We start from the raw sequence: 72,089 nt of genomic DNA, 5'->3' as shown, positions 1-72,089 counted from the left end.
TCACTGAGAGGCAAAGAGTTGCTTGATATGTTGTGTACCTTCTCCCTTTCTGCAGCTGTGCTCTTCACCTCAAAATATTCCCTCCTTTCTCCCGTTCCCTTCTGCTGCTGCTGCTCAAAACCAAGACTTTGTGATGTTTCTTATCCTGGTTAAACCAGGAATAACTTCATACACAGCTTTCCAAAAGACTTGTATTGGTTTTCTCCACTTCACATTTGAATTCTGATGAGTTCATCAAAATGCCTCTCAGGAGCTAAGAGGGTGAGATAGCTCTAGGCAAGCGGGATGAGATGATAGCTCTAGGCAAGCAGGAGCTGTGAGGGCTGGTAAATATGCCAAAGAAACAGTGTTAGTACTTTTTATAGAAGGGGTTAACTTTTCCTAGATGTGCATAGTTTCCCTCTCCTTCAGGGGACAACATGGAACACTATAACTCAATTTATTATTGAACCATAAGGGAAAACAGAAGCGATGAAGGTCATCACATGAGCAATGACACTATGGAAGGTCTGAAGATCTGCTTTGTGAAATGTCTCTTGAAACCTTATTACACTCTTCCTAAACAGCCATTGATGAGTTCAGCGCGGGCACCTGTGGAAAATGGATGAAAACCAGACGCACCACAACAAACAGGGGCCATCAGTGTGTAAGGCAGATGAGAGGGAATTACTCTCCCTCTGAGGATGCTGGATTGCTGGCTTCTGCAGTGGCTGACCTTGAGCTGGACACTTGTGTAGCGGGGAAGTGGTGCACCGTTGTGGCAGCTGTGGAATCTTGCTCCGGCCATGGTGATGGGCAGCGCTGTGCTCACTCTGAATTACAGGGCAAGTCAACGGGTTTTTTACAGAAATATAATATAGGAACACAACTATCTCCTGCTGAAGCACTCACTGATTTAAAGATCATCTCTTCTTTACTTGAGGTTAGATGTAAAGTTGGCCTGAATGATTTGATTAAATAGACAAATTTAAATAGAAATTGTAGTTTGATAATAAAAGTGTGTTTGATCAGAAAACACTGAAAGTGCTTGACCCTTACATATGTTGGGTTTTTACACATAAGAATGCATTTTGGTTTTAACTTTTTTCCAAGTCTCCATCCTTCTTTTATTCCAAAATAACTTTTCTAAGTGACATCTTTAATGTGTAATAACACATATTGACTTTCTTCTGAATCTAAGCCAGGATGCAGGATGCCTTCATCTGGTTTCTCCCCTTTCCCCACCACCCCCTCTCCCTTAAAGCTCAATAAATCTGTGACTATTTCCATTTTGAAGCCTCAGAGGATATAGAATTACTTCACAACTCCTCAAACCCGGAGCCTTCAGTATGGGTGATGGAGAGCCAAGATGAGAATGGAGTTACTGAAATTGGGAAGTGAAACAAAAATAGTCCCTTGGAAAGGAGCAAAGCACAATGACAAAAGCAAGTCCCATTTGGAATTACAGCATGGTGGTTATCAGACATCACAGTGAAGTGTGTGGTTCCCTCTACAAACTGTTATAACAGTAGCGACTGTCATATGGCTCCAGTCATAGCCCATCATTAACAAAAACTTTGTAACAGCACTTGGTGCAGTCGCGGGCCAGTGCAATTTAGTTTTGTCATTGTACAGTCAGCAGTTCCTTACTTTTCTTGCAAAGGGATAAATTATGTTTCAGCTTTAATTTTATATAGTGTCATTTAAAAAGGAGCTACTTACACTCCTCACGTTGCTGTTTTACTGTACAATCCATGTCATAATAAGCTCCATCTTTGACATAAGTTTTATTGAGCATTACATTATTACTGGCTTTGAAGTACAATTTCATATGCACTTACAGGTTCAGGCTAAGGGAAGCAACAAACAGCTCTGGTTACTGCCCACGTTTACAGGGATCTGTGAATGCAATACACAGTGTAGTGTGAAGAGTTTCCAGCACTGAAAGAATGGGTTTTTTCCTTCTCTCCCCTGCATCTTTCTAACAAGAGAGAAATAAAAACAGTGTGTTTGGCCACTGTTTCTTTTGCCTTCACATGAAGATCAAAGTGCATTTGCATAAATCCAATGTCTGTGCAAAACCACCTGCTCCTGTTCTCCCATGCAGGGAATTTCCAAGGGCAGAGGCTGTTACTTTGGGGTTTTCTGTGCATAGAAAATGTATAGCAGAAGTCCCCATATATGTTCCCCAATGGCCCACATTTTTTTACAGTTTATTGCCCTCTATCTATTTGCAGAGAGAAGATTAACAGGATTTTGAGGACAGAAGATTTTTGTGGTGTGCTGAACAGGCTGATACCTCTGACTCGTGTCAGAAAGAAATTAAGATGATCTTTCTTCATTAAGATTGTAAAATGTGATGGAGGTGGGCAAGGAGATCTTTGGTGTTGCAGGAATTCAGGTAATGGCTCTACCAATATCAGAATCTACCCCAGGACTCCATCATCCCTGAATATCCTGATCTATGGTTAGATCTGTGGGTATGTCACATTAGGGTCTTTTCAGACATTTGAAGGCCTCACTGCATACCCAGATGATGCCACACAGATACGTTGCTTCCTATGGTCGCACTCACCAACTTTAGCTCTGCAGCTCTTCCTTTAAATGGAATGAAGACAAACTGCTCAGTTTGAGAGTCCTTATCAAAATTACTTTCTTTAATGTCTTTGTAGATTCAAAACAGGATTTGTAAGCATATCACTGTAGTTTAATGATCCCTCTCGTTTGTGCTGTGTGCTTCTAGTTTTACAGAAGTTAAACCTTTAAAATATGTGTTCCTCTTGCAGTGCGGACACTTGGCTCTAAGTATTACTTAAAGGACGTGGATAAACACAGGAAAAGATGTCCCAGCAGGAGGGAAGTGATTGTGGGGACAATATGTTCTGACAGCAATTCAAAACTACCAGTAAGTTACAGAGTAGGAAGTCGCAGATAACAAGCTGGTTTATTTAAATAGCCAGTGGGTCTCAGCCCAGAGAACAATGGAGTCTGCTCCTACAGCTGGTGCTTTACACGTGCAGGGAACTTCATTTGGTCAAGCCAATAAAGAAAGAAAAAAGCAGATAACATCTCTGAGGGATGTACCAGGCTGAGAGATTGGCCCTGATTCTCCTTTTGCCCACAGCAGAGAAAGTCAGTTAAGGTGAACGGCAGCACTCCATGGCAAAGTTGAAAAGCAGCAAGGCAAGTCTGGGCTTTTCCAGCCTCAGGATGGTTTTTGTTTTTCATTTAAACACGTGTAAGATTCTCAGGCCAATATCCATAGATGTGCTGGGTCGGGAGTGGGACTTGACACAGTAATTGGAAAGGGCAGTAAAGCACCCTAAACCCTAATGGAGACCCAGTCCTTGGCTGTGCAGGGGTACAAAACAAGGCACAGCAATGGATGGACAAGAAGCATTCCTAAGGAAGAGGGGGACTATTTTGCTTTAAATAGATCTTTTTCTTCCTGTGTTCTCATTTCTCTGTTGATCCCACCTTTCCTTGGCCCCTGTCTCCGTCTCCAACCTCCAGTCTCACATCTCTGCACTCCCTCAGAGAAGCCCACAGCCTCTACCCACAGTCTTCTCTGCTTTCTTGAAGCAAATTTAAGCATTGCTGGCTCTGCCCAAACCATAGGCAACTGTGCCATGCAGGGCTTTGATTCATGGCACCCTTTGGAATCAGCACGGCCCACCAGAAGTTTGTTTCATAGACTCTAAGTCTCTTCTATGAGGAATGAGGATTTCAAAAGAGGATCAGTTTATGCATTGACTACTCTTTAAAGGAAAGTTAGGTTATTATGGGACACAACATGCCCTATGAGACTTTGGAAAAAGCAGATACACCGGTGGACACTGAAGTACTTCTTCAGGTCTTCAGGAGACTAAACAACACACTACAAACTAAACAGCGGCTGGGAGCAGTTTCTGTTGTTCTCCATCTAGTTTAGCTTAATTATACTTATCAGGGAAACAATTTGAGAGAAAAGGGTGGTTAGTAGTCGTGGCCATTAGCCAGTAAGGCAACAAGTTGACAAACCCTTGTGGAATAGACAAAATCACCTGTGAAACCAAAAGAATAAACTAGAGAAGGACTGTACAGAAAAGTGAAGTGTGTCGAAGACTCACAGTCTCCACTGAATCTGTGATTTTCAGTATCAAGTGCAGTAGTTAATGTAGTTTGCATAAATGAGCTCCCATATTGATTACATTTGCTCAAAGCAGTAGCACAACCATACATGTTGTCTAGGAAGACACTGTACATACAGTGACAGTGTGGCAAATCATTTCCCATTATTGAGTCGACCTCAGACTGAAAAAGCACTACTTGAGGAAAGCAATAAACCTTTATCCATGTCTCCCCAGGGACAAGGAGTGAAGGGATGACCCTGCAAGAAGAAGAAAGATTTCAGTTAAGCATTAGGAAAAAGGCCAGTAGCTGAGTTCAGGCAAGTCATGCAGTGCCCATCATAGGAGATTTTAAAAAAAGAGTAGAAAAATCTCTGTAACATGTTGGCCAGGTCTAACTGAACTTGCCTTGGGGCAGGGAAAGAATGAAATGCTTTCTAAAGCTCTCTTCCAGCCTTATTTTCCATTTTTCCACCTACAAAATGTTTTCAGACAACTGTGATGTCTTTGTTTCCCTTGAGAAGCAGCTGAGAATCTGTCTGTCCACTCAACGGAAAGCTTACCATCCAAACCCCTTGAACACATGAGCTGGCTGCTATCCATTTTGACTAAGACTCTCAAAGAGGAGCTGGGCAAGTTGAAGTTCAATGAGATTACCAGGCAGTAATCGTGTTCTTGGATGTGGGGAGTATGCTTCTCTACTTGGGGAATGAGAAAACATTCATGTATTTCACGTGTACCACTAAAAAAGCCACCCGAGGGGAACGACTATGATGTTTATGATTGGGTGATGCTTATGATCAGTGATGACTGGGGTGGTTCTCAGAGCAGCAAACCCGAGATGAAAGATTTCATATCATATTACCAACGACCCAACCCAAGTGAGCCAACAAAATTAACAGAAACCCTTTGGAAACACATAGAAATCAATTATTTTGACTAAATCACCACATCCATGGCAAATTACAGGCTTTCTATTGGAAAATATCTTCTCTCAGTCCTCACATTTTTTTTTTCTTAAGTTCTGTTTATGTTCCCAGCATTTTCGCCTCCTGGCAAAGGCCCAGTGTTTTTTGGGAAGGACTAAAGATAGGCTTTTGCTCCACAGAACACTATTTAGTGGTTGTAGGAGGTTGCAATTAGACAGTGTGGTCTTCGATTCCTCTGCAAACCCGTGATATCAAACTTGTGGTGTGACCTAAAATATAATATCCAGATCTGAGCCTTGCCAGACCAAAGCCATGCAGAAAATCCGACTGGTGTTCAGAGGGGAGTGATAAGGGCTTTGTAGTCACAGTCTACCAAAAGCTGTTTCTTATCTGGAGTATCTTCAAAGGATTTGGACAGGGATGGAGGAATTCATTGACTTTAAACACCTAATGGATGGGAGACCACATTTCTGCCCATTGATGCACAAGAAGCCCTGGGAGAGAAGACTGCAAGTGCCCAAAGATCATACTGTGCTGAGAGCAGAGAGCATTGCCCAGAAGCACCAGACTGGGCCTCAAAAGCTGTACACTTGTGTTGGCCTAATTTTTGTGCTTCAATCCGCAACCATGAGCTGGAGGTCTCAATGGACAGAGGGAAGCTCACTTAAAATCCATGCTTGACACAATACACATCCCACAGCCAATGCTTCACAGACTTGAGATGCGGACTAGGAGCTCACATTCCCATTTAGAAATCATCAGTTTTCCTGGGAAAAATAGGGACATCTCAGAGTAAATGCTGTACCACTAACTGCATGTCTCTGGTGTCTGTGCTGTGAGTTATCTTGTGACTTGAGGGGAAGGGGCAAACACATCTCTCCCAGTACTGCATTGTCTAATCATTACCCAGCTTTTAATGTGTTTATGATCATATCAGCCTTCTGTGATAGGGGATTAGAGGTGAGAAATTGAAGCACAAAATCTCAGGATAGGTTTTGAAAAGATTATGAACAGATAGACATCATATCCACATTTTAAAAATCCAGTCTCACAAAAATTACCCAAGAAGACTGTGATAGAGCAGGGATTTTTCTCTCCTGAACTTCTTTCTAAAGACACAGCATTACTCCTGCATTGTAAAGATTTTTTCATTATTTTAATTTAGCCTCGTTGAGGCTCTAAAGTCCTAGACTTACAAACAAAAATTTTTGTAACAGCTACAAAATCATATCAATATTTCTGAACTCAGTGACACCCATAATCAAATTAAATATAGTTTTCTAATATTGTAGCTAAAGTTTCCTTAGCACACATGTCACTATGGTATGTCTCTCACTGCATATGGAAAGGTCTGGGGAGGGAAGGAAAGAAGACAGTTAAATCCAGACAAATTAAAGAAGAGACACAGAATTATTTTGGCAGTATTTAAACTCAATTATGTTACATAATGAGAGATTGCTCCTTTTATTTCCTTTTTCCACACAAGTAACTCTTTTCTAACATCTTAACATGGGTTCCCTATAAATCATCATAGCTGTCTTTCACAATACTGCCCCATGTAAAACAAGCAAAAAAAATAACTGAACAAAGTTATTAAGGAAGATAAACTTTTAAATTTGTAATCTGTGCAGGCTATATCATTTCTTGATGGCCATGGGTTTATCTGGAGGAATACAGAAGGGATGAATGAACCCTATAGAAAAGTTTCAGTTCAATCGGTTCAGCTTTCAAAGCCAGATGAAATCTGAAAAAGTTTCATTTACCCCAGGGAATTTGTTAAGAGAGAGATTCTCACCAAAGACAGCGATTTTACATTAACCCTTAGGTCAGACCCATGTTGTATTATTAGCATTATTTAATTAACAAAATTCATGCTTTGAAACTTTAAATATTTGCAAATTCATCCCCTGTAATGACTTTCATTCATTATTATTTATCTAGGGCCTGAGTCAGCCTATAGCAGCTCTCATTTCTCGCAGTGGGAACAGCTGGGGGAGACAATCCAGTCACTCTCTTTAGGTGTTTAAATGGGAGCAGAGCTCCTCCAGAAATCTGGCTCCAATTATGAGCACTACGTGCTTTGAAAATCTGACCCTCGTGTTCAGTGTCGGCTAGACATTTTACAAACAAGTCTGATGATAATGGCATAGTCATACAGGCAAAGTGCTCACAGCGTAGACACAGCACAAGCCTGGGGCTCTGCCAAGGCAGTATTCTGGTGTAGGATCACACCTCTTACACCACCAGCCAGTGCACGTTACCAGGGCTCTAGTGCAGGCAGAGCCCGAGGGAGCAGCCAGCCTAAGACCCCAGCTCACCATCAGATCTGTGTAAATTTGCCACCAAAAATGCTTCACTGTGAAAACCTCAAGATTGTACTGGGAGAAAAACGGGCATTCACATTTGCTGTTAATTTTTCCAAAGCTCAAAACATTTTACTTAACTTTTTAAGGAAATGCTTATTTTTTTCAGATGATTCTGCCATCTTTTTGGTTGTTTTTTTTTGTTTGTTTGGTTGGTTTTTTGTTTTGTTTTGTTTTGTTTTGTTTTCCAATTTCATATTGTCGTTTAAAGAAACACACTCCAAAAGTGTCATTTCACTTAAAGGATTTTTGTTTCGCGTTTGCCGAGGACTGCTCCACCTTTGTCATCAGCCCTCTGGATGGCCTGAAGGAAAACACTCTACCTCTTTGCAGCTCTGTTCTGTTGATGGTTAAAGGGGAAAGTGATGCTGACGTGCTTTGTAAGTGCTTGGAGATTAAAATGCTCACACTCCTGATAGATGGAGAGAGTCTATGGATAAGTACACAGGAGCTAATAAAGTTTTCAGTACCGCACCCTGCCACCCTGTGCCTACAACATTTGTGAAAATATCCACTGACATTTTTTAGAGCACTGTTTTTCATATCTATCCATCTACCTGCCAAATCTTCATGATCAGGAGAAAGTGACTGAAATGTCCATGACTGGTGTCTGCAAGTACAGCAGCATCAGGAAATTAATCTGAATAATGACATCTCCTAAATACAGTTCTAGGGATCAAGCTCAAAAATTACCATTTTGCTGTCCCTTCTCTCTGGGTCTTCCTTGCGTACTGGGGCCCCATGTCAAATACGGAGATGAGTCTCATCCTCCTTCATGGGGTGAGTGTGGTGAGGGTTTTAGGGAGAACCAGAGAAGGGGAGCAGAAGGTTTGGCTCATCAATGTGCCACAAGACAGGGGCAAAAGCAATGCCAGGAATGGGGTGGTAAGTTTTGCATGGACTCAGTGTGAGAAATTACCATTAAATGTGCTGGTGAAAGCAGCTGATATCTGTGTATATGTCACTTTCTTTGGGAAAGCCACACTTCTTCTGTAAATCTTAATAAAGGACTTCTAGACTCAGCACCCCCGAGATGGGACTGCACTTGCTCCTGCCAATGTCAGAGCTTGCAGGGGAGCCCGCATGGATATACACCTGCATGCACCAGTCCCACCTCGAGATGCCAATGTGAGCACAGGCTCAGGTGGTCCTTGCTGTGTGGGCTGTCCCTGCATCCATCCTTGCCATCCTGCCTCTGGGGTCCCCAAACTCTGTCTCTAAGAGCCGGTGGTGTCGGGCATTTCAGTGGAAAGTACAAGAAACCCTCTAGTGGACAATTAGAGGGAGCAAGTTTAGGCTCCAAAGTGTGAATATTTTTATTGGTTATTGGGTTTAATGCCTGTCTGATCTTAAAAAGCCTGTTCTTCTCTAGGGGGACACCTAGCTCCTTTATTAGTGTTTCTATCCCGGTTTCAGCCACACCTCAAGCCAATGCCCTGAGTTGGACACGGATGTTTGTCTCACCAGGGTTGGAGGCTGTGCCGTGGGTGATGAAGGCCAAAAGATCACCTGGTGGCCAATATCCAGGCAGCAATGCTGTGCACACGAAGGCCTGGGCTGATCTATAACTGCAGACTAAATGGTGGGTTTTTAGAGCTAGTCAGGCATGTAACTATGTAAGTACCTAAGATTTCCCCTCTGCATCCCTGCAAATCCAAATACCTTAGAGGCTTTCCTGAAAATCATTTGGTAGTTTAAGCCCCTTTATAGCTTGTTAGGTATTTATAGCTTGCCAGGGTTCCAGGGTGAAGTACTGTCTCTCTCAGACCAATGGTAAGAGCTGGATAGGATAAGGATTTCCTCACATGAAGTCTCTAGGATTGCAAAGTCCAGCTTTTTCTGGTCCTTTATATTCCTGCAGATTTTATTTTTGGCTGAGAAGGATGTCCTTTATTGAGAGATAAATTTATCTTAGCTACTTCTGCCTCAGCCTAAAACCCTCCTAGAAAAACCATGGCTGTCAGGGTGCCTTCTCACCGAGAGCAAATGCAAAGCCTGCTTGTCTCAGTGACTCTGTCCTTCTCAAGCATGTCCCTAGAGAGCTGGCAATGAACATCACCACAACTTGGCCCTCTTACCCTGCAGAGGGGATGCTACAAAATGCTACTAATTTGGACACTGAGGCATGCACAAAGATGCCCTGGTCAGTTTTAGCTTGGGCTTCCTTGGTTTCTCAGATAGTTGCACACCCTTGTCATGGTCCACACCCTGTTCCAACACCAAACAAACCAGCTGAAAGTTTCTTGGTCTCTACTTGTGCACAATATACAATACACAGTCCTTGAAGCACAGACACAACTGGAGGCATCCAGATGGATGGGTCACTGCCAGAGCCTTGGCAGGGCCCAGAGGTGTTTGTAATGCTGTGCTGGGGCTGCTGCTGGAGGCAGGAGAGGTTGAATCAGAAGTTACCTCATGTTCAGAGTGCAACTTTAAGATTAAGACACTTTTTGGTAACCTTCAATATCCTCTGCTCCGTACCTATTTCAGAGCCAGTCACGGATGCCAAACTAACTCAGTGAAGAGTCCTTGGCTTGAGGCAAAAGTGCAAGTGCTCACCAGGGAGACAGAGTCCTTCCTCCTTGTGTGCGGAACCTTAACCTTCTCATGCCCATTAAAACCAGATCCCCAAAACACAGCCAAGAACACTTCCTTTGGATGACTGTCCTTCCCCCTTGCTGCCTATCCTTTGTATATCAGCTGAACTCTCTCAGAAGTCAGGACACCAGTGCTCCTTTGGCTTAGCCAGTGCAAACATCCCTTTTTCCATCTCGGGGGGCAGTGCCTGCCTCCCCCAGGCCATGGTGGGGGACAAGGGTTTATTTCAACTCTCCTGAATACAACAGCTCCAGTGTGGGTGAAGTATTTAAATTGCATTACACTAGTGAGTCAGACATGGTATGAGAACACGGTGCTCTGATGGCTGGGGCTCCTCTAGAGGAAGCAAAGGGTGTTTTTTCCTCTTTGAGTTTGTTCCTGAATTTTATCCTATTCCTATTTTAAGCAAATACATACACTAGTTCAAGTAGGAACAGCAGTCTACTGCACCAGAGCAGACTTCAACAGGGGACTCTTAGTTTCTCAATGGTATTAAGGTGGTGAGTGAGCTGCCATGGCTCAGTGAGAACCTTAGAAAGGATGCTTGTCAAGTATAAAATAATGTTAACAAATTAAAGCAATTAAATTTAGGATGTGGTATGTCAGGAGTCAAATAAAAATGCAGCTGCTGGCATTGCATTGGGGTGCATTTGTCACATAATGTCAAGGGTGATCCCAATAGATAAAGGGATCTTTCACTGTGCACAGAAAATGAAACTTTCATGGTCATCATAGGTTATAAATGGGACCGTTGTTGACTTTCTTCATGTGAAGGTTGCCTGCTCCCCAACAGAAAGTCAACGGTCCCAGAAAAATTTCACCTGAAAAGATTTTCTTCCCATTGAGATCCCCCTTTCAGGTGTAGCCATGTTCACTCCTAGCCCGGACTGCAGCTCAGCCATCAAAGTGCCTTTTGTACGTCCCTCCAAAATAGTTTATTCTTCTCTGGCAAACAACATCATTTAGCACTAGCTGGAGGAGCTGAACAGTCTCAAGTTAGGAAAACCAGATGTATATGAATCATCTGTCAAAATCAGAGGCCAGAACTTGATCTATAGCAAGGTAATGAAAAGAGTCACTCATACATTAATAGTGCTGAGCCGTAGGAGCGCTGCAAATCACGGAGTGGGATATTGTATGAATGTGTCAATGTTACTGATATCCAGGGGCCCGTTACTGAAACACGCACTGATGAAAGGCTTCATGTGTGTGCTCAAAAACAAGCCAATAAAGTCCTGGTCCTTGCAGGAAAACAAAAACAAGATCTGAAAAGGTGGCACAGTGTTAAAACAACAGTCTCCTGTTACCCTTTTTGCTATCACTGGAGCAAGACACTGGACTTGAGAAACTTTTAAAATTATTTTTCTAAACGTTTTTTACAGACTTAACAGCCTACCTCCAAGGTCATGCCATCAAGAGGCAGAAGTGATGACTCAGATGCCATCAGTGAGTTTAACGCCTTGTCCTGTGCTGCCGTTATTTATAGCTAGTTTTATGGCCATGTTTTTGAGGCCCCAGCTGAGGCACAGCCTTGATGCATGAAGTCTTGTACAAACACAGTGAGGACAGCCCTGGCCAAGGCCTCACAGTCTGTAAAAGGGGGCTGCAAATTGTGCCTCAAGTATGGCTAGTGGTATGCAGACCATCTCCAGAAGGTACTCAGAAGCATCTCTCTGCAGTCTGGAGCAGACACTTTCTTGTGGGAAAGAAATCCCCACCACAATGACAAAGGAAGGTTCCAGTGAGAGGGAATTCAGTGGGGTAAGTGCTTGGAGGCATCAGTCAGGAGTCTGAATTTGGAGGCTATGTGGGAGGAACAGATAGGACTGAGCACAGTCTTGTGTTTGTATGATGGTTTGTCTTGATCTAGGGCATTTTCTGCTCTATCTAGTGGTCTGAAGTTTGATGCCTCTGGTCTGAATGTTATGACTAAGAGTGACAAAGGTGATGAAGGACATGCTTGGGGTCACATTGAACATTAGAGGCTCAGTCAGGAATAAAACCCAGACCTCCTCAGGCCCATCTAGATGCCAAGAAAAATAAATTCTGGAGAATGCAGATGGCCCCTAATAAACATCACCCTTGTGATATTCTTATAGGATTTGAATGGTCCACTTGGTGAATAGATTAGAAAATGTACAAAATCAGATCTGCAGGTAGCACCCATCAGGAAAGCCAGCTTCTCTTGATTTGATTTAGTTGTCAAAATTTGACACCAGTCTACACTAACTGAGGATTTGGCCCTCTATTCTTGGCAAGTGATTTGCAATGGAAGAATGTGCATACACTCAGGCAGCTTGCTCTTTTTCTACTCTAAGATAGTGAGTTGTTCCAGATTGGTAATTTAGTTCTTTCAGTGATAGGAACTTCTCTGACAGCTGCAAATCATAATAAAATACATTTGTGTCTACATGCTTGTGCATTTTTGCTGTTGTAGGTAAGAGTACAGTCAATGACTTATGTACATTACACTGTATCTTGAAATTGTTCTTGCAAACAGCCAGTGCTTCCATGGTCAGGAGAGCTGTGCTCTGCTAAAGACACCTTCACCTCCCTCTCAGAAAGACCTGTTGCCAGATAGGAATAACTCCACCTAGGATGCTAGTTAGATCTGACCCTGGGTTAGCCCAGGGGCTACAAACTCAGAATTAAGTGGTTATTTCTTCTGACACACTGCCTTTATGCTGCAGTGCATGCCCAACACTGCTCTGAGGGGACTAGTCCCAGTAAACTGGGACTATTCCCAAGGGTGCAGGATGGAGGCTGGGGAAGGGATGAGAGAGTTACTACCATCTGAATAATGTAATCCAAATCTTCCCAGGAGTGGTGGCAGATTGCTAAATGAAAGCAAAAGAAACGCCCTAGGCAATGCATCCTGTTGGGGCAGCTTGTCCCAGCTGGGAGCACCAGCTAACTGGGATAGTGTTCTCAGTGGGGGCAAGAAAAAGGTTCAGAGCAGCTCCTGAGCTAGGGCTTGTGCTAATCCTGATGTGAAGACATGCCTGAAAGTGGCCACCCCCCTTCTCAAACATGTGCTGCAAGGCTTACATTTGTGTTTGGATGGTAATCGCAAGTAGAAATGTCATCAAAATGTTGCTTTAGTTCTGAAAATTCAGCATAATTCAAAGCCGTTTTTATGATGCTGCCAGCCTCATTCCCATTGATGGAAATTAAGGTTTCCTGAAAACCGAAAAGAGGAGGACAGTGTGCCAGTTTTAGTACTCCTAGGTGGTGACACTGGTTGCTGAGTCTAGCATCTGGGCACACAGCAGAGATTCTCCACAGCTTCACATTTGGCTCTTGTGACTGATGGCCACATCCTTGAACCCCACGTAACCCAGTCTGCTAGTCTCTGATAGATCCGCATGATAAAATCCAGCTTCAGTGGGATTTATTTTCATCCCTCTAATGAAAGTGTTTTGATTCAGTTTGCAGCATGGTTTAGAGAACAGGAAATTTAAAACCAACTCAGTATGCCATAGTCTTGAACACAGTGATTTGCTGTCAGCCCACCCAACTGGGGTGCAGGCTGGTGAGTGATGGAAAAGGCAGTTTGGGGGTTTCAGAAACTCTTTCCTCACTGTTCTAGTGATTCACTCCTCAAAGTGCAGAGAGTCATCTACCATACCTCTCTCTGACTGTGAGTGAAAGCCTGTCAAGCAATTCAGTAGTCCCAAAAACTTGACTGAGATACTACTACAGGCTCAGAAAGTAAAGTCAAAATGCAGCATTATGATGAGAGAGAAATTATAAGCTATGATTGCTTGAATAGGAAAATGGCAGCATTTATAATACGTATCAAGCAAACTGGTATTTTTAAAAACTTGCGTCATCTAATATATTAATCAGGCCTCCGTGTTCAGGCCCTGCATGTTACTCTTAACGGATTAGTCTCAACAAGTCAAAGAGCCAGGGGCATAGAGCCAAGTCATCACAGAGCTGAGCAGCAGTAGATGAAGGGGGATGTATAGGAGCTGGGTCTTCAAAGGGACATCTGTGCATGCATTAGACATGGGTGCTGGTGCTGGACTGCTGGATTGCTAAACCCAGACTACTTGGCAAACAAGGGATTTCTAACCTGGGAATTATTTTCTGAATATGTCCTGCTAGACCTGATGGTACACAGTGAACTGCTAGAGAGTCAAGAATGCCCCTGATTTGCTTAGTCACAGACAGACAGGAAAGTACAGCGCAAATCCTGCTCTGCGTCTGCCAGAAGAAGGATTTGGATCTGAATCCAAAACTGTGGGAAAGACCAAGCTGTTAAGTGTAAAGCAAGTGGCAAGATCACCTGGGATGGAGCATGTTCTCCTGCTTCTGATGGTGTGAGGAAGGTTATATTCAGGTCCCCCACAAAAGGATCTGCTGATGTGGATTTCAGCTGCTGTCAGGTATCTCCCTCCAGCCCAGAACTAAGCACTTTTGGCTCCCTGAGGAGGACAGTGGTGGCATCACACCATGGCCACCAGCACATCCTATGCCTGGCCTGGGCAGCTCCCTGCCCAGAAAAAATGCACCGTGACCTTTGTTTTAAGGTGCCCAGGGCTCTCAGTGCCTTAGGTTTTTTTCTGGGGCAAACACATCCCTCACTTCCTTATGGGCAGGGGGGAAAGGTGGTATGAGCAGATCTTACTCTCCCATGCCTTTGCTCCCATCTCCCGGCCAGTTGTCACTACTGGTAAATGTGAAATAGCTTTTGAAATCCTGTTTTTCCTTGTCAGAGCATCAGCTGAATTTGGATGAAGTTTAGAAAACTAGCAGAAGCACTGGTTTTAATTTTAAGGGAGTAAAAAAAAACCCGCCTAAGTTTGAATTTGTTTTCCAACTTCCAAGACAGAGACCACATCCTCCCTGTTTTACTGCTTCTCCTTATCTGACAGACAGGGTCATGCTGCAGGGATAAAACAATATACTTTCAATGCAGAGGTCTCACATGTTTATTGGGAACAGCTATATCCCTAGTCTACTCAACGTGTTTTTGAAAACATCTCTTTTTTCAGAGTTTCTTTGATGGCTGTTATTGGGGCTGGGTCCCTTACTTCTTCAGAGAAAAGTGACCTTTAAGTCTCCAATTTTGAAAGCTGTTCCAAACCATGGAGCACCGAGTGCCAAAACCTTTTCACATTCAAATCTCTTTCAAGCAGAACAGGGAGAGGAAGACCAGAGTTAGTGCACTCAAATGACCTCATTTGCCACATCAGAGCACAGAGCATTTATTCTATAAAGAGCATCAGTATGTGTGCAGTATCCAGGATGTCTTGTTAGCCAGTTTTTTCAATATTACTACTAATAAGCCAGCTTTTATATGGTATGGTTTGGCTGGGAATAAATGCATAAATTCTACAAAATGCAAAATTTTGAGGTCCCAATCAACAAAGCCACTTTAGCACATATGCAGGTTTAAGTACACAAATATGGAGATCATCAAAACTTTCCACAAAAGATGTTTTCCAGTGGAAAATTAGCTGTTAGGTATTTCAGCGTGTGTGTGTCTTTTTTTTTTTTTTTTTTTTTCCCCCCCAGTATTAACTTCTTTGTGAAAATTCTGCTTTTTGAGGAAAATGCCATGTATTTCTTCAGAATTGAAATACTTTGAAAATAAAATGTTTAGATTCAGCTTGCTTTCCACAGCAAATGGTGAGGGTTTCAGATCCCTTTATATCCCCATTTTCTTTTATGGGCTTGGCCAAGTTTTATCTCCCAGAACACAACCGTTTTTTTGCACCATGAGAGAAGTCTGTGGTGTATCACAGAAAAGAGAATCTGAGTGAGTCTGGTCAATTAAGGCAAATATGTGTATAAGGCACTTAAATGGCAGTTCCTGAAGGGTAGCACATTAGCATTTCTAACTTAAAAAAAAAAAAAAAAAAAAAAGATTAAAAAACCCCAGCTTTCAGCTGCATAAAAAATTTGCCTTTTATTGAGGAAAGCTTAAATTTCCACTAAAGTGGAAAAAACTAATGAAAATAGCACTGCTTTCATATTTGTTAAAGCTCCCAAGAGAAAAAAGAAAACATTTCTGAAAAAATCCTGAAAAAGCAACTTCTGAAGAAAGTCAAATTGGGTCAAAGAAAAGGGATTATGTCTAGGTAAGTCAAAATAATCAATTTTCAAAATATGTGTCAAGCAGTGGCTTTGCCTCACAAAGTCACTCTAACAGAAGCAACTCACGAGAAATACACTTTTCTAATCCTTAAACTGTGCAAGTTCATCATCAAGAGTGTCAACCTAAGCGAGGAAGGCTTAACTATATGTAAGGGTAGCAATTCCTCATAAAATAACACATCATGTGCTTTGGGACCATCAATGTTCATGACTCTGAGACTGCAGGACTATAAAATATAAACGTGTCGGCCTACTGGTTGCAAAGAATATGTCACACTGTGAATAAATCCATATCTGCATGGGATGGGGTTGTGCTATGGGAGCTGTTACAGAGAGATGTCTCACATTTAGTTAAATGCTGGCAGGCAGCTCAGTCCTGACCAGGATGCTATACTAGAGATAGTGCCATCTCCCAGGACTTGCACTACACATGTCAAGCCTTGGAAAGGCAGGATGTGGCTGAGAAACCTGGAGAAGGGATTTGTTTGGAATTTTTCTAATTATTTAAGGCTTAACTCAGCCTTTAGACACACTCAGTGCTCTGCAAAACATTTTATTCACCAGCAGGGCTCATTTTGGTGCAGAGCTCTGAAAAGATTTGACTCACCTCACGCTGCCCTGAAACATATAACTGAGGGTAGATAATGTCATCACCTTCCACCTGCAGCTGTCCAGAGGTTTTTGTGGGATCCTTAGCCCTGTATTAGTGAACGGTGCACAGCAGCGACCTCAGTATATAGGAGACCTCATGGTTCACCTGGGAACAAAAGCACAAAACCAGAAATAGAAGCAGTGCCTATATGGGTGCTTAAAATCTAAAGGCTGTATCTGGTCATAAATCAGTGCTTTGCTTGGTCAAGAGAAACCCTAGCACAAAGCACTAAGAAAAACAAGCAAAAGTATCAACAGCTGCTTGTATTTCAGGAGAGAGAAGGGAAAGAGATATGGATGGAGAACTTTTCATGGAGATCTGCCTTAGTGGATCTGCACTGGACCAAGCATAGGCAGGATCAGTCCCATTTCAGCAGCTCACATTCCCCAGTTGTCTCTGGGAAAGGAGAAGGGGGGATGGCAAACATTTCCCTCTAGGAATGATTGAAATCCTGACTACTCCTCACCCTTAATGCAGGATTTGCACTGTATTTTAGACTTTATGATGATTTGCCCCTATTTCTACCAACTCTATGACTCAGGACTTAGCAAATAGGAAAAATAGAAAATTATGGCACCTATGTCTGGGCTTGTACAGCTGGTAAGTTGGGTGCAGATTGTTTTAGGGGAAGAAAGCACTGCTGGAAAAGTCTTCCTTTAATGTAGGAACATCTCACTCCCAGGACACACTTGCAAGGCAATCAGCAGTGCCCACTGAGGTACCCAGGCTGGTGGGTAGCCGGTGTGTCTGGTATGAGGTCAGAAGGACAGGATTCAGCACTGTCCAAGTGGATAATATAACATTATGCTTTTTCTTTTTTCATGCTTCAGGCTGGGGGAAAATAAAGCTTTTCCAGTAACTATTAATATTTGGAGCCTGCTGCTTTGTAAGCAGCTGCACTGTACAGCTTTCCTGCTCTTCTGTCAGCGAGTAGGTTTACAGCAAGTGACTGAATTTTCTAGAATAGCTGATATTATCCCAAGCAGTACTATACTGTCCTCTCCTCTAAAAGTCTAGGACACCTTATCTAACGCAAACTCTCACTCCATGGGGACACAGGAGACAATGCTGTCCTTTACCGGTTGCATTTTACTTTGCTGTAAACTCTCTCTGATTACGTGGTGTCTTAATCTTCACACCTCTTTCTACTGCAACTATTGTGCTAGCACAAAACACTTGATTTAATCACATCACGAAACACAGATGTGCGTAAGAAAAGTTCTTCATCCCTTCAACAACACAGGTGTGATGGGACCCACAGACAGCCCCTCAGAGTAACCCAGAGCACTCACTGCTTCGTCCCCACCCTTTGAGACTGCTGGGGTATTTAAAAAAACCCCACAGAATGCCAAGACCAAAACCACCCCACACCTCATTCCCATGGTGTACAATGTACCTAACAACTAGCTCTTTCAGAGCACAGCCATTAAAATAAAAAACCCTCATCAGCTTTGCTGGCACCAAACACAGTGTTTTCCAAGTATCGCTGATAACTGGCTGACATTTTAGCTCTCTGTGCTTCTGAGGGAGGAAACACTGGACTCCTTTTTCTTTAAATTGGAACTGCTGAAAGTTTATTTTGTTGTTGTTATCACTTTCTGTTAAGTGTCAAGTGAAAGGACACACAGACAAACAGAAGGGCTCCTGGAGAGAAGTGAGGACCCCAAATACCTTCCTCCTCTTCCACTTTGAGCCAAACTGAGCAGGGGACAAGGGGAGTTGCAGGGGGTAGAAACTGAGGAGATCACTAAATCCTCTTGGAGCAGTCACTCATCTCCGAGGGTCACAGTGGCTCCATGCTCCCTTCCACATCCATTTCAAGGGGACCACAGGACCCATGGACTGTGCTCCTCTCCCTCCCCTTCCAAATGATAGGTGGCAGAGACAGCAACCTTAAGGATGGAGGTGGTGACCTCCCTTCCTCTCTGTTACTCCTCTGCTGTCTGTAGGTGCCTTGCTGCATGGGTGGCATATTCCCAGGGGAGCCATGCTGGAGCCATGGGAAGCACAGGGGGAGAGGGGATGCCGGGGCAGGGATGGGAATGGCGGTGGGAAGGTGGTCATCCTCCTGGTTGCCACCATCCTACCTTCAGTAGCAGGACAGTCCTACCCCATGCACCTTTGCTGAAGGCTAAAGTACTTATGGGTATGTATTTTTAGGTATTTATCCTCAGCACCATTCAAGTAGCCAACAATCTGCAAAACAGGAGCAAGTGTGATAAATCAGCATCCTCTGCAATACATCTAATTCGGGTGACAAGCTGGATTATCCCCTAAAGCTTTTGGAGAAGCACTTTCTTCCCTTCTTTGACTATATAGGGAGATCTATTTTCAGTTCCCAAGTGTGTCAGGTTGGATCCAGGCCTTGGATTCTAGTTCAGCTGAGCACTTTGGCATGTGCCATGTTTTAAGTAGCTGCTTGAGATGCTGCAAAGTTCACAACACTTACTTGTGTATCCAGAGGTAAGTGAATACTTACCAGTTTTGCTAGATGAAAGCCCCAGCACTGGGAGCAGACAGCTACAAATGTGAGGTGCTCTCGGGGAAGAAGTGTCCTCTCTTGCTTTCTTCCAGGGAAGGCAGTCTCAGAAGAAAAAGTGGTATTTTACTCCATGCCTCTATCAATCTTCTGTCTCAGCCTCATCTAGGACCATTCTCAGGAGTGTGCAGCTGTCTCTGAGAGACACATAGACATCATGACTGATAAAGTAGCCTGACTGATTAGAAGGGGGTTGGAGAAATAAAAGCAGAGAACCAATTATGGTCATATAAATAGAATATCTAAGAAAAAAAAAAGTTTGTTTCCACAGAGAGAAGATTCACTTTTGCTTCTGGAATTAATTTTAATGCAATACATGTTCATTTATTTAGCACTACAATAGTTAGTATCCTGGTGATAAAGATCTTTAGTATTATTCAGGGTTTTGATTTGCACAATTTTCTTTATCGATATTTTTCTCAGAATCAGCATGATATAGTAAACAGTACTAAATGTTATCTTTTTTTTTTTTTTTTAATTTATAAAGGAGGCATCTCTTAGGCCAAAGTTATTTACAGAGGAAGGAGATAAAAGGGAGCTTTAGGGATTTCTTTATTCTATTAAGGACAAAACAAGGAGAGATTCAGAACAAGACTGAGGCAAACAATTGAGACTGCAAAGAATCACCTCTGTACTCTGGAAGGTCCCAATTCAGCAAGGTATTGCAGTATGTGCAGGATTTTTAGGATTTTCAGGGGTTCAAGTCTGGCATAAACCTGAGTGTCCTGCCAAAGTGGTCTTCCATGGAGACTGGATGGTCTTTGCAAAGATCCTTTAGTTCAGATTTTCATAGATTTTGCTTCTGTGGTCCGAAAGAGTAACACATACACACACAAAACCACAAGGAGTCATCGGGTTAAATTTTCAGACCTGTTTTATATGGCAGATCAGTTCACTGCCTTCTGGAGATGCTTTCCTTTCTCCATCCTCTCCAAGGGAGCTCAGGTTAGGTCATTTTTTTTTTTTTTAAAGTAGCAAACAATAAAAACAAAACAGACCACCATGACCTATTGGAAATCTTGCAATATCTTCTGTTTCCCCAGCTCCTAGGTGGGAGTTCCCATTAGGGCTGGATTAGGCTAAATCAGATTATGCACCACAGTCAATGGTGTCTGCAAGCTGCAGACAAAAGGTGTCAGGGCAAATCTCTCTTCAGACCCACTAATATTGTAGTGCGGCAGGACTGTGAAATGAGTCCCCTAAACCCATTCTCCTCTTGTGGGCAGACTGTAGTGGAACAGATCAGAAACCAGCTGTGCATATTTTGTGTTAATTGAAATAAACATTTTCCAACACACTTACATCTGTCTCAGGTGAAAATGAAAGACAAGTGCCAGCTATACCAACCAGCATCTTGCCCTGATTATTTTCCTTTATTTTCCTTTATTCTACCTTCTGTTGGCAACGATGGAGCAAAGCTGCAGGGCAAATGCACATTTTGGGCAAAGTACTAAATTTGGCCAAGCCTCACCAAGACTGTCCCCAACCTTTTTCAAGTCTCATTGGAATGGTGCTGGCATTATAATGCCTGGATGTGCAGTTGCAAACCAGCAGGAGCAATGCAGAAGGAACATTTCAAGACCCCTCAGTGAAGGGCTCTGTGGGGTTTTGTGATGCTGCAGCAGTTTGAAACACCCTTTACTGGGTATTTTTCCATGTTCGTGCGTGTATGAGTGTGTGCGTGTGTGTGCTGTATGCATAAAGTCTTCTTTCTTGAAGCTCCTTAGATAATTGCAAAAAGTATGAAACTTCACAGGCCTCGTTGAATCAAAGCTTCTGATCTTTTTTCCCCCTTAAAGCATAGCTGTGGGTTTAGTAATTTATAGTTTCTCGTTAAGGTAATCATGAACTATCTGGGCTGGTTTTTATGACTAAAGCCATTTATATACGTTTCTCCACTTTAAATCTTCCTCCCCCTAACAAATGACACTCCTGAGTGGGCATGGGCTACTAGATTAAGCAGTTGAAAACTGTGGTCTTTAGCAGTGCCTTGAATAGAAAATCCCACTTGATTTAAACGCTTACAGTTGCCTAGTCATAACTGTTAGCATAAGAGTAGTTACTTTAGACTAACCCTCTCTTTAAAAGAAGATGCCCTTATTAAGGCATTTGGAAGCCAGTACAGTCTTTTCTGTCCTCTCTCAGGTTTTGCACAGCTGAATGCTGACCTACATTACATCACCTAACCTTGAATTTGATATAGACCAGGGTGAAATCTGGCTTATCGCCTGTCTTAGAAACACAGAAGGCCTGAGAGCATTTTCCCCCTTCAAACCTGGGCTGATGTCACTGTATTGTGTGCATATTACTCATGTCAGAGACTTCTGCAAAGAAACTGGATGCCCAAGAAAACTACAGGGCAGTCTACCAGCCACTGAATCCATCCTTTGCTGGGCAGTGCTAACAAAGTTCACAAGTAAAATGGAGAGACCATTATCACTATCACTACAACTATAGAGTCAGTACTCAGTGGAAAACTTGTCCTCCGTCTTGGATTCTTGTATTATTTAAAAAAATAAAATCCACACAATCTTTTGCAGTAGAGCAGCTTTATATACTCCAGACCAAACAGGATTCACATACAATATATTTTTATTACAGATGCCAGATTTATTTGCCTCTGGAATAATGATGAGAGATATCAAACCCTCCAGTGGCAAAACAACTGTGAACAAAAATGGCTGAAGTAACTTGGCAAAATTTTCTTCATTCCTCTTTCTGAGATAGGAGGTAAATACACCATAGAGGAGACAAGGGCATGGTCTTACCAACCCAGAGGGTGTATTCCTGGAGATGCCCACACTCAAAATGCCAATGGATGGCAAGGCTCCAGAAGTTGCTGAGAAAACATTTGTCACAGTTATTGCTCACAAGCTGGGCTCAAGCTGACATAGCCAGAGCCATGGGTTCTTAGCAAGACATGCAGCACAGGCTGGCTCAGCTTCATCTGCTCCAGGTGTTCAGAGACTGCTCTAGCAACGGATGGAAAACGCTTTGGGCATCACCAAGAGGACACCATGGCAATGTCCATGCAGAGGAATTAGCTTACCCACAGGCTTCTCCTTCTGGAAATAGCTGGAGGCCTGAAGGACCAGAGTGGAAAACTCAGTGTGGACAATCTTCTCCCCCAGGTAGTCAGAACAGCACTAATGAAGAAGTATATGGACTAAAACCAAAATACAACAAAACAAAAACATTTATGTCCCAATCCAGCAAAGTTATTTGTTCAAGGAAGACTGTCCTGGTAATGTTAGCTATACCCCAGTCTGTGCAGACAGTGTGGGGTTGTGCCTTACCACAGTGTAGCACAGGGCAGAGGCAAAGGGACCCCATCCAAGGAGCGAAGTGAGGGTTACTGCCAGCCCAGTGCCTCCTCTCTCCAGGTTGGTGTTGGGCCTTTTGAGTTCCTCTAAACAGCCCCCCCACGTACTGTCCCTGACCCATGAGGTCCTCCTAGTTTGGACATTCCCAACACAGGAGTCCTCTGTGCATTAATGCAAAATACTTCACTTTGGCAAACAAAACAGCACATTTTTTTCAATATTATTTACTCTGAAACATGTGCTTTGGCAAGGACGTCCTCTTTATTTCTGTGAAATCCAACTGAAGAAACAGAAGATAAATGAGTATGTCTAATACTGCAGCACAGTTTAGAAATATGGTCCAGTCTACCCTCTGATGCAAGACTGCACCATTTTTAAACCTTGGCTAGAGTTGCTATATTGTCAAATACATGTACACAAAAGTCATTAGAGTTCAATCTGATTTTTTTTTCTCTTTTCTAGCAGCTATTTAGATTGATGCTTGAAAAAATTTACTGCTTTGTGCTCAAATTATATTTACATTTGAGCATAGAATTTCATCATGGCCAGGGGAAGAGAGCATATTTTCTTCATTGCCAGCCGTTGATGGTTTTTCAAAATGCTTATTTCTCAGAAAATTTCCACAAACTTTCCATTGTGATCAAGGGACACTTATCTTAAACCACTTAGGAGTTGACATGACTGCACAGTAGGTCACTCTGACCACATCAGAATATGTAGCAAGGAAGAATAAGGGGGAGGATTATGACTCCATCTTTGGTACTCCTGACATGCCGGCCCTGAGAGTCGTGACTCTATAATCTGTCCTTCAGTGTATTTACATTCCTGAAAACACAGGCAGTTTAAGATGTGTTTTAAGCAATTTATTGGAATCTAGTAAAAGGAAAATCTTTTAACGGATCTGCTGCAGTAATTCCTATTTATTTTATCTTCCATTTTCTTTTTGTGCAGAATTGTGAATGTTGATGTTGAGACAGAAACAGGACTTTATTGGGACTGCCAGTGGTTCAAAGATGAAAAGGTCTCAAGAGGGTTTTTGTTATCAAATTCCACTTATCCTCCCTGTTGTAACTTTCATCACAGCTGAAGGGACAGTGCCAAAATCTGACTTCACTTCAGAAAGTGCCAGGATACGCCACTGGAGTTGCAACAGAAGAAAGAAAGCGGTAAGGAGGCAGAATTCAATGCAGGCTATGGCGCAGGAGAAGGGAAAAAGGCTGAGGGAGAAAGAAAATGGTTTAGTGTTGCTTCCCAAACCTTCCCTGAAGTTGCTAGGCAGGTGGGGGAGATGAGGCCAGCTTCTCTCTTTCCAACAAGTGCTTTTCAGACCATTTTTCCTGCCAAATGGGGAAAAAGGAAGAGTTCCCACCAAATCACTGCGAAGTCTGCCCTCTGTTTCCTGCCATCTCCCTCCTCTTCTCTAAAACAGATGAGAAATTTCAGCCCAACAGCAGCTGAGCAGGTAGCGTCCTGCTATTTCCCTGAGCATCTCAGAGCTGGACAAATCTTATTTTTATTCACCTCAGTTTCAGCCCAGTGTCTCTCCCACTGATTTTGTATTGCTATTTGGAGAACAAGCTTTTAGGCCAGGGACCACTGTTTGCCATATGTTTGACAGTGTGTAGAGCAGTGAGAATGCCCCAAGTCTGTATTTGCATACAACCACAATAATGATGCTAATAATAATGTAAGCATGACCAGTTTATAAGCCAATACCGTCAGGATTGTCAAGACAATTGTGTTGCCTCCAGCCTTGGGTACCAAGAGAGGCCCCTTCAGAAGGTCTGGTTTTCCAAGTGTAGATGCTGACCATTATTTTAAGGTTGGATTCTTCTTGCTCTCCACTTAGTTTTTTCCCTGAGATGGACCATCTCAGTTTATTAATAATTTTAGAAAATCATGCCTTATTGTGTTTGTTCCTCAGTTTTTCCTGATTGTGCAATGGAAATAAGATTGCTTACTCCACCGTGATTTCTCAAAGTACTTTCAGTGACTCCAGCAAAGGCCATTTGCGAACAAAACATTATTAATATTGTGAAATGATGAATAATCAACATGTGCCAGTTGTTACCACATAAACTTATGCCCTTGGACCCCTTTACACTTGATAGGTCTGTCAAGTTAAAGGTGTGGTGAATTCAGTAAGCAATAGCTATTGAATAACACATAGGTGAAGACTCTTATTTGGTAAAAAGAGAGACATTTTAGATTAGTCCGTCAGCAGAAGATTCTAGTAACTGGGAATAACAATGTCCACACATGGAGTTACTCAGGGATAGTTATTTTGGGAACAACTACTCCTTCAGGGCTATTCTGGAATAACTTCATGTCTACAGCAGGGGAAAGCCCCTGATTAATGTAAGACACCACAGCATAGAGCATCCTGAAAACAGCTATTTTGCAGGCATCCAGCCAGTAGTGAACATTGTGCTCCATCTCATTGAAAATAAAGCTATTCTTCTTTTCTATTGAAAAATCATGGGAAATTTTGCAAGAGATTTTCTGCTTCTATTTTGTATTCCTTAAGAATGGAGATAGAACAAAAGTGCAGCTCGCCTTGTGTCCTTCTTCAGAGGTGGCCAGGAGCAGACATCAAGAGGAGCCTCTCAAGTAGATGAGCATGACACCTCCTGCAGCACTGACCTGAAGTTCCTGCTGGCTGTAGCTCATGGATTTCCTGCTCTTTTGCAGACAACTTTTTTGCATCTTTATATTTACTAGGTCTTGAAGGAATTTTCCTTCACAGTTTTGTCTAAATATTTTTGAATAAATTTATACTTTTGACGTAACACCCCGTGGTGGTGAGAACCACAATGTTTGTGTCATCACTTCATTTGATGTCCTCTGGTTTGTAGGTGGTGGAGACTGTGTAAAAATGCCCAATTCTCTCCTCAAACTGCTCAGGTAAGCTAGACCTTTCTCATTACCTTCGCTGGGATTTGGATCATGCTCTAAAACTGATCACAGATTCCTGTAGCCCTTAGAGGAAAAACTCCACCTTGTATGCTCATGCCTGCAAGCTTCAGGACTCAGATGGAAACGGAATCAATTCTCCTCTGACCCAGACTTGTAATCACTGGGAATCTTTTACGACACTTTAAAGCAAGCTCTTACCTGCTAACAGCACTTTTCCCACTCAGTGTGTGGAATTAGCGTAAATAATAGTAAGATATATTGAGTGTCTAAAATGGGTTTATATCCCATGCTCTCCTCCTGCTTCCTGATACAAAATTTATGTATTACTTTGTATTTCAGTACCTGACAGACTGGGCTTGTTAAAGGCAGCACCCAAAGAGAGACAAACATCTTTTGTTTGGTGCTTATCTTCTTCGCTCTTGCTCTCTCTCCACCCCTCTCTCTTGCTTGAGATAAGTTCATCGCTAATCATGAGAGATGTCAGATAAACTTACTGTGAATTGAAATCCTGTAAGGCTGAAAGGAGCACTGTTGTTCCTTTCTCAAGCAGGTATTGTATTTATACAGTCAAGCGAACAGGCAATGCAAAAAAGATAATTCCCTCAAAACTTGGCCTGTACACTCCCCAGAGAAAGATAAATGATTTTTTTTTTTTTTCTCTTGATGTAGAGCCAGCAACATGCCCCTGGTGCAGCTATTATAATCTGCTTCTCTGGCCTTGCAAATGCCTTGGGTTTTGCTCTGGAGCATCCAGGTATCCCCCATGCCCTGAGTGGCTACTAAACAGCCACTGAGAGTGCCCCGACTGGCTATGAAACAGCCACTGAGAGCAGCCTGCAGGATTGGGATGGCAGCCCTGGCAGACGTCTGCTGTCTTCACTCCGGGTAACTCGCAAAGTTAACCTAAAGTTCCCTCGCAGCTGCTCGTGCATGATTTATCTAAAATAAATGGGAGCCCAGCTTTAACCTCAATGTGGTAACCCACTTCTACACACACTGGGAATGAAATCTATTCCTGTCTTTTATATAATGACTACTCTTCTTCTAGGGAGACAAACAGTTAAAGGGATGTTGCTAACGTTTCACTCATTGATGCCTCTATAAACAGTCCCACTCTACTGAAACTGATGAGTTTTGATACTATTGTTTGGTGTACAACAATGATCTCTGGTTAATTAGTAATATGTGTGTTTTTCCTCCACCTATTTGCTCAGTTTGACTGAACAGTGAGGAATTGTTTAAATCGGAGACAACAAGATGAAAGAGAGCCCTGCTTTCGTGGGAACCCGTGGGTATTCCAGTAGTGATTTTGTGTTTGTAATGAATAGTGATGGAGTGTTATTACACCTAAGCCCTCCCTGTACCAGCCACTGTACACAGAAACATGGCAAAACGTCCATGACTCAGATCTGCATGGCCAACAAGCAGAAATATATGGGAAAAGCAGAAATGCCAGGGGAAAGGTAAAACTTGAAACAAACCTGCATTTGCTCTGAGCTGGCATTTGCTCCAGCTTTGCTGCACTAAATCGTACCACTGCTGTTTCCAGCTCCATGGCTTTGCATGTTGCTGGGTCATTTCTTTATGGCCTTGTCTGCCTTTCAGCAGCCCTTTATTTTGCCATGCCAAATCCCTGTAAGCTTTACGAAAATCAAAGCAGGTTCTTCCAGCATAAAATGGCAAGTCTCTACTCAGCCACAGACAAGTTTTCAGAACCTTATTGATTTTAAACTGTCCTTGTCTCAGTACTTCTCCAACCATTGGAAAAAGCTGCAAGCTGATGTTCTCTGAGAGTAGATGGAGATACTGCCTGGCCAAATACTGTCCCCAGTCTGCATTACAAAGCTTCCCTGAGATCAAAGCAAACAGCAGGACTGAAAATATAAATACAGTCATATTGAGTAATGTGAGGAAAGACTGCTGAGATCAAATCTAACCCTGCACCAAACATGAAAACCTCCCCGTTCACACGGGCCGATGGAATTCACACAGATACTCTGCTAGCTGACGTTTTGCAACATGGCTGAATCTGGAACCGCTCTGCGAGCAGAGGCTGCATGGGCCAAGCAAGGCATCTTCCTCTGGAGCTGCCCAGTGATGGTCCAAAAGCATCAATTCAACTTGTACCAGCCATCTGTAATAACCACTGCCTGGTGCATCCTGGAGTTACTATGCCACATCACTTTATTTAGGATGTTGTCCCACAGTCAAGGGACAAAGCAGGGTAGAAATGTGACGTTTAATATTTTTGACTGAGCTGGAAAATCCCCTCTCACTGCACAGACTTACTATTCCCAGCTGACACAGTGTGATGAGGTGAGGCTCCTGGGAGAAAATACTCGGATTGGCTTGGAATATAGCCAATCAGTAATTACTTGAAAAATATCTTTAGCAGACAGTTCCTGAGAGGTGCAGAGCACCTGCCCGGCCCATCAGTCAGAATGCATGGAGGCTCTCAGCACCCCCAGGGGAGCAGATCCTCTCCTGCTCCCTGGATGTAACCCCCCCCCGAGTGATGCTAGCCCAAATCTGCCCCTAGATTTGCAATGCCAACAAGCTTCCAGGCAAGCATTACTCATTAAAGGCTCATCCCTTTTCTTTCTGACCACACTTGAGACACAGAGCTAAGGCACAGAGATGGATCCTATTTATAAGACATTGTGTCATATGGCTAATTTAAAAATGGCATTTGTCAGCGAAAGCAGTAATTTTTTCAGGATGCTCACAGAGGGCTCCTGAGCAAATAGCCCCGAAAATTACAGGCCTATAAACCTCACTTTGACTCAAGTAACTTGACAATGTTCGCTGCAGAATTATTTGGGGATGGCTATTTAAACACAGCGAGCAGTTCATTATCATTTGTGTTTTCCTGCTAAGCTTTCACTCTTTTGTTAAACCCACTTCAGTCCTGGATTGAGACATTCACAAACCTGCCAGGTCACTCCTGCTTATCTTTCCCATGACACCCCGCACCCCCCCCTGTCTCCCAACGAGCCGAGGGCCATGTCAGTGCATTTCCACATAAAGCAATTCTTCTGGCTGAGCGGAGGCATTTCCCCCGCGCCTCTTTTCGGGGCTGGTAGCCCAGTTTCAGTGCAGACAGTATGACAGATGCGGGGTGCATTTCCCAAGCAGAAAAGAGATGGAGGCTACGGGCTGAATGTTAAATGTACCATACAGCCAACATAAAAACAGACCAAACATGCTTACGAGATTTATATTAACGCTTACTTTCTCCGGCTGGTCAAAGGTTCAGGCTTTTATAATAGTTTCCCAAGGCACGTTGACTGTGACAGATTTTAAAGAAGAGACTCCTGAAGGAGTTCAAGGCATAAATTGAATTACAGTATGCTTGGCCTGCGGTTGCTAGGGAGATCCCAGAGCCAAGGAGAAAGTTCCTGGTGATTTTTCACTGTTGTTTGAAGGCTGTGAAATTAAGGCTTTGTGTGGCGCTCACTGAGACAAGGCTGTGGTTGGCGTTCACCATTGACATCAAGCCGGATTGGCCCGGAGGGGGCAAATTTTTATGAAATAGATATGACAAAGCAGCATTTTGATCAAGTCATCGCTCTCTTTTAAAAGGGCCACTTTCGCTTTTATTCACACCGAGTGATGGACGTTCCTATTTAAACACTTTCAGCTGCAGAGGCCTGAATCTCAGCCCAGGAGCCCAGGCTGCCCTGAGCTTTGGGAAGAGTGTGGAGTGGGATCAGGGCTTCACAGCTAATCCCTTTACCTCTGGCATGGGTGGAAGCAAATTCCCAGCATTGAATCCACTGAGCTCTAAGAGAATTCAAGTCTGGGGCTGTTTTGCAGCCAGGGTCTAATTTCAGCTCATCACAGAGGCTTGGGCTTTTGCAGGATTCAGGAGGGATGAATTTCAGCTCTTTGGGGTTACACAGGCAGAGAGAACCTTTCAAAGAAGACAAGGATTTCTTACAAGGGAACCAGTGGCTAAGCATTGACAAATGTTCTTTTTTGAGAGATCACGCAGAATCACCCACAATCTCTTGAACACTCTCCTCTGCTTGCACCCAGCTACGTGTGACCATCACCTGGACTTAGATAAGCTTTCCATGGGCTGTGCTTTCCATGAGCTGTACTGTCAACAGCATTATCAAAGGCCAGCTTAGGCAGGAGGCAGCCTAGGCGGTGGCAAAACATGGCCCAGGGCAACATGAACATTTCCTCTCCCAGGGGTACACTCCTGAAATGGCCCCAAGTTGTCAGGAGGTATTGGGTCACTATTCCATTTTTGGTACCTCCTCCCAGCAGTAGGGCAATTACTATTTCCATCCCAGGACCATGGAAATGTATCTCCATGCTACAGAAAAGCCAGGTACTGAACAAATAAAATCAGATTAAGGAAATGGTGTGCTATCTTAGGGCTCCAGAGAGCTGGGCTCATGTCCTTGCTCTGCCATGTATTTCCTGCATGAACTCAAATTGATCAAGGGGTACGAGCACAGTGCTAAATAACACAGCATTCTGGGACAAACTCAGGCCCCGGACAACTGATCAGCCACATAGCTTCATGGGTAGCAGGCTCTCTGGCTCAGTGTGGACCAAGCCCAACCTTGGTTCTTGGGACACTTACCTCCCTGGACCATGTTGAGAAGACAACACTGCATGGGAGTGCAACAACACCAGGCTTGGATACCGTAGCCTGGCACAGTCCTCCAACCACACTTCATTCTCTCAAATAGACCCTTATGTCACTCTCCAGGGCTTGGACTACACTATCTTAGTGTTATGCTGTAAATAATACTACTGTTGCGGCCTCAGCTCAGCCCTCATATGTATGTGTATTTGAACACCATGAGCTGGAAACACAGAAAGGAGCTATATGGCATAGGACTATGTGGAGTTTAGAGGAGAGCCAAAGCAAAGAGCTATAAAGTAAGCAATATGGATGGAAGCTTGTCTATCAAACTTGGCTTCAGAAACAGGGACTATCAAACACACCTCTTTTTTGGCAATATAAGCATAGCCGCACTCTGAAAACATGGTGTCTAAACCAGCTGTGAATATGGTACCTTCTGTTTGATTTCTGACCATAAGAGTGTTTCAAATAGACCTGGCCTGGGTATGGTTGACACATGTGTGCTCTGGAGGGTATGTTCTAGTCATGTTGTATGACACCTTTAGACAGTAGAGATGTATTCTCTTTCTACATCATTCTGCTTTTCAAAAGAGGAATGGGTTTTTAAATACCCTGTGACAGGTAATTTTGTTTGGATTTAGATCCTTGTAGCACATTTGTCCATATCACAAGACACTGAGGTTTTTTCCAATAATTCTTTCTTTACACTTGCAGTTTTCATATGCTGCCAGTTTTGTGTAAGGAATTGTTCATGGCAGCTTTTGAGGGAAGGTACGATGGATGTTCATGCTTGCAAAGCAGGTGCCAAAGGCAAGTCAAGACTAGACAAGTAAGGGACCTGAATCCTAGAGCCATCCCCAGCAAGCCCAAGCTAGTTCCAATATCCTGTGCTGAACAGGACATGCTGAAGTTTTCTCGGCCCTATATGCAAAGCTGAATGTTGCCAAATCATGAATGTCAGGACCCTCTCTGTGACCCTCTCATAAGAAGGTGAGAAAGAGAAAAGAATAAAAGTGGAATAGGGCACTTGCAGAGCTGAGTCTGCTGCTCCTGCTCTCACTGGAGGGATGCTACTTGGGAGAAGGAGTGGCTGTCTATAGACATCAGACTTGCCCTTTCCCTTCTCTTTCCAGCCAGCTTTGTGTCTCCTCACAGCCCTGGGCTGCTCCTGCTGCCAACAAGCCCTTTCTCAGCTGTGGGACACCAAGAGCGTTTTTCTTGGAGAGGAGTCACCTTAACTGGGAAGGAGTCCCTTTCGTAGGATAACATAACCCCCCACCCAGAGCCATACCTGGAGTGGCCTAGTTAAGGCATTTCCCAGGACTATGAACCCATGGGTATCAGACCAGTTATAATGTCAGATGACTTTGGCCAGCTATCACTTGAGCTTTAGCAGCACCAGTCAGCATAGTAGGTAGCAGGTACAAATACTGGAAAGAGAGTTGAGATGAAAATAAAACACCAAGATTAAAGGAGAAATCAGTTTAATAAATCCTAGCTGGAAACTTTATTTTCTCCAGTTTCTCCTAAATCAATTTTTCTCCATCCTCTGATCCCATCCCAGAGGGATTAATGCTGCCCCTTAGCTAACAAGTCATTTGGCGTGTCGCTGGTATTTGAGGCCCAGCTGGACTTGTCCTCATTTTATAGAACAGTGGGAGAGGTTCACAAACACAAAACCCCTCCCAGACTGAGCCCCTCTATTTCTTGTGTTGGCCTATTGTGCACAAAAATGTCATCTCTGTTTGCTGAGAGGAGCAAAGTGAGTAAAATACAGACATGGAGAGCTTGCTTTCACTCCAGCACTGTTTGCTCCGAAACATTATGCAATGCAGATTAATGCCTTAGCACAAGCGAGTTCAGATGAGATCCTGACATTATGCCTTCTCAAAAAAAAAAAAGGACGAATCTTGTATGAGAGGGTGAAACCCCTATAAAAAACAGGCCACATTTTGAGAAGTTGAACCTGCAGCAAAAGAAAGGAGGTTTAGTGAAAATTAAGGAAGCAGACAAAGAGTTCTCTAGGGTTAAACCCAACAATATCAGCAGCACACAGGGAAGCTGCCTGATGTACACATGGGCTTCACTGAAGTCTTGGTTTGCCAGCACCCACAGCCTTGCTCTGTTCCTTGGTGCAAATCATTAGGAAGGCCAACAGGATTAAATAGACATGATAAAGCAGGCATTGTTCTTGACCATAAGTCCAGACTCTCCTGCAGACCTCATCACTCAGAGCCTGCTGAGGATGTGGGCATAAGCAGTTAAACCTCTTCAAATGCTATTTTTTAAAAAAAACATCAGTAGGTATGTCCCAGTAGTCCCCATTTCTGCCCTTCAAGATCCTTTGTGCACAGCGGTTTCTTACCGGGAGAGGCTGATATTGGTGATGTGAATTTCAGCAGCAAATCCATAATCATCCTTTGATTTTTCATCTTTCCATGGCTATGTAACTGCCTCTGGCTGCAATGTCTCTGCCAGTACCAAACTGGTCAAACTGTGCTACACTCCCTCTGACTTCACTCCCAAGCCAAATCCCTCCGGTGTCAGTTATAAGTTATGAGCTGCAGGTCTCAAAAACAAGTGTACCTTACACCCATGAGTGGTTAAAAGTTTCCTGTGGAAGCATTTGTCTTGTCTGGGGGTGAAGAATAGCCATAGAAAAGATTCATTTCATTCTAAGTAGTCATGTTTTGCTGGGAAAACATATATAACTACACATATGTGTGTATATGTGTGTATATATACTTATATATGTGTGTGTGTATGTATGTTCAAAGTTTTTAAACATTGGCAATGTTTTGCTTCTTTTTTGTTTCTAATCAATAGCACAGAAAAAGGCAATGAACCTTTCTCGGGAAAGTTCTTCCCGAGAATAACGGCCCTATTGATGAGCAATGCCCAGCCATAGCAGATTCTGCACCTCCCAGCAGAGGAAGCTGAAGCAAGGAGAGGATGAGCAAAAGGCCAAAGTCAGGACCTGCAGTCTATGGCCAACAGTACCTTGGCACCTCAGTCCCCAAGCCATGCTGGCAGTCTAGCAAGACCTTGCCCACGAGGGCCATGCACTGGTCCAGACATGGTGACCTCCACTGGCTGCTCCACCAAACTGCACACCGACCACTATGATGTGACCGGCTACTCACCTCACTGCTATAGCCCCTGAACAAATCTCTGCTTTTGGCCTCTCTGTTACACAGGTGGAGAAAGATCCCATTGCATGCTGCTGGGAAAGGCTTGTGACGGAGTTTCTCAGTGCTGCAACACCTTTATCTCTCTTTCATTAATTTCTAATCTACCCCTTCCCCTCTCCGCATAACTCTGGATAGGGAAACATCTACAAATAAAGAAGGGATTTTCTCTTGTTTCTTAAAGGACAACCTCTCATTCATTTTCTCTTTCAGCTGTTATTGTTGTGGTTAAATGAGACAGATGCCACATATTTATGTTTTCTGATCCAAAGCATGCTGGGGACAATGGAATGACTTCCATTCATTACCATGCACACTGGACAAGTGGCAATACCTACAAACTTCATCTCCTTATACACTCCTTAGTTTACATTATTTCTTTTTCCAAACTACTGAGCTAGTCCATGCAAAAAAAAAAAATAAAAAAGAAAAGAACAACATAAAATGCATAAAATGCACTAGGGTTTCTATATTTTTCCTTTGGGCATCTTTATCTAGATTTTAAAAGCCATTATTAAGTAATGCTTTCACTTTATTTTATGTTTTAAAATAATGAAGTCTAATAAAATAGATTTCCAAAGCCATTCAGTTTTAAATGTAATAAATCAAGCTATAGATAGTGTGTTTGTATGTCTATGTATGCCAAATGCAACTAGAATTAATACCTTGATGTTTTACACTATTATAAAATGTGGTTTTATATTTTTTTAAATGCCAGCTTGATTAATTGGTCCCCTAACTGAACATTCAGGCTGCTACTGCGACGAAATGTTTTGTGGGTTGACTGGGCGATGGATTATTATAAAGACCTGAGTAATTAACTCTATTGGGAGTCTTATATCAGGCATTGGGGTTCAAACTAAGCCATGATGACTTGGTGTTAGAAACGAACCAAATGCCAGGGGGTAAATTCATACCTGGTGTAATCCACTACGCAGTCCGCTGGAGTTACTGCAGGAAGGAGTTTTACTTATGCCTTATGTTTTCACTTGCATAGAGCAAAGGTTAAGGCTGTCAGGCCAGGCTGTTTGAAAGCTTAACGATTAAGTATTATCACTGTTTGCAGAGTCATTCTTCAAATGTTTTCAACATAAAACAGTTTATTAAATGTCTGGCAGACTTTCACTGAGAAATGCCAAGATGTGATTTCTCCCCTTCCTCACTGTTATTTTAATACTTAACACCTCTGCAAGCAAGGGGAGAGAAAGAAAAGAAAATCCCCAAAATAAATAAAGCCTGATACTCAAAATGCAGCTACTCAAGCCTTCAGGAGGGATCCAGGCCCCATCAGAGGTCTGCACTGAGAAGGGCTGTGTGGACCAGGAGTTGTCAGTCAGTGCCACCAGCCTGCAAGAGAAACATACAGATCCCACACACCACATTCCCCCTCTGGGCTCTCTCTGATAACCACTGTCAGTTCTCCAGTGGGGCATTGCTCTTTTGCATTACATTTCTTGGCATTTCACTGATTTATTTCAAATTTAAGGACAACTCTGGCCTGTGTGATGCACTGCCAGGTCCATCACCCTGGGCTGAGGGCACCAATGGAGACAGCCTTGTCCCTACCATGCTGTGGGACTGACTCATTCTGTACATGGCAGTGTCAAAAAGGCTTTCACAATGATTTCTAAGATTCTGAAATGCCAGCAACCTGAACACCACTTGATTCTGGCCCATCATTAGATAAACACTTCTTGTTTCCTAGAAACAAATGATGATTTAAACTTTTGAGAACACGTGAAAGAGAAAGGGGATGCCTCTGTATCCCTAAATAATTCCCAGAACAGTCCAAATGGAAGAACTCCATAATGGAGAAACGTGGAAAAATATTAAAGAGACCCCGGAGAAGCCTGAAACCCATTTTACAGATGTTGTTTTATTGTGTTGGAGAAGCTTTTTTCCTAAAATAAGAAAAGGCAGCATAACACGGAGAGATTAAAAATTTATAACTGCAACAGTGTAAAGAACCTGGGCCAAAGACTACGCCTAAGTTAAGGCATTGCTCCCAGCCTTGGGAACGACAGGGGGGGAAAAATGAAGTGGGAAATTTTGGACACCTTCTGCATGTTGCAGAGTGGGAGAACCTGCTCATATTCTCCTGCATGTAGGAGAGGGGTGCTAGTAGGTGATTCTTACTGTGCTGGGACTGCAGCGATGCTGGGGGCTAACAAGCAGAGGTGGGCAGCTGGGCACAGCAACGCAGGCAGCAGATACAGCAGCCTCAGCTGAGGGTCTAACACCATAAAAAACAATGACATGAGGCAGAGACTGGCTTTCTGTATGGGCAGCCCCTCCTCTGTGTCCATGTCCTTCCTCTGGTGCCTCAAGTATGAAAAACTTGACAGAGATCCAAACAGCTTTTCACCTCAAAAGGACGAGGCCTTTCTCTGGATAAGGGGCACAGACTGGCCTCTCTTTTGGGCTGTTTTACGTTTTTTTCATTTGTGATGTCTTTGATTTCATGAAGACATAACATCCTATGCTGACGTCCAACTGAAATTCAACGTGTTGCTGCTCGCTGCAAACTGGCACCAGTTGTTTATGAAGCAGTGGCTTTCTACTAGCACAGATATTCGCTATGATCTTCCAGGAATTTGATTAGACTTTTAGCATTCAGATAGCATACAAACAAGCATCCTTAATTTCTTAATGTGGAGTATGATATAACATAGTTTTCCACCAAAAACTTCATCAGGACCGTTCAGAAACCAGGGCAAAGTGAGAAGCCCAGGGATTCAAATACTGTTTTTTCAATTTGTTTTTTCTTCTAACTTGTAAAGTTAGAAAAAACCTTCTAGACACAAGAACAAAGAGCTAATGTACAACATAGATTTCCAGATCTGTCGTGTAGCTTCATCTTCTGAATGGAGTACTGTGCAGCAGCTACAGTCACACTTTGGAGTGAATTTTCATTAAAAACAGTTAATTCTGTAGACTAAGGCCCACATCACAAAACTTTACACATCTTGCTGCAGGAGATAGATCAATATTACAGTGGTCAGTAAATAGACTAAATTTTTTCCAGGCTAACCTCCCTATCGTTTCCTGTCACCAAAAGTACAAGCAAAATTCTGGATGCTACAAGGAGAAGAGGTCATTGCTATGCTGATTGAGAACACAGAGAGTCAGACCCATTTTAGTAACTTTGTTGGGTTTGTCTGAGGCAGATTAAAGAAACCAATGATTTATTATCCAAAAGCCTATGCTTGTCAGGGGAGACACGTTTCATGTTTTCTCAGAAGCATGCATCATTAGGGAAATACCGTCTTCCTCCATTAGAATAAATTACTATGCAGCAAACATATGCTACTGCTAATTGTACTGGAAAAGAAGAAAGCATCTATTGCCTTCCATGATTAACAAGTTAAAATGGATACAGAAAATGAATTAGCTTCATAGCCACTCTTTCAGTTATGTCTTGAAAGCATAGATATCTATATTGAGTTTACAAAAGAAAAGAGAAACTTAATTTACAGGGACCATTTAATAATTCTGCCAAAGCCTGAGAAGGAACAAATAATGAAGAAGGTAGGATATTTGATTACTTGTCTAGCCTGCACCATGCCAGCTAGAATATTTTTACCATGTCCAGTCCCTGGGGTCAAAATTTATTGACATACATTGATGTAAGTCAAGAATAAGTCTGAGGCACAGTGACTTTCTCCTAATTTACATGACTGTAACAGCAGACTACCTGCATACCTGGACAGCATTGTCTGATGGAGTTACAGCTGCAACCACTGAAATCGTAATGTGGCACCCTCTGCACATGGGTGGGAGAAGTCAAACAACACAGGAGGGCCTGAAGCCACAGCCCTAAAAGCTGCTGGAGTCTCCATGGTGGGGACACGTATGGCAGTGATACAGATCACAGTGCACTTGGAGTCACCATCACCAGTGCTAGGATCCAAGAAAAACCTGGGGTTTTGCCACTCAGGGAGAGCAAGAGGGAGCACATAGAAACTCCTTTACCTTTCAGTGGGTCCCATGGATGCACCTTACCTTAAACAGCAAGATCTTTCATTAAAATAATCCTCATATTGCAGAAAAGAGTATAATAATGAGACCATTATTTCTCTCCCTTCATCTCCTGTGTCTGTGAGCTAAACCTTTGAGGGAATGAAGATATCTAGGAAGGCTATTAAAAAAATTAAGGGGAGGATGTCCACTTAACTGACACAGCCAAAACCCCAAAGCATTGCAAATGTTACCATTTGGAAAGGCACTTTAAATGTTTAAATCCCATGGAGTTATGCACAGACTGCTTATGAAAACCTGTGTTTACTTGTCTATCAGACTCTTGTTATCTAACCAGCTGTGGCAGCATCCAGCTACCATTTAGTAACAACTTTACTCAGACAGTCCAAGGCACATGAAAACTCATTGGTGTATCTCCCATTTTGCCTTCAAAATATGCAAATATATGATATGCAAATATAAAATAAGCATTCATATGTATACATACAAATTACTGTGAGTAGCAAGCACAGATGCTTAACTTACAAATTTATAGGTTGATATTACCTCATGTCAAATGAGCATAATTCAGAACTGGAACAGAGTCCAATTTACATCCCAAATATGAGAGTTTACATTTGGAGTCACTCTGGTGAAACCAAGGACTTTTTTCTTATTTACACTGATGTAGTCAGGATCAGAATCTGACCCATTCATAGCATGGAGGAGTAAAAAAATGAGATGCAAATCTTAGCTCGTTTCACTTCTGCTTGGATGCAAATGTCACATACTATGTTATGAGAAGTAAAAGTGCTCAGACATTATCCTGCCTTATCAGACCTCCGTACAAACACTGGATTTATGAGCTGCACATTAAGTCCCACGATTTATGCTGCTTTCTCTGCCCAGGTTTGCTGCCTTCCCCCAGGGATTGTATCTGTATCCATAGGCACTTTCTAAGATTTCTGTGCACTACCTAAATAAAATGCCCTTTCATGAGGCCAAATACATCACATCAAGAAAGCAACTGTATTTCTTTCATAAAGGTTTAAGCTCCATCAGCTATATGAGGCTCAGTAGACAGTTTCTGGAAAATAGTTAGCCCTGTGTGTACCAGAGTGATAAATTAATACAGAAATGTTCTTTTAATTTAAAACTACCCGTGTTTCTGTCACTGGCCATAGGGCACGTGACAGGCATACAAGGCCCCTCTGTTTGTGTCACCATCCTTAATGTAAAGTAAGTAAACTCTGACGCAGGCTCTTTTCCAGCAACGTAGCAGCTTTTTCCTTTTATTTCACTCCTGAAGTGGCATTTTGACGTACTCAAAATGTGCAGCTCCAGGAGAAAAAAATTTAAGGAAATACCAACTCCCACAGTTTCTTCTGTTTTTCATGCAATAGCACACTCTAAATGGGCCTAGGAATTAAACAGTGTCTTCAGGAGAACTGTACCTCACTTAAGTTTCCTTAGACAGAAATTATATAACTGGCAGAGAGAAGATCCTCCTTCATATCTTCACCCACCACTATATATATGTAAGCAGGATTTTACTGGCATGTGTGCCACAGCTCAGGCTTTGTTGCAACAAGGCATCTGGGAAGTCAGGATTTTAACGTTAATAGCCAGGACTCTGCTCCTTTGAAATATTAGTATATGTGTTTTATGGGATGTGCATGCCATATCCAAAGATGGAGGAAACTCATTAAAAAAGATGTGCAGCAGAAAAATTATAAGAGTAAAGAAGTTTTTTCTGTCTCTAAGCACCGACACACCTTTTTGGTTGAAACAGAGAAATACAAATACATTTCTTTTTAAAAATAATCATCTATCTGGGCACTAGCCCAGTTTTCCAGTCTCTCATATTTAAAGCTTGCCTTACAAGTTATTTGTGTCTTTCTCATTACAAATACCCCAGCTCCTGGGGGCCAAAACCTTGACTAATAAAAATAACAATGATGATAAAAAGTTAATGATGTGCTTATTTTCTTTGTAGATTGCATCCCTATTCCCCACCACTTGTTCATTCTAGGCAGCATCCAGAATTGCATTCAGGGACCTAAAATGTATCTTAGGAAGAGTTTAAGCTCCTATATTCAAAAGAACAATTCAAAACCAACCCTCTGAAAGGCTTTAATCACTTTAATGGCCTTCATTTTCTGATCAAAAAGTTCTTAAGCTGTTTATTAAGGTGAAGGATGGTCTAGATACTGTGTCTTTTCGTCTTCGTGGCCTGAGAAGCTCTAACTGGTAGCATAAAAAAAAAATGTGAGCAGAGGAGAAAGGACCGGTGGTCTTTCAACAGAAATAGGGAGCTATAGGAACAGGCTGCACTGAGATATTTAATTTTGATTCCTGCTTAAAGAACAATTTCAGACTCTGAACCCTTGTTTTATGTAGGGGCAGAATGGTAGTCCTCAGTTATGAGCTACTTCTGGATAAGAGAATTTTTTCCTTTCCATGGGCTCATATGTTTACTCCCAGTAAATCTCTCAGTAGTAGAAATGTGGGGCTCACTCAGTCTTCCATGTTTTATCCTTTTCAGGTGTTACAGCTTTAAATATCACAAATGCCTATATCTCTTGTTTGGATACAGTGTCTACAGTGCTTTTTTTCTTTTTTTTTTTTTTCCTTTCTTTTTAGATTGTAAGGTGAGAAACACGGATAACATCTCTTCTCAGGCATAGGCAAAGTCTTAGTGATACAAAAATTTACATAATAATGTAATGAGAGAAAGAGGAAGAGGCGCTGGTGTGTCCTGTTTATTGCATTTCTGCTGCAGAGGCTAAGTAAAGCGGGAAACAGAGCATGGTCACCACCTGTGAAGGCAAAGGAAGCTGTTCTGTAAGTAGCTGCCTATGCAGGTACATATGCACAGTACCATGTTCATCACACAATGCCCAGATCAGATAAATTTGGTGTATTTTTCCCACTTTACATCTGTGGCACATGCAAAGTCCTTTGGCTAGTGTATGAACCCTCTCTCCAGAATGATTTTTTTCTCCCCATTGCCAATAGAGAGAGTCTGGACAATTAGTCCAGGTATGGATTCAGCATTGCAGATGTGAGAGTTATTGAGAGGAATCCTGCCCATTGTGCCTTCAAATTATTCAGTGTTCATCTGCAGCTGAAAGCGATGTGCAACTGGACATCTTGAGTTAATGTGTCTGTCCTCCTTCAAAGCAGTGCAGGATAAAACCTCTGGGCCAGCTCCTTCCCACTTTGCTGCCAGAGGAGTCTACAGTCATGTGCACCAGCTGAAGCAGTTTACACCAGCACAACCACCAGTGTCTGCTGAAGGGAGATAGTTTATAGGAGAAAAAGCTCTTCTGTGGTAGTACAAATGCCTGAAGTAAAAGAGATCTATGAAGGTGAGATCCAACCCTGCTGCAGAAATCCCAAGCAGGTACAAGTCAGGTCTGTGCTGGGTTGAACTGTAACAAATAAATAAGCTTTTCCTTTCTCTATCAGACAGAAAGCTTTTGTTCTAGTCCAGCAAAAAGGACAAGGAATTCCCATCATTGTTCCATGTTTCCCCCCTCCGTTCTTTTTTCTTTTTAAGTCCATTTTTCAAAAAGTAATTTTGAAATGTTCTGGGAAATGCAGGGGGTAGTGGTGCTAATCTATCATCCTCTTCTGATAACATTTAATTAAAAAACACAGCTATTAGTCATCTGCTACTCCACCACCAGGGCTGACCTGACAATATCTTAACACACTGGTGAAAGAAAAATTGAGAAGATTCTTTTTCATTTTATTTTATCGTAACAGCAGGGAAGCATAAGCATATAATTTAAGGGAGGGCAAAGACAGCTTCTTCTGCCAGTTTCTCAAGAGGTTAAACCAGGTTTTTTTTAACATAAGGGGTTTTTTTTTCTGCTATAGTAGCCATTGTGGTTGTTTTTTTAAAAAAAACCTAACAGAAACATCTACCATGGAAGAAAGCTCTTGTGTGACCAAAGCTATCACCCTTCCAACAGAACCTCTGTAACTTGCATTTTCAACCTCTGCAAGAGTTAGACTTTTCCCTAAACGGAATGGGAAGCCAGCAAAATCAGGTTTAATTGTAATAGAAAATATTTCCCAGACCCCAGTCATTGAGTTGGCCATGGACAGATGAGATCTGGGCTTAGTTTGGCCCGTCTGCTCTCAAACATGTCTCTTCATATACTTGTTGGCTGGACACATACATAGTGAAGAAAGCCCTGAAGTCACAATACCAGGAAATGGGAAAAAGGTAAGTCAAGACAGTTTTAATTTACACTTATTTGCCTTCTTTGTGGTTCAGCTAAAAATTACCTAAGCTGAAAGATTCAGAATCACATTTCAGAGGTTGATGAGAGACAGCAGCACAGGTGATCTTGAGACTTGAACTCACGAGAAGTATAAAGGCCAATCATGACATCTGGGTTCAGATCCTGGTTACATGATAAGAAGGAGATACAGGTATAATTTCATTCTTGGTCCAGTTTCCTGGTGAGATTTGAGTAACACTGACCTTAGTCTGAAGTTGGACAGAACATCTATGGGTGTCAGAAAGCCACCTGAAATAAACAGTGAACTTGACGAAGAATTAAAATTTCCATCACCAGATTGCAGAGGTGGAAATTGCCAAATTACTGAGCAGAAGAGATAAAAATTATAGAATGGATGACCTCAATTATGAAGTATTTAGATATGTCTTAAAAAACCAGTTCTGGGTTCACTTGCTCATTTCAGACCAGAGGTCTCCCTTCTGGGTATGAATGAAGAGACAGGAGAACAACCATGCAATCCCAGAACAAAAGTCCATTGCTTACAGGATCTAGGTGCAGCTGCTCAGGGAACACTGCAAAACCAGACAACACAAACCTATCCCCTCGGTACCTTCTCAGGGAATTTCAATTTGCAGGTAGGTGCTTCTAGTCTCAGAGGCTTCATCCATCGCAATGTATTTAGTGGCCTTGATGAACTTACCTTCCATTAAGGTAAGCTTAAATTGCTTTTCAGTTCACTTAACACATTGGACATTTGCAACTTTCTGTGGCAGGAGGTTCCACAACTGAATTCTTTGTTCACAGAATCACAGAATCATCTAGGTTGGAAAAGACCTTGAAGATCACCTAGTCGAACCGTTAACCTCGCACTAACAGTTCCCAACGATACCATATCCCTAAGAGCTACATCAACTCAACTCTTAAACCCCTCCAGGGATGGGGACTTCCCCACTGCCCTGGGCAGCCCATTCCAACGCCCAACAACCCCTTCTGGAAAGAAACGCTTCCTAATATCCAGTCTAAACCTTCCCTAGTGCAACTTGAGGCCATTCCCTCTTGTCCAATCGTTTGTTACTTGGTTAAAGAGACTCATCCCCAGGTCTCTGCACCCTCCTGTCAGGTAGTTGTAGAGGGCGATGAGGTCTCCCCTCAGCCTCCTCTTCTCCAACTAAACCCCCCCAGTTCCCTCAGCCGCTCCCATCAGACCTGTGCTCCAGAGCCTGCACCAGCTCCGTTGCCCTTCTCTGGACACGCTCGAGTCATTCAATGGCCTTTTTGTAGTGAGGGGCCCAAAACTGAACACAGGAATCAAGGGGCGGCCTCACCAGTGCCGAGTACAGGGGTGAGATCCCTTCCCTGTCCCTGCTGGCCACACTATTGCTGACACAAGCCAGGATGCCATTGGCCTTCTTGGCCACCTGGGCACACTGCTGGCTCCTGTTCAGCCGGCTGTCAATCACCCCCCCAGGTCCCTCTCTGACTGGCAGCTCTCCAGCCACTCCTCCCCAAGCCTGTAGCACTTCTGGGGGTTGTTGTGCCCCAAGGGCAGCCCCCGGCATTTGCCCTCAGTGAAACTCCCCCAGTTGGGCTCAGCCCATGGCTCCAGCCTGTCCAGGTCTCTCTGCAGAGCCTCCCTGCCCTCGAGCAGATCAACACTCCCACCCAACTTGGTGTCATCTGCAAACTGACTGAGGGTGCACTCCGTCCCCTCGTCCAGATCATCAATAAAGATGTTAAACAGGAGTGGCCCCAACACCGAGCCCTGGGGGACACCACTCATGACCGGCCGCCAACCAGATTTAACTCCGTTCACCACAACTCTTTGGGCCCGGCCATCCAGACAGTTTTTTACCCAGCAAAGCGTGTGCCCATCCAAGCCTCGAGCAGACAGTTTCACCCGGAGAATGCTGTAGGAAACGGTGTCAAAAGCCTTACTGAATTCAAGGTAAACAACATTCACAGCCTTTCCCTCATCTTGTTCCTGATGTTTGAGAGGAAGGGAGGTGAACATCATTCCTGTTTCATGTGTGTGTGGCTAAACACTGTGAGAAATGTCTTCTCTCCTTTCTGTGCTGAGATGTGGGAGGAGGAATATATTTAAAATGTCACCTTTTACCATGCAACGCTTTTTCTGACTACTTCACACATGAAGTTTGGGAGCCCAAGGAAGCATTCGTAATAGGTGAGCAATCCCACTACTGTAAATCTTGGTGCCTTGGTTTGGATGGAAGGATAGACAGCGTAGTGTGGACTTACAATATAAATATCTTGCTGTGTCAAAGCAAAACTCATACTAGTTCATGTTTCTCAGAGTGTAGATGACTCAACTGTATGTAAATCACAGATGGATCTTCCTCTTGTTTGGCATGAAGAAAAATCACTTAGACTTGTGAGACTGTTAAAATGCAAAGAAGAGAAATAAATAACTGAAAGCAATATTGCATTTTCTTTTTTGGGTGGCTCTTGAGTAACCAGTGCCACAGAGAACTGACACATTTCCTTCCTTTAAGTCTAGATCAGAAATTATTGCTGTCATTTTTCCTCTATTTCCATTCTTCCCCAACAAGTTAGTCATGGCAGAAAAGGTGTACTCTTAAATTGCATTATGCTAACTAGGATTACAGGAACAGTGAAGACAAGACATTCAGCAACCCACATTTAAGTGGGAGTCTGAGGTTAAGTGTGAGCTGTGAAACCATACTAAAACTCAAACCATTTTATCCTTTGTTTGCAGACACTATTTCCATTTACTTTCTTGTTATTCTTTGCCTTGAAAAGTTACTGGAAATTCTTATTCAAAGTATAAATTTAAGGCTAAGGCTCAGAGGCTCAAAGGCATGTTAGATGCCTAATGTGCATTGTGTGCGATGGGAAGATGCCTTTGTCAGACCAGAGTCAAATGGTTAATGATGGAAACAGCTGAATCCTTCAAGACAAACTCACTGGTCTGGTCCCTCTTTGTAGTATTCAGTGAGGTACTTGGTCTTGCCATTTATGTCACCTAGCCTGGTATGTGGGTTTAGTTTGAAACTGCTATAAAAAGAAGCTATAGTTTTACTTTGCTCACATAATTGCCGAATCAGCTCAGCACTCAGCTTTCAAGAAGCAGCCAAACCAGTCAGTAAAGTGTGGCCGCAACCATGAATGCCCTGGAAGACTATCACTGCAATAGCTACCTACTATTATTTTTATTATGACTCAGACTTGGGTTCAGGCTATTCAGAGCCGTTATGGTACTAACTCGTAACCCATCATTATGAACAGATTTCACAGCCTGCACACTCTACAGCATTAAATCCTTACAGAAACACGTGATGAAAGATCCTGACAGTAGCAGTGCTCTTGTTCACATCCTGAGACTTCATGAACAAATGGCAAAGCCCCTTGTTCCCTAGACACTGCTTAAATATACTGGGCTGGACTCTGAAGCTCACCTTACTTTCTTAAATTATCAAGGTAGTTTCAAGAGCAGCAGAACATGGTTTCCTGGTGTCTAGTCATCATCTGACTGGTGTATCTAAGAAAATGTGAGCTCTGACTAATGTCTCTGTTTGGAGCAATCCCAGCCTTTCCTTCTCTCTCTGGTGAGGATTCCCTGGTGTGCAATAGAATTGTACTCACGCTACAAACTTCTCTCCGATGGGAAGATGATGAGGTAGCTCTCTCTCTTCTCTACAGAAACATTGTTTTTTGTGAAACTTCTAAGAATTTGGTATCTTCAAGACCTTTATGACCCTATCAGCTTTGGCTAAAATAGGTGAAAGGATTCAAAAGTTTTTATTGATGAAAAGGGGACCAGTAAAACCAAACAAGTTAAATATTAAAAAATCATCAGAGGAGGATGGTTCTGCCATTGTGGGGTTTCCCAGAGAGCCAGGAATGGTCATCTTTGTTTTGTATCTCTATTTTTACCAAGTCTGAAATCACAGCAACGGACAGTTCAACTAGTGAGAGCCACTAACCCACAAACCAAAACAGACGCTTCTTCTCTTTACTGATGCTGCTGAGAAAGGTGAGATTACAGCAAGAGCAGACTTCCCAAAGTCAGCTGGGACTGAAACATAGACATTCACAACACTGGACTTAGGCAACCTGTGCATTTCCACAGACTGAATTCTTCTGCAGCTCGTGCCCACCTGCACGCTGCTGTAGCCACGTTGCTGTCAGTACTTGGGCTATGCCGTGTAAAGCTACCTCAGGTATGTGTCTCTGAGATGTAGTCACATCTCTGACTCTAGTGTAGACAAACCTGAACAGGCTTTTGAATCCTGAGGCTGTCATGGGCTGTTGCCTGTCCAGCCCACAGCATGAGGAATGCAGGGCGGCAACCCAGATGAAAAGTAACCCCTGCACCTTGAGCACATCACAAACAGGACCTCAACTTGGCTTTGTACCATTTGGGACTCCAGGCTCGTATGAAGACATTCCACCTGTGGCCCTAAGTTTTTGTGTAAATGCAAAATACTAAGAATTGCATCTGCAAATTGTTTTTCCATGTGGAAAAAGACACCTCCAATATTTGCAATTTGCAGTCCTCAGTTGCAAGTGTATCAAACCTTTCCAGACCTAGCAGACATATAAAGTGAAGGCTGAAAACTCACAGATCTGTTATGGGCACAATTCTGGCAACATGGTGGTTTTCAGACATACTTCATTACTTTTTAACCATCTCTAAATTTTAAATGTGAAAAGGTGAACTGATGCTCTGTGTTTATTTCTCTTCTTCATTTGTTAGTGTGTGGTTTGGTTTGGTTAAGAAAGTAGCTATAATGAAACGAGACCATAGCCCACTGGTTAAAAAGTGAAGAATAATCATGTTAATGTTTTATTCATGTGGGAATGTTAATTAAGATGCGGCTGTAATTACAGTACCATCATCATCTAGTGGCCTGGAAGTGCAAATGTTCTTCCTGACATATGGAATAATAGAAACCAGCTCAGTACAAATGCTGCTAACCAATACCCGGACAAACACTCGGCTACACATGTCTCCTGCCCCCGGGGTGCTCTTCCAAAAGGCATCAGTCACTGCCACTTGCACAAACTGTTGAAGACAAAGCTGCATTTTGCATCTCCAGGCTTAAAAAAGATCACACAGCATCCCAAGATCGAAAACAAATAAACATGCAGCTAACCTCAAAGTCCTCACTGACACCAGAACAAATGTTGGGAGCAAAAGTTAGATGTTGGGGAGGTTTCTTTACGTCCACTTTTTCTTGGAGAGTTTGCGGTGCTGATAAAGATGCCGGGCAGCAGGAGTTGTGTTTTCATGACTGTGCAGAGTGCCCCGTGGCCAGACCTAGCTGGCACATGATATTTGTCTGAACTGAATAGAAGTGCTGACATTTGGCTGCACCTGGTATAACCTCTCCTCCCTTGAGAACAGCTCTGAGCAGCACAACAGGCATGAGCTGCTTGGCATCGTTCTTCTCAGCAGTTGCTTTTTCATAAATAGCAAGAAAGAAAGGAGCAGAAAATGCACTATTATTTACCCCTCTCTTGGCATTAAGCTGCGAATTAGATTAAATTTTACATTATCCTACAGTGTTCTGTGGATGTATTTCTGCTTTCCTGAAGACCTGGCTTAAACAGTGACTGAAATCTAGAAAGGTCTGTGTAATGAAGTATGTACCTAGCTCTAAAATCTCTGTAAAACTTCATTTTGTCACAGATGCTACAGAAAACCCTAGCGATACTCAGATTTGTGGCAAGCTTATTTTCCTGTACACCATTCTGACCAAAGCTTTTTCATCTCTACACATCTACTGTCTTTGCTTACAAATGCATGTAGATCGTAAAATTTCTTGTAGCAATTGTCTTTTTACTCCATGTTCATGACTGGGATTCCATTCTTCATGGAAAAATACAGTATTTCAGGTGGGAACATCTAAAATTTTGTCATTGTATGTCACAAAAGTTAGAAGCCAGGCAGAGAGTTTAGGTTTGCACTGGAACAGCTTTCAAGGTCACAGCTCAAGAGCTGGTTGAGACCCATCCATAATAAAAGAAGTCATAACTGTCTGGGAAACCTTATTTTTTGTTCTACTACACATAGCAACATATCTAAATTAGATTATGTTACAGAATGGAAATAGTAATCAAAATAGTAAAAAAATAAATAAATCAATCACAAACCAGAATGTCAACTCAGGAGCAGAAAAACAAAATAAAGAAAAGCCCTAAATATAACAAAAGGTTGTTTTCAAAATTCTGAAATTGTAAACAGTATTTTGTGGCAAATGGTAAGCCCAAACCAAATTTTTCTTTAAAATGCCACAGTTCGAAAACCTGAACATGTTATTTGAAATAGAATTCCCTGAAGAAAACATGTATGCTCACAACACTCTCTAGTGTTTCCTCCACAACATATCAGCCTGGCACTGCCATATGGTCCAGCAGGAATCTTTCTATGAAAGATGTTTCAGCCAGTTTGACCAAATGTACAAGGGATGTTCCTCTGTGCATCAGCTGCTTCATTAGTATTTGCCAATCACCTGCTGTGCCTGAGCACTTTGTTCTTTGGATGGACAGGCAAACCAGTCATTCAGCTGTCACTGCAAATTTCTTGCCTAATGGTTGCAGGGTTTAATTGTCTTAATTTGTCAGTAGTAGAGGGCCAATACTTCATGCAACCAGTTAAAGCAAACCATTAGTATAACACTTGCCGGTCATGAGGTGTGTCAAATATTAACTATGGCTCTTGCCATAACACACAGAGAGCTGCTTGCCAGCTCTCCAGAAAGACTGTACCTGTTTCCATAACCAGAGCTCTTGAGCTCATAGACCCCCTCCTAAATACCACTGGTACTAAGGGGAGGGCAGCAGCTCTGCCCTTTACTGCAATAGAAATAAGAACAACAAAGAGATCCTGAAACAGGTGAGAAAAATGATACAACAGGGTGATGTTTTGGGGGGACTTTATATGGGAAGACAAAAGTTTTGACTGTTTTCCTTACACATGTATTCAATAACTCATAATTAGCAGGTAACCTTTTTTTGGGGTGCAACAGGCAACTGCTAATTGTGCCTCTGGCTGTTTGTTTAGGAGGAGAACACAGTCCTTCCTTCCACACTTCCAAGACTCAATGAGATGTTCACTTCTTTCATTTAGCGCTACTGCCCTCATCTCCATGCTGAAAGGAATGTACCTCCTTCCCACTGCTGCACTGACCGACCCGTTGACTCTCTTCTGAAATAGCCCTCTCCACCTTGTGGAAATTCTAATTTCTGTTAAAAAACACCACAGTGTTCATGAGAGTCATCTCCCTGGTTATTTCTGAGGTCCTGCTGAACTCTTCACCCTACATATACATGCAAGCAGTCTTCAGACACTTCCACAGGTGATCTATGAGACTCTCTGTGGATATCTTCAGGCTGGTATTTAAGTACCTGCATCCATACGGGCAGACTGGGCAGGGCATGTGCACTATTGCCTGATCATATGCACCGTTAATTTGCTGGCACCTCTCCTGGTATGCTTCTGGCCTACCACTCTCCCAGATAGCACCTAGGTCCAGTTCACATGGACAAAAGCCTCAGCTGTTAGAGCTGCCAGTCAGAGAGGGACCTGGGGGTGTGACTGACCTGGGGGTGTGACTGACAGCCAGCTGAACAGGAGCCAGCAGTGTGCCCAGGGAGCCAAGAAGGCCAATGGCATCCTGGCTTGTGTCAGCAATAGCGTGGCCAGCAGGGACAGGGAAGGGATCTGAGCCCTGTACTCGGCACTGGTGAGGCCGCACCTCGATTCCTGTGTTCAGTTTTGGGCCCCTCACCCCAAAAAGGCCATTGAATGACTCGAGCGTGTCCAGAGAACGGCAACGGAGCTGGTGCAGGCTCTGGAGCACAGGTCTGATGGGGAGCGGCTGGGGGAACTGGGGGGGTTTAGTCTGGAGAAGAGGAGGCTGAGGGGAGACCTCATCACCCTCTACAGCTCCCTGAAAGGAGGGTGCAGAGACCTGGGGATGAGTCTCTTTAACCAAGTAACAAAAGATAGAACAAGAGGGAATGGCCTCAAGTTGCACCAGGGAAGGTTTAGACTGGATATTAGGAAGCATTTCTTTCCAGAAGGGGTTGTTGGGCACTGGAATGGGCTGCCCAGGGCAGGGGGTGAGTCCTCATCCCTGGAGGGGTTTAAGAGTCGGTTCAACTTAGTGCTTAAGGACATGGTGTAGTTGGGAACTGTCAGTGTTAGGTTAACGGTTGGACTGGATGATCTTCAAGGTCCTTTCCAACCTAGTTGATTCTGTGATTCTCTTTTGGGAAGGGAACTAGTTTAGCTGCTAAGGCATGAGCTATGCCATGTTATCTGCCTGAAGGCCAGGGAAACAGGCCCTTGTTCCTTGTACTTACTGCTGGAGATCCAGCCTTGAGCTGGTGCCTGGAAAATGCCATCCCAAGAGTGTGCACAGACACAGAAGATGTGGGCTGTTTTGGGGTAGCTGTTTCTGAATGTAAATCAGCAGAAGGCCCAGGCAAGGAGAAGCAGCTCTGCCTGGGCAGACAAACTCTCAGCCCTGGCCTAAATATTAACCACATTTGCCATTTTGTGATTCTTTTGGCAGCTGGGATGAACTTGCTTATATTTTGTAGGAAGAAATGCACGTGAGATCTTGGACCTGACAGTAACTTCTACAGTGTGATCATGCTGTGCTAAAAACTCATTAAAAGACTCATCTCACCTGTCATTACTGTCAGAGCAGCTTAAGGCTGAAGAACAGCCTGGCAAAGATACCTGAATGTGGAGGATATCTAGTTCTGAAGAAGAGCAGTAGCACCTATTAGCCAGATGTTGGGAAGAGCACATCTGGCATGCAGCAGGACTGGCCAGTGGAGGGGGAAATGATCAGGACATAGCGTCGCCCAAAGAAGAAGCCCTCAGATCTCTCGCACAGCTTGGCAATAACCACGACAACCACTTAAAATCAGACCTTACTAGTATCAACCTCACATATCTGTCCCCCAAAACAATAAGCTCGGTAATTATCTTGATTCTTAATAAATGCTGGATTCTTTCTCTTTTTTTTTTTTTTTTTTTTCATTTACCTTTTGGATTTACAGACCCTAAAATCTACTTAGTTTTGTTGCAGCTTTCCTCAACAACCTTGGCTGAACCAGCCAGCACGGACCTTTCTCCCTCCAGAGGTACGTGGGACACTCACACACAAGCACAACTCTGGCTGCTGGGTTTCAAGCAAGGCATTCAGACTGAGAAGATTCAAATGACAACTTGAGGCACAAACATATCCCTCTGCTTGCCAGGAGTACTGTTTTCACTCTAAATACACAATGCACTTATGTTTACCTTGCTGATCTAGTTAAAAGTGAAGGAAATTTTCTTTCTGTTATTTTTTACTGTTTTTTGTATCATTATGTGAAAAGGGAAAATTATACCAGAAGAAAGTCCCGAGCAATATTCAGACCTGAAAAATTTTGCAATTTCAGCTGTGCTACCTCTGGAATTTAGTTCCACTCCTTACACTCAAGTAATATCAAACCCCATCCTACATGGGAGTTCAGGCTGTCTTCGTCTTGGTGCAGTTAAGCCCTCACTGTCTACTTGTCTCTTGGCCCAAGCAATTAGGAAGGCCTGGACCCATCCTTGTCATGAATCAGAGCATTCTCAGAGTCTTTTGTGTTAGTTCAAATGACTCTGTAGTGAGCCCAGTTGCTTTAGTGAGGCAGTCTGGATGCAGACTAAAGAGGAACCCACATCAACAAGCATACCCTACATGTATCTGTATATAGAATAGAATAAAATATTTCATTGAGGAAGGACATACAATGATCATCTAATCCAACTGTCTGACCAGTTCAGAGCTGACCAAAAGTTGAATATTAATAAGGGCATTTTCCAAATGCCTCTTAAACAGTGACAGGCTTGGGGTATCAACCACCTCTCTAGGAAGCCTGTTCCAGTGTTTGACTACTCTTTCGATAAAGAAATGCTTCCTGATGTCCAGTCTAACCCTCCTCTGGAACAGCTTTGAACCATTCTTACATGTTCTGTCACTGGATACTGGAGAGAAGAGATCAGTACCTCCTCCCTCTCCGCTTCCCCTCCTCAGGAAGCTTCAGAGAGCAAAATATGTATGTGTAGTTATGTAGATATATAAAAAATAACTATATGGTCAAATATACGAACAACTATCTTTTTCAGTAGTAGATGGGTTTTTTTAACAGAAATGTTTTCACATTAACTATGGCTATGTAGCTCCCAGTGATACCTCCATGCTGTTAAGAAAGGTAGCAGTAGATATGGGAACTAAAGGAAAAGAGTGAAGGCTGAGAGCCCCAAGGAGTAGGACCTGACTTCGGCATCCCTTTCCTGAAAGCAAGGAGGGAGTTATCCCATCCAACTCAATGTCTACAGTATCTTGTAATGTTGCCGCAGGGACCTCAACCCCCCCAACAGTTATCCCCCAACTCCTGCTCTCCTTCAGCATCCCATCACTCCAGCTCCCATAATAAATGATGTTCCCATTTATCTCTCACACCAACAGAGCCAGTGTCAAGGTCCTTCTGGCTACTCCCAGGCTCTTTCTACAGAACTAATATATTAACAAAAATATTTCTTGCTGCTTTCATTTTCCCCCTGTTACTTTCTCCACTGATTTTAATTAAACACTGTCTGGTTGTGAAAGTGGGCAGGGAGGGTTTCTTTCCCTTTCTGTAAAAAAGCTCACCGAGAAGGTTTCCTTAATCTCTCACCGGCATAAAATAAGCTCTCGTTATGCCAACAAGTAAGCTTCAAAGTTTTAATTAATTTCCCTGCTTACATAAGTATAACGATATTAGTCATGTTGGCCTATAAATTGTAGCAACCAACCTGGATTTTTAATTAAATTAATGCCATTACATTCAGTGAGATGAAATATATTCCACCACATACCCTATCTACACAATACTTTTCCTCCTTCTTGACTCCCTCTCAAATCTTTGTGAACTACATAGGTGGGTTTAAAGCTGGCACACTAGATGAGCTTATCAGCAACCACTTATAAACTAACCACAGTGTTTGGAAAAGGTATTCCTTCAGAGAAGCAGGACTCGTTCGCATATACTACAAGCCAAATGAAACAAGAAACTACAGGGATATGGGGATGGGGGGGAAGAAATATGCCCACATATAAAAGATACTCCTAGCTGTCTGTAATTTATGCAATATCGTACAAACACAATTCAGTTTGCTATTGTAGCAATTTACTGGTGCCTAATAAAACATTCATTTGTGTGGTGACCTCTATAACAATTCATAGAGTCATTTAATCATGGAAATGGAGAGCTCAAAGGAACCTCAAGAGATCAATTACATGCCCTGGTCCTCTCTCAAGTTATATAATAAATAATAGTAACAAGAAGAGAAAAACCAAAATGCGTAAAGAAAGTGGGTACGGTTTATAGTTTGGTCTCCTGCTGTGTAAGTGGTTATCACAGATAAATTGTCCTTGGAAAATACCTCCTCTTATTTGCAACATGCTTTAGCTCAGTTGTAACTCATACCAGATGAATTAAAGTTTGACAAACAGTTCTGATGTTCTTCTTACTTAGGCTTGAAGAGTGTGTATTTAATGACTAAAATGTGTTTATTTAAAAATTACATAGCAGAGCAATGATAGTTTTTTGTATACTTCAACAACCAGTCTGTTTTGCTGCCTGCAGTTCAAAAAAAATTGCCTTCCAAACCAGACAATAACCTTTGGTCTCTGCAGCCACATCCCACAGAACGAATGATTTTGCATTACATATGCACAGCACCACCACAGCATAGACTCAATTAAATCACTAACTGCTAAGCCATTTCAGTCAGAGGTGCTATGGCTTAATGTAATTCTTCCAGTAAGTTTGTACAGGAAGCACAAATTCTATGTGAGTCAATTCAAGCTCTTGAGGGCACATCTTTTTATATTTGCTAAACCTGGGGCATGTCCATGCGAAGGTGGAACAAATGCTCTACAGTGTGTGGACTGCAGTCCTGGCCTCGTCATCAGCCCTCTCATTCCCTGCCCCGTATCTGAGGGGTGCAGGAGGTGGGCTGTTCACTGAACCTGAGTGTGGCAAGAGCCACACACTCAGTGATCGGGGAGTACACAAACTGTGGACAGAGCCAATGAGGTCACCTGTCCTTGGGTGACATGGGTCTGTCCTAGTGTAAGAGGTAGATATAAATGTAGATGTAAATAGACATGGATAAGGATTTGGATGCAGATACAGGTATACTATTATATTGTGGTTTCATTATTATTACTGAATAACTATAAAGATTAGTCTTAATTGCTCCCTTTGCCTGTGTACACACCAGAACCAGCTGTAGTGTTGTCTGACCCCTCAGTCTCCCTGTCAGTGCATAAGCCCAGACTGCAAGACTACCGGGAAGGAGCACTGGCTTAGGCTTACCCAGTAGGGACCCCAGGGCATTTCTCACTGGAGAGTAAGAAAGGCACTTTCCATTCTGCAACCAACAGTATGATGTACCAGCAGCAGTTTTGCTTTCTGTTCAGGCAGGAACAGCTTTTCCCCCAAGCATCCTCCATACATTATTTCCTGAGATGGAGTTCTTTCCAGCACCTGGGAGGGGATGTGTCTGCTCGAGTCTGTCAGTGGGAAGCCAGGAAACTTTTCCTGACCAAGACAGCAAAGCAGCTATGTTCCAGACCCTTCAGGAGCTAAGCAGGGCTCAGATTCTTGGGCTAGAAACTCATTTATGGATGGGCATATGGCTGGAAGATGTAGCCTTGCTACACCTCACTGCATATTTAAGTATGATTTGCGCTCTTCCCAACCCAGGTGCACAGCGCTCCTGGTTTGGGGGATCATTCACCATGATGAAACCAGTAAATAACATATTCATTCAGCTGGAGAAAGGCTGACTCCTAGTGTAGTAGTGATATCAGCTACACCTGAAGGTGGATAGGGAATCATCTAGATCTGCCTTCTTTTGCATATTTAGACATTAAGATACAGAGAAGTGGCTTCAGCTAGAGAAACTAGGAGCAACCTCCCAGTGAGATAACAAATACTTGGTCCTGTCTCAAGGGGTGAGGCACAGCTTACTGCCAGGAATGAGGTAGGCTAGGAGCAGACCAGAATCTGTGTTTAAAACCCAAGAGGAGTTTTCAAATAAGTAGGGCATGATGGAGAGAGAGGGATGAAGACAGGGATTTTATTCCTTGCTGTAGGTTTTTCTTTTATTAATCATGAATGAATGAAACATTTTGGGGTTCTTTAACTACCCATCCTCCCGCCCAAAATGAAAACTTCCTCCTCAAATCACTGGTAATTTTCCATTTAACTTGCAAACTGCAAAAAACATGGCCTTAGTGATGAGGGCACAGCACCCCTAATAAGAGGACAGGAGTTATTTTAGCTGGCTTTTGCCCTCCAATCACCATGCTGTGAAGACCAAATATCTCTGTATGACAACACTAAGCCATAAACTATCTGGCACTTTTGTATACAAATCTATGCAGAAGGCTAATGGCCGAACTGTGAAGGAAAGGTGGGTTTGCTGAAAGATCCCAGAGCCGGCCATCACGCCAAACAAAATCAGCACAGAGCAAGACCAGATCTGGAGCGTGGTGAAATAACTGCTGATCTAGTCTGTGCACTACATACATATCACCCATTGCGAACACATTGGAAGTCATAAAGCACTGCAGAGGTGGAAAAGTGGTACTTTATCTGCGAGCAGAAGCTCTAAGCTTCCTTGACGCTGCAGACTAGTTCTGTAAAGAGGTGATGGATGATCAGTCCTGCTAAGAAGAGGTGGCCACCATAAGCAGCTCAGGATTTCAGCTTTACTTGTATCAAAAAGGAAAAATCAGAGTGAAAAAAACCAGGCACAGAGCTTAAACTGTCAGACTTGTAGGAGCATTACACCATGCATTTTTGAATGGTCATCTTTGAGGTCATGAATCCTGCTACTGCTCTGGTATAGAAGGATATAATATGGCAGCAGATGGTAGAACTAGGTCACAGTATCATAACTTTCCCATGCAGCTAAATTTTGCTTTTGGGGGGGGAACTTATCCATTGGAATAGTGGAGGCAAATCATTAACTGGAGCAAAATAATGTAACAGAGCTACTCCAGTTTAACCCCACAGACAGCCGAGCTTGTGCACCTACAAACTGCTACAAACAGTTAAACTCTCTTTAAGTGAGAGTAATATTTGCAGAGTTCAGGTCAAATTATAAAACCATAATCTGGATTTTGGCTGAAACTTTAAAGCTCAGGAATTTTCATAACAAAGGTTTTGTGTCATTTTGACGTTGAATGGGAACATGACAACTCACTGAAGTGTGAAGTGGGAGATATTCTTGAGGAAATATTTGAGAAAAAAAAGATGTTTTCCAACCAGACATCAGCTTTTCCAAAAAGTAGAGTATTAATTTTCAAAAAAATTTGTGTCATTTTAAGTGTTTTTTAAGAAAAGTTTTAAGGCAAACATTTTAGAGAAAGCAAGCACTCTTAAGTGAATTTTCATTTAAATTTAATTTAAGTTCAAATTCCCACTGGATAAAGAGGAATGTGAAATACTGAACTCAGTGGAGAAGCCCTGGTAGATCAGGAAGGATTTGTTGTCTGAAGGTATGCCTGCACTGCAGCACAGAAAGAAATAGGATGAGATTAAGGATAATTTATCTGCAAGGTCTACCTTTGAGGGAAGAGCAATGCATTTCTGTCTACCAAGTAGAAAGACAAAATGGGACCATAAATTAATGCAAGTAACATATCTAAATGCAAAAATCCTTTCACTATGTAACTGTTCTTTGGCCATACAGATCAGTCAGTATTTAGTTTGGCTGAGTCAAGAACTGAGATGACTACAGACATAGCGAATAAATAAATCTACAGGGGCTTGACACTGCTTTCAGATGAACCAATTTAACTCAAGACCAGTTGTTCTGAAATTATTCAACACACAGATGGTAAATGAGATTAGACCTGGGGTGCTCAGCATCAGAGACAACTCTCTGTGAACTAAATATAATGATTCAATCTTTTGTGTAACCAGGAGGAAAGAGGGCCCACAGCTTGCTGATGTTCCTGAACAGAAAACAATGCTCAAAAAGCAGATCTGTGACTTCTGGCATATATATATATATACTGCTGGGTAATTGCATCTTTCAGATGTAGACATAGGTAACAGCTAGAAAGTTTGTGATTGTTAGAGGACTGTGGAGAAAAGAGCAGATTTGTATCGAAAGTTTAATAATATGATCTCAGATAGATCAGATTAACTGCTGACATGGAAAATTATCTCCATGAGTTGCTTTGGATAAGTGGGGAGGGAAATGAAGAAATTCATATAATGGCTGCCAAAAGCCAAAGGTAATATATCCCCATGCAAAGGTAATATATCCGTCCCCGGGTGTAAGAGAGACCAGGAGAGAGGAAGGAATAGGCTTCTGAGCACTTTGCTTCCAGTGGTGCTTTATTTACACAGCACCTATTGCAGTCACAACCCCATGAAGGACCTGGATTTATAGAAACTGGTGCAGTACAGATAGAAAAAAAAAAAAACCACACTCAGAAGAAGGCTTTTTCCTTCCTCCCAGGTGGTATTTCGCAGCCCGATGGTGTGAATTACATGCCCACTCCTTGTCAATACCCTCACGCTGACAGATGATAGGAAGCATCCACACTACAAATGGGAAACAGCCCTAAATGCCAGAAAATAAAACTGTGGCCTTTTTCTGAATGCCTCAGTAGTTGGTAATATGGAATTATGTAAATTTAGGCTAATTAGAAGGATATGCCAGTACATACACATTTTCTGAATCTCGAAAATAACACGTTTAAGAAATCAAGAGTCTGACTTTACTGGGGGAATGGGGAAAAAGGCCTGGGGAATCCAGACCCACAGGTATTTCGTAATGATGATATTTTACAGTCTTTCACCTGTTTTCCATGTAAGGAACTTTGCCTTTCATCTAAAAAATTGTTTCCATGTTTTTCTTGGTTTTCCTTTATGTCTTTTTTTTTTAACCAAAAATCATCATGTAGACATACTACTTTCTTCAAAATACTTAAGAGCAGTAGCGCATTCCCTAGACACTGTCTTCTTTGAAACTAGCAGTCACTGTTTGCTTTTTGGCATAAAATTCTGTTTATGGTGAGCTCCAACCACCTCCGGTCACCCTTCACTCGCTCCTGGCCAGGTCCTCAGCCCTGTGCACTGAAGCCACTGACTTCCCAACAGTTTAGATTAGCCAGATACCTGACCAGCTGTCTCACCTTTGAACTCTTTTACATGTAAAAATGTACCACCAGCACTCGTGTTTTAGATAGATATGAACCTCATCACCACCAGGACTCTTTGCCCAGATAATTATTTGCAATGTGGGGCGTTTTCCTCATTCTACAAAGTCTCCACCAGTAACAAAAAGTATCTGTGGATTATCAGTCAGATCAACACATTAGTAAATCATAAACTTAGTTTTACAGATACTATGCTGAGGAGGTCTTTGGCATAGGTAGCAGAGGACTCCTTCCTATGGACATGGCTTCCCCATCTGCCTCAGAAATACTGTTATGAAGATCATCATATCTGAGGAAATGAGCCAAATATGATAAATACAGTAGGTTAGAGTTGTGGAGAGGCTTTAGGATCGAATGCTAATAATTTAATTCCATTGAAAATACTCTTAATGATAGAGAAGCTTTAGGTGATGCTTAGCACAAGGAGAAGTGGTTTTGCAGGGAGACAAGGCAACACTGGCAGGAGCTCAGCTTGGGCTGCCTGGGAAATCTGACCCAAGCAAGGACCTTATTTCCCAGGTGGAGATTAGTTGGCTGTCCTGCCAGGGTTAGACCCACAGAACAGCCACAAAAATTAAGATTTTTCTTTAAGTAGGACTCCAGGGTTCATGTCTGCCTGCTTCTGACCTAACAGTCTCCTGGGTTCATCTCTTGACAGAAATGGGGTTTTTTACTTATCACTCAGTGTTTTGAGCACCTCTGCAACAAAATATTGAAGATTTTTCTTTCAATGTCTTCACTTGCAAGAAAAACTCTGTAACTTAATGACTTTACATCTCCCTTGGCTGCACCAGTGCTCACACTGAATGTGCATTTACATATTTCTAGTCAACACAAAGAAAGTTGCACTTCAGTTGGGCAATGTATTTTTTTAGTAATTAGAAGAAAATTTAATTTATTAGATCAGAAACTGAAATATTCAAAAAACCTAAGAAATTCCTAGGCATGGGATCATTATGAGGAAAAAGAGCATTGTGTAAAATAAAACCACAGTGTATAGCCATTTTCTATGATTCTTGGCACAGTTTTTGTAGTGGGATTTTACACTATATTCAGCAATGCTGTCGTGCTAACAAGCATGTTATCTGGGTGTCTGAAGCTACCTGTGCATTCAGGGGTTCAGATGGAACTGTAATTGTTATGACTGCACTAAACAGTAAGGATAAACAAAGAAAATCACTAAGCTCCATCCTAGCTGCAGAAAACCTTCCAAAAAATTGAACTATTTGTTTTTCTCCCCTTCTAATTCAGATAGAAATGTAACATCAGCCTTTGCCACATCAGCAAAACCAGAACTGATTGACTGCACTGCTAATTCCACTTCCTCTTCTCCCTAGGAGAGTAATGGTCGGCAGGACACCAGGGCAAACAGCTTCTTAGCAACCCCGAAGGAGCTGCGCTTGGAAGTTGCACTCTTGTCCTACCTTCCCCAGCTACAAGACTTCGATGTCAGTTGTTTCATTAATGATGGAAATGTGCGAGTCGTGCCGAACTGCATGATGACAGCTGGCATGTGTCAAAGATACTTCAGCCCTTATGAGCACATCTCCCTGTCTTTACAGGCAGATGCAAGGGAGCTCTGGGAGGCAGGTAGCAGAGGTTAACCCACTCCCGTGCCCAAGACAATGATGTGAGCGAGCACAGCATGGTTGCACAGCTTTGAGATCCATAGCAAAGTGAAGGAGAGCTTGCATCAGCTTGTAGATATCCCCAAAGGGGACGGCAGGTATGTTTGTTCATTTGTGTCCTCCTGCATGAGCCATGTATTCCTGACAGCAGGAGCACACCTTCAGCAGCAGTCATAAAACTTGCACCACACACACCTGCATAACTGGAGCTTCTGTTTTTCCACCTGATGAAGAGTTTGCATGTACAACACAGGTAACTGCAGAGGCAAATGTATACTTAATTATCAATTTTGCATAAACAAATGTGCTGTCTCTGCACAGGTGCATGTATTTGCAGTCAGTTACTGCTTAAAATATTCTCCTCTGTGTCCTCGCCTCAGGAAATGTGCAACATAGCTGCTAGAAGAAAAAAAATATTTTTTTTTAAATGGCTATTTTGTTATACTTCAGAGGGTTACAGATCTTTCTTCAGTCAGTTTTGCACATGCCTTTTAGCCTAGCCCAAAGACCTACTAGGAAAATTGCCTTTAACACCAAGAAAATGGAAGTTGTCATGCTTCAGAAGAAAAGTTGGCTACCATCTATGAATATAAATGCATTTTTCCTTTTCTGCTATGAAGTTGAGCATTAAAGGTGTTATGATACTTCCTTTGAATCAGGTTTTGATAAAAGCAAAGGGATCACAACTGTATGTAGTTCACTGTCATATACCCAACTATTCAGCACCACTCATGGATGCAGAGAGAAGCCTGTACCACAATAAGAGGCTTGAACAACCACTTGAACTTCATCTTCCATGTATAATCTTTTAGTCTAATAACTTTATAATGAGCTCTGCAGCACTGAAGATCCACTAGATCTATACCAGAATTTCATCCCCTCAAGCTAAAAATGGGCCTTTCCAGTAATCTGGATCTAGATTACCTTTCCTTCCAATGTATTTAAAAGAACATCTGAATACATATTTATGGTAAAACAAAGTTTCTGTAGATGTCATCATACAGCTAGTGTTGAAGGACATTAATTTCAAAGAGAAAGTTTTGACTCCCATAGTTTTAAGTTGTCCTACCAAGCTTGTTCTTTACCAATATGATGAGCCCTCATACCTCAAAATGACTGTCCTCAACCTCTCAGTAATGGAAGGGTTGTGGTTTCCATTTTGCTGAGGGATGCAAAGTGTCCTCTGGAGACCAGCTGTGGAGTTAGGCAGCTGTAACATGGTCAGCACCATCCCAGGAAGCAGGGAGTATGCCAGCAAAGATACAAGAGCCTAAGTCAAGATCCTGTCTGAGCTTGAACTTCACAATCCTGGACAAACAAGAGGGTATTCCTCTGCCTATTACAATTTTCTTCATGTTTCTCCCAAATTCAAAAAGTCCTTTCTGTAGGGCTTTTCAAACATTTAATTCTGCTCTTGTTGAGGTCTTTGGGCTACATCATGTTTTTACCAATGCCTTTGTTTTCTTCTGAAAGGCCAGTAGAAAGGGGGGAAAAAAAAAAAAAAAAAAAAAAAAAAAAAGAGAGATAATATGTCCTAAGTACTAAATCCCAGGATGTCTACTAATTATATTAGAATCTCTTGTCCACTGGGAAAAGGACAGTGTCTGCTGCTGACCTGGGTCAAACTCTAGAAAACTTTTGAGAGCTGCTTGTTAATGACCCACTTCCTTCCATCAAAAGGAGGGACTGTAATTCAATTTTTAAAGGAAACAGTTCCAAAGAGAATCTGTGCTACCATGACTCTCAGGTCACATTTTAAGAAAGCTAAAATACCAGAGCTGCCAAACAAGAGCTCATCCAGACCACTAGAGAAAAATCAGATGTTTCCAGGCTCATGGGGAAAACAGTGAACGCGGCGAAATATCCTGGTTTTACACAAGTTGATTAAGAAGATGCCCTGACTCACTGATACCAAGTTCTGTAAATCTTGATATGCCAGGAAAATTCTGTAGAATACCAAAGGTAGTGTCAATATTAAAAACAAGGCTGCAGTAGGTCATCAGCCTGTAGTTAAAAAATACAGCTGATGCTTTCAAAAATGTTTTCAATACAAGAAGAAAATCTCATATACTATCCAGTAAGTCATGGATCATAAACCTCTCCTTCATTTGCAACCATGTCTCACTCAAAGCAAATATCACTGTCTTAGTGGAGGAAGAGTTAACATTTTAACTATTTAATAAAAACCAGCAGCAAAGCAGGAAGTGGTGAATGTAATTGATATATGAACTAATTTAGGCTACAAGTTAAAATAAAGTCCCTAACTGGAGGTCCTACTAGGAGCAATGACAGAAAAATAAAAACAAAAGAACATTTACTAGGACTTGATAAGTTTATGACCAAGATTATATAAGGCTGTTGTCTCTGTGAGCTCGAGCTGAACTCTGCTGGAGCACTTCCAGTCCTGTGAACTGTGTTCCCATGGAACAGATTTACCCATGCATCCCATTTCTCCCTACTGATGTCACCCAAAGCCATGTATACTCCAGGCTCTTGATAGGTGTGCGCTGCACAACTTCTCCCTGCCGCACCACCTCTTTGAACTGTCCTTTGGCAGAGCATGTATGAATATGAAGGAAGCCAAGGAATCTATACTATTAATCTATGCATATCAGTTTGCAGTTTACAGCTACATGTTGTGAAGCTTCTTCCCCACTCTCAACCTCAAACGGGGGTCAAATTTCCCACTGTCACCATGTTATCATAAATATTCAATGAAAAGCAGTGATGGCAAAGACATTCTCCCTGAAATAAGGACCTAAGAATCTCTGTGAGGGATCTCCTACCCCTCAAAAACTGCTCCCTAGTCTTTAGCTCTTAGTTTCAGACAGGTCCATTTCAATCCCAGCTCCACATTGCTTCAACCCTTGCTTGTCTGGGGTGTCAGAAGATAAAAAGCTTTTGTGCTTTGACATTATATTCAAGAGCAAAATTACAGTAGTGAGGAAAATTTCATCAAAACTTACCATGGAAGGATGAGATTAAACACAGACAATAGTGCTAGTAAGATAGTAATGGAAGAGACCAGTAATGTCAGAGAGTCTTTAAAAATGTAACTGGAAACACAAGGTTATTTTTAATGAATAGTTGTATTGCTTATCAATTTGTAGTTGGATTATTACTCTGGTGTCATTGTCAATGCAGTGTCCAGCACTAGAATATTTGCTGTGGTTGGTACGGTACGAACAAGGACCACAAAGACAGTCCTCTTCCCAAAGAATTTACAACTAACATGGCAAACAAAAGACCAGAAATGGATTATGATGTAAAAGCAAGTAGGAACATGACACAAATAATAGTTTAGGGAAATGATCATTGCTGGTTTTGGGGATTCTCCTGGGTGAAAGGAGAGTGTCAAGAAAAGGATGTTTTTGAATGTGTGACTGTTGAAGAGTTTATCAGGAAATGTGAGTAGAAAGAGAAAGTGACGAAAAGAGAGCCCAGGAGACCTCCTCATCACTGGTGGGGCATATGCTGGAGGACATGCTGAAGGGACTCTAAAACGACTCTAGAGATGTAACTTGAGTTGTCTTAAAAGATCTTTTGTCAATGACAGCAAGGGGGAGAATGTTCATGAATCACCATGGAGTCAGGAACTGCTGGTGGGACCCATAAAAGGTGAGCTGTCATTGCTGGGACACCTGTCCTCATGTCTAGAAAGAATGAGATCCTAGGACTCTCATGGACTCTCCAGTGCCTTAAATACCATCGGGGATACCCTTTGGGTCCTCTTGGTAGAGTTTTAACTTGGACCAGACCTAAATCCAGAGCAACCCCAAGGAGCTAAAATGATTTTCCTTAGTCAAAGCAATGTCCTGTGAAGTCCAGTTACAGAGCCAAATATTTCAAATTTTAACTGGACAGAGAGGAGAATTAAAATAAATTGTTGATATGGACAATACCTTTTGATATGTTGCAGTTCAGTAGGATTTGGAAGTGTCACCATCATCACTTTCCAATCTCAAGCTTACATCATAGCCCAGCGTTGTGTCAAAGGAAACAACAGCATGCTCAGAAACAGCCCAGATCTTTCATGCCAAGGGAACTGCTGAAAGTAAGAGTTAAAACATCAGACACATCTGGACCTAATCCATAAGCAAACTTTCTCCTGAATTTGAACTTTGATTCAAAGAATAGAGGGTGGGGAGGGAAGATATAAACCCTCCTGTGATGTGATGAGGGTTGTTCTCATTAAGGTGATGCTGTGCTTTTAATTAGATAGTCACTTCATATGGCTTTAAAGTGTCAAGTATAATTAATACTACATTGATTACTCCATAGTAATCTTGGGAGTTGATTTTTTTTTTTTTTTCATTCTTCAAGGGCCACACACTGCTCTAATGAAGGGGAATGTCTGGTTATCTCTTAGTGTCTGTGCTTGTATCTTGTCCTACTGTTTATCTTTTCTTCCTTTAAAGAGGAAGAACTTTCCTATCAAAGGTTTTGTTAACTTTTGTGTTGTTACAATACACTTGATTACTCCAAGAAAGCCAGGGACAGGCACAGACAACCAAGTATCTAACTATCTGCCTATCTAGAGATGCAGAACCTTGCTTACAGGGGGTGAGTGATGTAATTTCAACACGTGTACACACACACACACACACATATTGTGGGACCGGCAAGATGCAATATCGTTGCTATAGTGAATCACAGCTGTGCCTACCCCTGTGTGTTCCTACTGTGGCTTTCACCTACATTTTTCTACACTATACTTTTCTCAAACTTGACTCTTTTCTTTCTGATTGTTCCCAGAGAACTCAAATACTGTTTTCTTTCCTCATACTCTCTCAGAAGGAAAGACATGCATGAACTCATACTTTGCATCCTTACCCATTTTAGTAGAGATGTCTCTGGGGGTGTAATGAGAGCTGGCTTTTGTTTTTCATCTCCATATAATGTTCCTGGCCACCAAAGTGGAATGTCATAACTGACCTGGAGACCTTAACACCCAGGTTTTGCTGTGTGAATTCTGGTGCCAGCTCTTCTCATTGCATTGCTAGGTGGCACGAGAAATGTGGCTGAGTACAGATCTATCAGTAGGCTGTTCCCATAGAGAGGACTCCTGCGTGCATTGCATTGAGGTCTTCACTTAGCTCCAAACCTCCCCAAGGAATCATGATTTGGTCTTTACAGATGTTCTCTGTCTGATTTTCTTTCTGTGATATTTTTTACTCAGCTTCTTAAGGACTCACCTAAAGCTGAGTTTCTTGTTGCTCTTCCAGTGCTTCATAAACATAAAACCACATTTAATAAGTACTACCTGTTGAATTGTAGCGCTCATGGGATTACACAGCACGGACCCAACATAATCAAAGAAACACAGACCTTCCTAAATGGTTTATTAAGCCCAAACAACTGTGGCTGGCAGCAGACCCACAGACAGTGAGCTAAGGCTTTCTCTCCTGCCCAAGTCCCAGCTTTGTCTTTGTTCACCAGAGACCCCAAGGTTGGTGGCCCCTCTGCGCAGCCCGCAGAGACATCTAGTGACTGAACCACACACTGCTGGCAAGCGCAGGATTCTGATGGGCTGCTCGGGTAAAGCCTGCACTTCCTATTTTCTGTAGATATTTGCTAAATCTAAATATTTTAAAAATAAATAAGAAGAACGGAAGCCTCTCCTCATCGTGGCACAACAGGATGCTCTTTCACTGTTTATCTTGGTCGAGCGCAGGCAGTTGTGTTGTAAGGAAGTATTGCTCAGCCCGATGCAGATACAGCTTGTTAGTATGTTGTATTTGCCCAAAATGTCTGGATAGGATTCAGGGCAATCTGCAGACATTCAGCCAGATAGTTCCTTTGGGCTGGTATGAATCATGGAGCACTGAACTGCTGGGGAAGGAAAGAGATTAAATAATTTACAGTAAAAACCATTCTGGTCTTTGTAGCTATGTGCATATGCAGACCTGCCTCATCTCAATGCAGCAGAGACAACTCGCAAGCTCTTCGAAGATTATGAGAGCTCTGATTATGGCAGGCACTGGAGAGCATGGTGCTCCTCAGGGTTCAACAGGACTAAAGGTTTGCAGTTGAATCATAAGATTAGGACCAAAGGATGTTCCTATTGCTGCAGGCACAGGCACAGAAGCACGTTCCTCTGATTCAGCAGGAAATAAGCTTAGTTATGGTAGCCGAGGTAGGATATCCTCACCCAGAAAAACCGAATTATTGCCATCTAGCTTAACTCAGAGTGAAAGGAGTTTAAGATAAGTTGCATTCTTTCACATTAGCCATGGACTGAGAGCACACACCCTGACAGTTACTACATCTCATCTGACATTCAAGCCTAAACAGGATTTAAGTGTAACACAAGTTGTCCATAGATCTTCTAGCAACCCAAAAGACTCCAGATACCAGCTGTCAGGAGAAATGGTTACTCTCTATGTGCTTATCAACTCCATCTTGTATACACTATCACAGATGCCTGAGATCACTCAAGCTCATGCAAACAATGCAGATTCATGGCACATTCACATCAGGTCTGGGAATTTTCAGCAGACCTACCTATTCCAGACTGGCTAGTGCATCAGGACCTGAATTAGATGAACGTTGTTGCTGTTCACTTGTTCATCATTTTTCTTAGACACAAGAACTTATTGTACCAGCATCCATGCAGTTTAGAATTCTACCTATGACTCAGCTCTGAATGCTTGAAAGACCTAGAGCCACAGTGGAGACAGAAGGGAGAATAACCTACAGAGATCTGATTTCTAACATTTAGAAAGAGTATGGTAAACTCTGAAGCTCTAGGTTTAATATCCCTCCCAAAATGCTTTTTATCATTAATTATAATGGGATAGTCTGGATGTGAATATATATTTAAGACCTGGCTAGAAACCAGAGGAACAGAGGCAAGAGAAGATGAAAAATAAAGAGGGAGAAATATTGAACAGATCTATTTTTTTTTATCTCAACATTTCTGACAGAAGCTTGAGGATGGTTTTCATTTCATCCCAATTAGCTCAGCCTACCCTAGTTATGGAAAACTGGAAGCCACCCAAGCTCTTACCACAATTCGGTAACATTAAGAAATAACTTTATTAATAGCTTTTGTGTCTCTGTGTGTGTAACGTCTGGGCAGATATAAGTGTTAACGATCACCAATGTTTGCTTCTCTGCTGAAATAACTGAAACCATGCTCAACGTGGCCAAACAACCTGACCTCACTCTTCTATCCCCACCCCAGTTTTGATATAAATGAGGTCATTATCACTGCCAGCAACTCAGAAAAACAAATCAAAACAAAAATGTAAGGAATAGATTAAAAACCACCTCCCTTTCATAATTTAAGGCCACAAGATTCTAAAAGAAGCTCATAAATAAGTCCCTGAGGACCATTTTGATCTGTTTGAACAGCACAATGATTTTGTGGTGATTTGCAACTCTGTCTGCATATCTTGTTTACCAGGAGATGTTTTTTTTCCTATTCATCAACAGGGCTAATAATGGAAAGGAAATAATCCATATAGAAAAACAAGTGTGGTCTCAGCTGTCAAGTACCCTACAGGCAAGATCATCTGCGTCCAACACCCGAACAGCATGGCTGACAAATATTGCTGAGGTCACATCACTGTGAGGCCATCATGTGTTTTGACCTTATAAAATTTTTTATTTATTTATATTAATTTTTAATTTGTAATTATATGGCAGTGTGTTGTGTGTCTTCTTTATTATTTTAACTTGCATTGGGACACTAGGAGAAGGAATTTAATCACAGGGATTTAATTATATTTTCAATTAGTTTTCTAGAAGCCCTAGTAATAACAGAAGTCATAACAATCCCAGTAGGTTTGGTAGTCATAAGCACAATACTAATTCTCTGAGATATTATGAGAAGTGACCTTCATGTGGTGGCTTCTCACAAGAGCATTGCTGAAAGGAATGATGACTCTCTTAGAGGACCATACACTTTCAGAAAGTATATTTGCATCATTAATGTTATTGCAAATGCAGGTTTGGCTGCACAGTTGAGGCTAATGGTGGTGTTCATCTCTTTATTCCAACTTGCAAAGGATTGAACGCATTGATATAATTTGAACACGTTTCTCACCCTCGTCACTCTAAGCTGTCCCACCTGCATTCAGAATACCATTTCATCAGTCTCTCATATGTCTTCTCCCATATTTGTCAGCTCTGTGTTAATGTCTCGAATGGCACTGGATGAACTACCACCCTGAATTAGGTTGGATGAAACATGCCCCTTTCTCTTCAGTGATTTTAAACAAACTTCAGCTGGAGACTCTGGGCTCCTCTGCTTAGCCAGATGATCATAGGGAACAATCTACTTCTGTTTAGAAGTAGAGCACCACACATAGCATAAATGCTTTCAACAGATATTTTGAGAGAGAAACTCTTAAAACTAGATGCCCATCTGAGAGCACAGCCTATGCCTGCACATGATGCGTATGCTGTCCATCTCTAGTGCTTCTGCAGCTAAATTCTTCTAAGTTCAGCCGCACAGTGATTTCCTCCTTTCTGGATATAGATAAGCCTCTTAACTTGGGGTATCCAAATCAAGTACTTTCCAGCGGTTGGGACACGCATGCAAAAGACATTGTGTTTGCTGACGCCTTTCAGACACACAGTCTGCCATCGTACCTCTTCTCAGTGAGTGCGAAGGATCAGTCACTGAGTTAATACACAGACCTGGTGTTGGGGCCCCTGAAACCATGCACTGCACAACAGAGCAGGGGCAGAGCACACACTGCTTCCTACCACTTATTTATACAGAATAGGCACAATTTTCCCAGCGGGAATGTTCGTGCAAATGGTCTCTTTTACACCTTAACTGTGGGTGTCTCTCCTTGCGTCCACAGCTGAACTACATATGAGCTATGATTTGGGCTTTTTAAAGATGAAAACAAGATATTTGCAATAACTGGGACATAACAGTGACAGTAACATTCCAAAATATCTTAGCAAAAGAGCCTGTAGTCAATCATTATGCCATAAACCACAGCCAAATAAAAGGGGAAGACAAAACAGCGGAAGACTTTCCTTCCAAATTCCCCTTAGTTTTCTGGTAGTTTTTTGCCTTATGATCACCCGGCCATGATTTTCTCTTCTACTCACAAGTCCTCAGAAGAACCTTTGGGGAAGTCCTGTAGTCCTCTTTGGGGGGCAATGATACAGGTTCGGTGTGTGAGAATGTTGTCCTTATCTCTGTGATCAGCAGCTTCTCCACTTTCTCTACATTTCAAGCACAGAATTAATTCTGTGGAAATACATTATTATTGTTGCTGTTGATGTTACTATTATTATTATTATTATTATCATTTCTTCTAAATCCTTGCACAGGATCCCTCCATTCTCCCTGACAAGTGGGCACATTAGCTTTCAAACAACTGGGTGGTGGCCTCCAGCTACAAGACCTCCTAACCAGCATATACTGTGTTCATAAACAAAGTTCACCGGATATTCAGCATCCAGCTTGCATGAAACTCTGCCAAGTCTGTGAGCACTAAATGTTGAACTAATAGTGAACTTTCATAAAGCGGGTCATATAATAAACTTCCATGAATTACTGCAGTAAGCTGTTATAAATTGATCTGTGGCAGGTTCCAAGCAACGTTTTTACTGTCCTTCCACTAAAACTGCAGTAAATCCTTAGAAAGAACAACCAAATAAGACATGTTCTACCTCCAGACCTTGCAGCCTTGCCACACAGTTTCTAGCCCACCTTCAGTCACACAACAGGGAAAGTAGAGCCACTGTTTGCAGTATTGATCATGGCAGTTTGTGTTAATCCTGTACACAAATAAGAACAAATGTCTGATTGCTTCAGAGTCAAGAACTTTCTCTCCAAGAAAGTGGAAAAAATAGTCAGGTTTTATAAAAATTCAAAGATTTTAGACAGCAGTTGTTCACCTCCAGCAGGAGCCAGGAGTTCACAGCTTTCCTGAAACACAAGTTCAACAGTGCAAGGAACTTTTGTAACATCCGACTATATTATCAATTCATCTGTGATGTTCCTTGCCCCTTGGCTCTACCATCCTTTGATCAACCCCAGACTCAAAGGAAAAAGCAGATCTGAGAATCAAGTGAATACAGATAGAGTCACTTTCTTCCCTTTTTTTTTTTTCTCTCTCTTCACCTTTCCCTACTTTCCTGTCCTAACTAGCTCTCTCTGTCAGTGACCTTCGTGGCTGTGTGCTACAGCTAGTATGGCATCCTCCATCCACCTTACTGGGACAGTTTCTCCAGAACAGTAACCCAACAAGTTCAGCTTCCAGTTTATATCAATAATAAAATTAGTATTTTATTACCAGTATCTTTCGCTGGAAAGTGCTTCTGTATGCTACAGGCTAATGGATGGGGTATACTGTACTGTTTAAATATGGCAAACAATGGGATATGTAGGCCTCAATAGAAGAACATGGCAATGAGGCCATGATGCTGTAGTTCAGCTGCTTGGGAAGGGATGTAGCTTCTAATTATACTCCCCAAATTACTTCAGTCTTTTGTCCCAAACTATTCCATGTAAAACCCTCTCAAAGCAAAGTACATAAGAGTTAAGTATTGTGATGAGTAAGTTTGAGACACCGATGTCCTTTCCTGAACCTGTCACTAAATGTCCAGCCCTGCAATATGTTGAGTTCTCCTGGTTTTAACAAATGTCAACAGAATTTAAAGGAATCTGGTGCTTTCTTGCAAGGACTAAGCAACCAGCAAGACCAGGCTCTAACATCTGAAATAGATGTCCCATCCCAACTATGTGTCATATCTACAGTTCCTGATAGTAAAAATTTTCCTGGACAAAAAAAAGATAAAATCTCACTACAGCCAAATATCTGTTTATCATTTTTCCCTTTCAAATTGCATCCTTACTTTGATTATGGCTACTGCAGCCTCCCTATCTTTTCTTTCCCCTTTGCTTGGTGACATTCAGTATCATCTGTTATAGGGAACACTGTTCACTCTGTTTCTATTCATGAAACATCCTTCAGTCCCAAGTATGAGGCTAAGAAATTTTGCAAAAACACAATTGTAATCTGCTGAGGAGGAAAGGAGATAGCTAGGAGCCAGGCAGGAGAGAGGACAGAATGTGTTCAGACAGCAGGTCCTGTGGCAGCTGAGAGGAGAGTCCCTTTGAGGAACTCCATCCTGTTTCATATCTTTTCCAGACAATTTTTTAGGAGTTGAAGAGGGCTGCCAGGTAAAAGGTCATGAACACCAAAGTCCCTTGCTTATCCCATGCAACAGAAAGACATTTCCTCCCAACACTGGGCCCATGGGCCCCAACCTTCTCCCAGAGGAATCATCTCTACAGAAGAAGAGCTGTGTGAGTCCCCTCCCCGCAGCCTCGGGGCATGCTGCCAGCTCTTCATGTGTGGAAGGCGCCAGACCACGAGGAACTGGACAAGCATTAGCAAACTTGGTCCATGCTGACCGCTCAACAGAAATCACAAGCAAGAACTAACTCTTCATTTATCCTAATTACACGTGGGACAACTGGCATTTTCCAGGCTGTCAGACAAATGAATTCTTAGAATGAGTTCCATACACGAAGTATTTAGACAGTAGAGTATGTATGGACATATAAATCTTTTCTTATGCATTTCTGGGATAGTTGGCAAGAAAACTGCAGTATTCTTCAGCTGATGTGGAGAAATGTAATGGTAGCTCATGCAGTCATTGCAGATGAATCTGCAAGTGTTAAATCGCTAGTTAGGAAAGTGTTGTAAAAAATACTATTGAAAGAGAAAAGTTTTTTAGTTTAGTATCGCTGCAGTAAAGGGGTGGGCATAGGCAATGGGTGGGAACATGATCTCTCCATGAGAAGGACTGGATCCAGCACTTAGCTCAGGTCTTGGGAAGCAGCAAACAAACACAGGTGTAGCCATGCACTCAACAAAGACTGCATGCATCAGGCATGTCAGGTGGCTATGCATTGCTTAGGAGATCTCACCACCACGACAGGACTCATAGGTCGGGGGGAACAAAGTTCTGGGTTGTAAGTGTGGTGAGCAATGATATCTTTGCCAACAGGGTTGAAGATAACATACCACATACATCTTTTTCTAAGTCTTACTCATGTACACAGGCCTGCCCCCAAACTCACTGAAATCACTAGGAATTTCTCCACTGACCAACAAGCTCCAGATCCAGCCCATAAAGAGCTGTAGCAAGACTGCAACCATATGGAACAATTTCTGAGTCACAGTAGTAAGAGATATAATGAAAATATGTTGGCTTGTTTTAGTTGGTAAACATACAGTCTTGGTAGGCTCAGCAAAAGACCAGATGCTAAGTGGCCTGGAAATTATCCTCTCATCCTTAGAGGTGGCTACTTCAGATCAGGGTGAAGACCATGAAGAGGGAAGTGTGGGCATGTCAGTATTGCTACTGGCTGTTTTCTACCTGTCTTGTGAACATAGAGGGCTCTCCAAGTCTGGCAGTTTGAAAGCTAAAAATTCCCTGTATCCAAACAAACCCATGGGAAAGAACATACTGAGCTAGATAAATTACAGTTATGAAATACAAGTATTTAATTAAATCTTGTCTGGCTGTATTTTGTACCCTCCCAAAAAAAGTCCAACTTCAAAACTAATCTGGAACTGACTGCCTATGTTATAATTTACTAGAAACTCTGTTGTCATCACTTCGGTTCATAGAAAGGAAAAATAAGAACAGCAACAGCTTTCATCAGTTCCTATTTAAAACCAAACTGCTGCATTTTAAAGGA

Source organism: Athene noctua, chromosome 4 (genome assembly GCF_965140245.1).
Source record: "Athene noctua chromosome 4, bAthNoc1.hap1.1, whole genome shotgun sequence".
NCBI lineage: Eukaryota > Metazoa > Chordata > Aves > Strigiformes > Strigidae > Athene > Athene noctua.
Note: the sequence above shows the minus strand (reverse complement) of the source record.